Below are 50,480 nucleotides of genomic sequence, written 5' to 3'. Positions count from 1 at the left end.
AAGAAAAATATAAGTGTAGCGTTATGTGTAAGCCTCTACTGTAACACTGATGTTTTGTAGATATTACCTCTGTGTGGCTGTAACTGCAGCCATCACAGTGAAGTACTGTGTGAACATAAACTAGCAGTTTCTTAGCTTGTTAAATGAATTTCAGGTTTATTAGGTCATTCAGGGTAACCACTTCTAATTTTCTTTGACTATTCCGATTGTAGAAAAGGCTAACACGTCCACTGTACTGGGATCGGGGAAGAAGTGCCAGCACCAAACAGCTCTAAAGAATAAACGGCAAGACAGCTGAGAAAACAACACAAAGATGCACCAACCCTCACAGATTCTTCAACGTCGGACACCAGCGGTTATCACAGCGCTTGACTGGTTGGTAAATGCTGCACATATAGCTGCAAACATGCTAAAACAAGGCAGCACGCCTGCTATATTTATCACTGGAAAGTTCCCAAACACAAACAGATTTTTTTGCTATTTTTTGATGACCTTTCAGCATCAAGGAGACAAAGGGAGCTGTGCAGTGTGCAAACCCATGCCTGGATTGTGTGTGGGACAGATAAAAGGTGGAAATCAGTGACGTGAGTGTATCTGATTGATAAATTGGCTGAAATAATAGGAGAGGAGCTATGGAGCGCCGGAGAGGTGGTGGGACCGTGAAAAACTGAAAGAATGAGGGAGAATAATGAAGAAAATTGGGGATAATTGAACAGAAGAGCACTTGGGTATGAAAAAAAGAGAGGGAGAGAGAGAACAACTGACAGATGGTGAAGAGTGGGTACACAGAGAGGAAGGAGAATGGAGGAGAGAGAGATCAATCTAGCAGCTGAAGTAAGACAGAAAGAGAGTATGCAATGCTGGAGAGGGAGTGCATGAATGTGTGTGCAACATGGAGAGAGGGAGGGGAAGAGAGAAGCTATACCAGGGCATAGAGTAGGTGAAAGAGTGTGTGTGTTTGTGTGTGTGTGAATGAAAAAGAGAAAGGGAAGCTGCACAATACAGGGGCTCGGGCTGGCTCATACCGATGCATATTTAAAGACTAGAAGGCGTGAAAATGTGATTTTGAAAGAGAAAAAGGCAAATCACTTTTTCATTTTTTCCCCTCATCTATATTTTATTGACTGGATCTTTCTCTCATTTCTTTAATCCTGGTCCCTTTTTACTCTCTTTGTGGTTTATGAAGGAGGTCACTACGGATACAACAAGGAGCAACACAGCCTGAACTACAGACCGAGAGGTATTTAGTTTTTTGTGTTCCTCGATACTTACAGAATGTAACTGAATGAGAACCGCTGTGTATGTGTGTGTATCACACAACTAAACTAATATAAAGTGTTTGCAATACAAAGGAGCATTAACATCTTTATTGTGTGAACGTAAATGTAAGGGAAGGAAATGATATTTAGCGGCGAGGTGAAAGTCACAGTGCTTTAGAAGGAGAAGCTGCTGAAATTGTGACGGCGAGGGGGGGGCATGCAGGTCCTCTGAGGTCTAATTCACATGTTTTATGTAGGTGGGTAGGAAGAGAAAAGTGGGACAGAAAACAAACAAAAAAAAGTCACAGTGCCTCTAAAGAAAAGTCTGTAGCAACTGAGCAAATTACTCCCTCACAGCTGTAGGATGAATCAGTGAGCGCAGACTGCTCTAATGTAATGCACACTTTAACAGATAAAGTAACAGCATTCAGCATGTGGAACGATCATTATGTATTTGTTTGCTCACGGGAGATGTAAACCTTGGAAGTTCAGTTACAACACTGCCTGTTTAGGTGATATTCTAGCCGGGCAGATGGACGCCTTCCCCGGTTCTGCCAGAGGTTTTTCTGTCCTGCGGAAAATTGTGAATCTTTTTTCTCCCTATTGTCACCAAATACAGGCTTAAAGGTTAATGCCGAGTTCTCCAATGCTATTATACTGTGACCTTGACCTTCCTTTTAGTGCAGTGAGAAAAATTGTGTTGTTACTTGATTCTGTGCAAAGAAAATTGAAAGTCAGTGATTCTCAAGGTGGCTTCCTAGAGCCCCCCGGGGGGTTGGGACCAGGAGCCAAAGAGTCCACAAAATACCTTCCTGTTAAACACTGTGCTGTTGCTCAGCCTCCATCAGCACAGCCCTCTGCCACCCAGAGCATTTTATTTACATTCTAAACATAATATATGCACTCTGGCTTTAACCTTCACTTCATCTAGAGGATGTTTTTAAGACACTGTCAATGTTAACATGATGAAACAAACAGCAGCAAACGGAGGGGAGAATGAAGGGTTGAGGAATGTGTCGCTGCAGACCACGTGGCACCCCTAGAGCTGTCATCCTGTGGGAGTGCTCTGATTAAGAGAAAGTACATATTTACACATGTGGACTGTTTACAACAATGGGACAGGCGCATCTTTTAATACGTCCCCCTCAGTTCCTGCTTGGCTCATTGGAAAACACAGAAATTCTTGACTCTGTCCACGTTCTTAGGTGACATTAAGCCAAATTAGCTAAATAGGTCTTAACATTATGAAGAGCTACCTGGGCCCAGAACTTAGTGAGAACCATTTGTTCTAGATGAGCTGGTAATCTGACTCCACTTTGAGTTATAACCATAAATTTTTGGACTGTGACTATCGCTCACTATTACCCCCATTTATAAAGTCAGTCATGGCCTATAATATGACGGTGATCCATGAATACAAGAAATGGTGGAATAGCTGATAGAGTAAGTTAGAAGTGGACGTTTGGAGAAAAAAACGATTAATACTTATGCTTATGTAAAAGCTACCTACATGCTTGTATTATTACCACCCAGACACTTCTGCTGGGATGAGTTCAGAAAGAAAAAGGCGCTGAAATGGAAAGGTGAGCAGAATCAAACGGGAGCTCATCAACACCCACATTTCACACACTCGTTTAGCTGCGACTTGTCAAAATCGTTGCCTGCTCGCAGTATTTATGGTGTCAGCTGGTGGAAAGGTGGAAACCCTCTAAGGACCCTAGAGAACCGATTGCCATGCGCGTGCAGCCACACACACATACACCTAAACGCCTCATTTGGTTCAGGCTTGGGTGAAAAAAGTGCACCAGAGTATTAGCTCGAGCTGTGCACCAGTGATGCTTTCCAACTCTGTGCCCTTTCATCCTTTAGATACCACTTAATTGACTTCGTACAACCTCCTAAGACTGGCCTGACTGTTTAATGCACAACAAGCAACACTGGCTTTAAAAGCATACTTTTCTTCTATGGCAGAATTGCACTGAGGGGAATTCATTTGGGAGAGGGAGAAAATAAACAAAGAGGGCAATTTGGAGCAGAGTGGGCAAAGGAAGATTAATGGCCTCCTCAAAACACAGAACAATTGATCATAATGGAACAAAAGGAAGCTGGGCGACAATATCAATGCCAGTAAGGGACTGAGCGATTATACATAATATGTTGGTAATGCCAAAGGAGAATGTGATTATGAAGCAATTGAGTGGAAGATGAAATACGCTGGACCAGCCAAACGGCTCGATGTGTCAGCGGAGATGAGAGTCTCAGAAATCAAGTTTTCCGATTCATCCTGTCCCGTCTCGGTGTTCTTTCCTGCCTCCTGCCCTGTCCTCCTCAGTCGGGAAGAGCGGGAGTCCATTAGCAGCCTGGTCAGTGTAGCAGATGTGACAATGCTATACAGCCCTGCAATTCCCCAGGGTTTGGTATGGAGCAAGTGTAGGACAAAAAAACAGACGTTCTGAGCGACTATTTCCAGTGACAGCTTACTGCTGTGGAAGAATACAGCTAGGCTCCATTAGCGACAAGCTTCTACTGTATATATATGAAGCAGAAATGCAAACCCTGAAACAAAATACCCTGTAAGCCCCACAGGGGTATGGAGCTATGAAAAATTAATACATAAGCAAAATAAACTTGCGCATATTTTACCCTTACACACAAATATTAAGTGCCGTGTATATCAGGGGAAACTCTGCAAAATCTGGTTGGAAAAAAAAAAAAACTGGCGTGGCTCACTCTCTGCTTAACATTTAGTTGTCATCAAATAACCTTGAAAGGTAATTTTTAATGCACTTCTAATTGTTATTTGTGGAGTCGATAGAGTCTCATTGTTGTGCTCATTAAGAAGAAACAGGAGAGACGAGTTGTTTCCCCTGACTCTGCAGGCTTTTCATTATTACATACAGGGAGATTTCCCCAAGGGGAAAGATCTGGAGAGTTGCCTTAAGCCATGAAAATAGATGCCAGCAAACTGCAACATATCCGCCATAATGAAAAACTCAAACACCTTGAGCTTTACCGTTTCTGAACGCAACTTCAAATTAATGATTGAACCATTAAGTCGCAGTTGTTTAACGAAGACGTCTCGGAGAGAAGCAGCTGCATTTCAGATGCCCTGATTACAAGCATCTTTAAAAAAAGAGGAACACACTTCTGTGTTCTTGGCAGCTGTTGCTGCAGAAACCAAGCGAGAGTTCAATCTTCTTTATTACATAAAAACAGAAGTAATACATCATAAGGTGACAGAGCTCCAGCGCAAGTGGGTGATCGCACACCTTTAGGTCTTAGTATAATTGTTTCAGCTCATTAACCTCACTGTTTCCTTCAGTTGCTTTTTTTCCAGGCCCTTCTGGCTCACTTCAGAGTTGTAATGAGGTGGTGCAGATCTTGTCACACTGAAGAACAGGTGTAAAAAGAAAAAAAACAACAACATGTATTTTCTGTCCAACATCTAACCTTAGTTTGGAAAAGAAAATAAGAAGTGACGTTCCCATTTGCTACCAAGCAGGGATAAATGTTAGAGATCATCTTTCTCCTTTAGCTTAACTGTTCCTGGTTTCAGATTAAGATTTATTACAAAGTTCTTGACTCGGAGAACACAGCGGTATAAAGTGAAATTGCAAAGTTAATAATGAAGGCTTCTCCAGACTGTAGCATGAATTACGCTCCGTTACATGGAAGGTGGATAAACTTTAATGGGTCCTGACAGCCACTGACATGGTTCTCACTTTGTCAGCCATGTCTAACAGCATTTATTAGTACCTTGTTGATTTTTGTCTCTCAGAGTTATCTTTAAGTCACTGGATGTGCAAGGTAAGTGAAACTGTCACTAGCGGACACTTAATTTGTGGCCATAAAATCCACCCCAAAGCCGCAAAACCTGCGCTCATATCCGTATGTCTGACTAGTTTGCTTGTGCCATGCTTTTCATTGCATTTGACGCTTTAAGGCAGGAGCTCTGCCATTAGTATAGAAAGAAAAGGGTTTCCTTGAAAAGCTTGCTGAATGCAAGGACGCCTATCCTGGTTGGAAATGTTTTGACTTCTTCGCTGTTGCTCTTCCTGCTCCTTCTTTTGTTGTTGAGAAACAGAAGGAAACCTGCTGTACAGTCGCCTCTGAAGTCTCTGCTTTCTTGACATTTTAATGAGCTTTTTGTAACTCCGTTTGCAGCGAGTAAAAGGGAAGCTCGTGTTTTAGCAGACAACAGGGGTTAGTGTTGAAAAAACATGACTGCTGTATGTTGTTTTGTATTGTACGTGTCAGCACTGCACCACAGTTTAATGCAGTTAGGCAAAGCAGTCAAGCTGGTGAAGATACTGGGTTCAATCCACTAACACACACCAGTTGCACAAAACAAGCTTGGACTCAGCGCTGCTGCAAGACACACGCACATGGACCTGGATTAGGGTGTTTAATAGCAAAACTGCATGCAGAATATGCTTGTGTAATGTTGCATGAAGCGTGAAAGTGCAGATTTTAATTTATGGAGGGTCCTCTGTCTTCAAATGGAGGAGCATTTTAATATTATATTCAGAGTCAAAAGATCTTAAAATATACAAAAACTCTTCTGTTATCGCACAAACTTAACCATAATTTATGAAAACAAGGTCATGGGCCAAAAAAAGGAGAAGCTGAGGAACCCTGATTTAGATTTCCTTTTTTCTTGTCACTTTGTTGCGTGGGCAACAAAGCAACTAAGCCGTGCTATCAGATGAATGTTTATAGTTAGAGCGAAGTCTCAAAAATAGCACGGGGGATGTTCACTCCTAAATCGGTGCTGCATTGAGGTCTCCCGGCCCAACCAACCAAGTTTAGCCCGAGCGAGGCCATCAGTGCACGCTCCACCTGACCCAATTATATCCAGTCTGAGGGGAAAGATAGCCCACTTTGATCTACACAAGACCGGCAGCCAGGCTCGGGCTGACTGGTCTGGCGCTTAACGCTGCTTTCCTCTGGACATTTTTCCAGCACAGATGTGTTTGACTGCTCCTTAAAAAACTATCGACTGTGCTCGAAACATCAGGTTAGCGGCAAGTAACTTGTGGGGGGCACAACTGTGGCCCCTTTCTACAAAGAAAAACAAGAAGGGCAGTCCTTGGTGAGGTTTTTGGCCTGCAGATGAAAGAAGAAGGATGTTATATGTGAAATGGAGAGCTGGGGGTAATTATTTTAATCATCCATTTAATCACCCGATAGCAGTGTTAGCGTTTTTTTGTTTGATCAGCATGAGATAAGCAGCTGATTTAAACGCATCTGTTTGTGTTTGATAGGATCACCCCCCCCCCCACCCCACCATCCCCCACCTCCATCCTCGCTGCGGGAATTGCCAGTGTCTGGGTGCACAGAGGATGTATCTACTGCTGGCATTGTTATCCGTCTTTAAAATGAATCCAGTATGCTAGGATTGTCAATTAAACACTCGCATTTCGCCGGATTTTATGAGGCACGGATTTAATTACAGCCTGAAAATGCCAAGCCTCGTCACTGCAAGGGTAAATGAAGCGAATAAATTCCTCTGTGGATCTTTTTAAACTTTTGTTTTGGAGAATGTAAACACTAAAACTCACAGGATCTTTTAATTATGCTGTCCAACCTTAATGAGTGCTGATGATGATGCAGGGTAGATCTCAGCTTAGCCCTTCCCCCGTAAACTCCTACGTCAGACCATTCATATAAACCTAACTGCCCTCTCCTCTCCATGTTAGTGGCTCATTCTGTCCATTTTGCACTGGAGGAGGCCCGGCGTGTTCTTGACGGTTCTTCGTCATTGGTCGTATGAAAAAGGCTGTAGGGTGGGGACCCAGTCAAAGAGAGGGATATAGAGGACAGAACTTGGCCGCTCCACTTTTTCAGGACGTAAAAGTGGGACAATCTGTTCCTTGGATGATCTCCAATTCTACTTTCCGGGGACCGATACACTGAAAATATATCTATACACATGCACTGTCCTACATAGGGAAAGACTGAGAGAAAAAGAGAGAGAGAAAGAGAGAGAGAGATTGACAAAAAGAAATATGAATATGAGCTGAACTGACTGGCAATAAGGTCTTTCGAGTGTAGTATGCTGGGGATGTACTTTCTGTGGCCAAAACAAGAGAAAAACAGCAACATGCAAGGATAAGACATTTACAGGAAGATCTTTTAAAAGGTGATGTAGTATAATCTAATAAACTACAGTGGGGATGACAAATTTTGAGCACAACAAACACGATTCCTGCAGCCTTTATAACTGGTGTTGCCAAAAACGTGGCTCTGACTTATTCACCCAAACATGTATGGTGTTTTGGTATTAATAGGTTATTACTACAACTTTGCCAAACAGCAAAATGTACAAGAATATCATAGAAGAGACAGATATAAATAGGGACGACTGTTAGCCATTAACTTTCTCTGTAAACCTCTCCATCCATCCATTTTTGTCCTCTAGGGGGCTAAGGAGGACATCCATCTCTGTCATCATTATCATGATTAATCAGTTCCTGATTCTTCATTACTACCTTTCATTACTGTCTTTGGACCCACATCCGACCAGAATTATGGAAATACTCTTCTCATAGGGTCTAATCATCAAGCTGCAGTACTGATGTCCCAAGGGCAGAGAGACTCACCAACTTCTGAAATCTTAAGCTGTGTTTCGTTTCTGCTCTTACCTTGCATGCATGTTAAAAGTCTGGAGATCATGATTTAGAGCAATTGTAGGATTGCATGACACTGATAAAATATTTCTAGGAAGAGCTAGCTTAGCATTACATAATATACAGTATGTTTAGATGCTAATGGATAGGTTCAGTTTTCACGCAGCTGTTTGCTCATCATAAGCATGTCTCAGCACAGTTTACTCTCACTGTCAGACTGAGACAACAGTTCTGGGCTGTTTAATGTGACTCTCTTTGGATCATGCTAACTTAGCACTGCAGCAGGGCAACTCTCCCTTTAGCTTCCTGAAGGAGTAATCATTTAAAATGTTGTTTTCAAATGAGATCGAAGGTAAATACACCATGTAGGTGGGAATACTTACTGCCTGATTTGCCATACATGTTCATCTTTGCAGTTAGATCCAGACTTTGCCCCTTTAAAGTGGTCTCGAGCAATAGCTCTTCAGGTCATTCAAAGTTTGTCTTTGGGCATTGGCTGCTTTTTCACTCACTTTCTGTCCTCTCCTTGTACCAAAACCATTTTCCAAGTAATGTTTCTTTGTTTCTTAACACGTTCTCAAAACTGACTTGTGAATCATTCAAGCATAAAAAAGGCACCTTACTCAAGGCAATAACCAGTGTTGTATCCACACATAACCGAGAACTTACCAAGGAAACTATTTTAAATTGTATATTTAGACGCTTTGTTACCAGCAGCTTGTTGCAAAACACATCATTTGTTCCCATTTCTTTTGTTGAATCTAAGAAAAATGCCAAAGATAATACAGTTTGGCAGGAATAAAATAGTATTTTTGTGCCAGCGAGGTGATTTCCAGAGAGCTATTAGTTGAAAATGTGGCATATCCAGGCACTTAAAAAAAAGAGGAAACTTGACAAGAGAAGGACAAAAGAAGAAGTGACAGGCCTAAAATAAAAAGTGTAAAAAATAAACTATTGTTAGCTGATAAACAACATATGAAAGTCATGTCCTTAAGAAAGAGGAAAAATCCAGCAAAGCAGGAAGGCAGAGGACACAGGACCTGAGAGATGCATCTGACGCTTCACTTGTTCCATCTACTGTTCACTGAAGCCTCAGCAGAAATGGTCTCAGTGGAAGGATGGCTGTCAAGAAGCCGCTGTTAAGGAAGAGAAACAGGAGAAGAGACGGAGGTGTGCCAAATTACACAATTACACAAGAAGTGACCAGTGGAAACAGGTCTGATGGAGTGATGAATCCAAATTGGAAATTTATAGTTCAAATTATTGTCAGGATGTAGACAGGGCATCAGGAAAAGCTACAACAGTGAGTGCTTACGGTCATCTCTAAAACACAGTGGAGGCTCTGTCATGGTTTGGGACTGTATTTCAGCCAGTGGTGTTGGATCTTCTCTAAATTGATGAGATTATGAACATCTGGAACAAGTTTGATTGACCAGAGCTTCATTTTTTAACTTGACAATAATCCCAAACTTACTGCCAAAGTAGTAAAAGCATATATGAGTCATGGATTGGCCTCCCCAGAGATCAAATCTCAACATTATTGAAGCAGTGTGGGAACAGAACAAAAGGCAGCCAACCTCCAAAAAAGTGCTTTGAATGTCTTCCCGGAGCTATTCCTGAAGACTACTTTAAGAAATTTTAAGGAAACTGCCTAAGAGAGTTCAGGCTATGTTGAAGAATAAAGATGATCCTACCAAATATTGACTTTCATGCTCATTAGAATTGTAGATACCTTTTTTTTGCTCTATGTCAATAAATCATTGCACCTATTTTCCATTTTCATGGCAAAATGATGAGGAGTGGCTCAAAGGCATTTGCACAGTTCTGCGGCTGTAATGCCAAGAAAAGCTTTGAGAAGTTTCCTATAAAAAATGACTTCTGTCTAGTTCATTGTTAAGGTTTCTCCTTTTATGAAAATGCATCAAGATGAAAAAGAAAAATCTCAACTAAATTAAGTGTCAAATGGAGAAAGAAAGTACGTATGGCTGCTCGGATACGGATGATGGATCGGCCTCCTCATTGGCTCATCTTACTCCACAGTCCCCCCAAATTAAATCTAAATTCCTTCCTGAAATTACAAGCAAAATAGGTAACAGTACAAATTATGGACGAAGAGGAAAAAAAGTCATATTGAAGAACAATTCAAGTAAGTGGCTGAAATGAGAACTGTGAGTTTTGCACAAAAAGACTGTTCTGTCAGAGGGGTGAAATTCATTTCCTTATTACACCACTTTTCTCCCAAGAGGAAGAAAAGTCAAGACGAGATGTGAGATGATGGCCAGCAACATAGACAGGAGAGTGAAACAGCCGGCAGAAGGAGACTGACTGAGCTATTGTTGTTGCAGGAGTGTAGGAGTTGAGTGACACGATGGAGAAGGCAAAGACGCAAAGATGAGACAAGTTTGACATCCATGACGGCTAAGAGGAGAGTTTTCGGACTTGTGATTAGACTTTTCACAGTTATATTATTAATCCATTTTACATAATGCTCATCGTTTCCTGTTTTTAGCCTATCGGTACTGTGTGTGTGTGTTTGGCTTTCGCACTCACGCCTCTTCCAGCCTCTTTTATTCCCTCCCTCCCCATCCCGCCTCCCTGTTCTCTCCCAATCTGATTACTCTGCTTTATGCAAACTGCAGCTCTCTCCGTCTCTCCCCCTTGTGTATTCCCCTTTCGCTTTTACATCCCAATTACAAACATGTAGTTGACTCCTGCCTACTCTCAGCCTGTCCTCCTTCTTCCTTTATCTTGCATTGTGTTGTTCAATATTTGATGAGACTTTGCTCATAAATCAGCCTCCTCTATTCCCTCACGGTGTATTTGAATGATAGTGTTAATCTTTAAAACCTTGCAAGTGTTAACACGCTGTTCTTTGTCAGCTTTTGATCAGAGACGCTTTCAGCCTAAAATGTGATGCCACATGTAAATCACACATATGACAATGACCAGAGGTGGTTAAATATGCCCTGAATGATTCAGGTAACTGATAATTCAGTAACAGAGCTCTTTTGGTTCTTGATAGGCACCGAGCCACTTTCTCCAGAGCCCTTGTTGTTATTGCTTTTGGTGCTTATTTGTTTTCCCAGATTCATCAAAGTTGTTACATTCTTTTTCTAAACCCATCCTTTGGTTTTGTCCTCCGATCTTCCTTCGTTTACTTGCTTTGACAGACATTGGATTTGCACTGAAAGGACCCACCCTGTCACTCTCTGAGAGTCTGTGGGAATTGACCACGGTCACTCCGCTTCCCTCTGCGCTATGCTTTCGCTCAGAAATGCTCAACCAGCAGACTTTCCTTTGGCCAGTGAGATGATCATTTCTCATATATCCACTCAGTCTTTCAAACACTAGACACATAAAAACTGATTGTTTGGAAGCATCCATCAAATAATATCTGTATTGTTCCACAGAATAAAACAATCATACACACATAGTGCAGCGGTGTAAAGTGTGGTCACTTTTTATTGTTATATGGAAAGAAACTATTTGTGAAAATCATATTTCTGAGCCAATCTCTCTCTATAACTCTCACTTTTATAAGAATTAGACAGCGATTTCTCTAATCCCAAACCAAACAATCTGTATTCAGTCATCATCAACCCGGGGGTTAGGACCCTCATAGGGAGGTGCTTCAACTAAAGGAGGTATAAAAATGTATTTTTATGACTTCTTTTTTTCTGAACTCTGAAACGCCAATGTGTAAAGATAAACATATCAAAATTGGGAATGTTTTTTCTTCAAGACAAAACGGTTGTCTCAAACTTATAGACTGTATATAAGAGATGGCCATGCATTCCAGTATATATATTGAACAGTCAAACCATTTACCATAAGGCTATTTTAGAAGCCTGAATAAGACACAAAACTCTTTGCTGTATGTTTTACTCTCAGCCTTTCTATCTGCTCTCCGCCGTCCTGTGTAAATGAAGGCTAAAAAGCCCAAAAATTATATTAAAAATTGAAACTAGCAACCCAGTAATCTGCATGCCTCTCACTGACCTTTAGCTTTGACACCATCTCAGTTTTTTTTTTTAAACTAGACTTCATGATGTGCCAGACTGCAACATAGAGAGACGCTGCATGCTCATTTGCAATTTGTCAGTCAAAAATATATTTTGTTTTTCTGAACACTAATGGGAGCAAACATTTACGGAATTAGCTTTATGTACTTTAACTAGAGACTGAGAACATAAATTTATCAGGGAAGTGATTACTGTGGTCATAGTAAAGGGAGCCCAGGGTCATCTTCTCTATAGAATTCCAACCAGGAGTCATTCCCTGCCAACTGTTAGAAAGAAAGCAGACATCCCCACTGACTTTACTTTTTAAATTTGAAAGCTACATCTACCTTCTATATATATATTTTGCCTTTTCTTAAACAGAGAATAAAACCCGAATTCTTATCCAAAATGGTACATAACACCTGACTCTAACCTTGACCAGCCATCAACATGTAACTTCTGTCACCTGCTTGTTACTGGAGACATATGTGGTTTTCCCAAAAATGTTCAAAACAATGCAAAAACATAAACACTTCAAACATCCATGTTAGAGTGTTTTAAAAGTGAGTATGCTCTTCATCAATATTCCTGTTGGGTGTCCGGCTCTTGGCTGGCTTCTTCATCTCTGCATTATTGTTTATGTCCATTGCAGGCTACTGTAAGCTGTGCCAGACACCTGTCGATGTCCTTGGTCCCCAATAGAGGTTGATAAGTCAAAAGTCATAGATCACTTAATGCCCCGTTAACCCTCATCAGCACGTTTTCTACATAATCTAATAATAACCGACTGACTTATCTGCATGTTGGTAATCTGTGATTGATTGATGTTAGATCTGTGTCCTGATTCGAGTTGTGCTCCATCTGTCCATCTGTGCATTCTGATTCCCATCCATGTCAGACTCAGCTCATAAGATATTCAGAGCATCACTCTGCAAATGAAACAGTGGGAGATTCCCCGCATCACTCCCCATCATTAAGGCGGCTGTTGGCAATGGTCCAGATCTGCATGATGGCAAAGCCCTGTAGCCAGACTTCACCACAGAAAAACCAGGACAAAACATACGGAGGCACCACTATGCCAAATCTGAAGCATGAAGATGCAATGGAACAAGCTTAAAGCAAAAATCCACCCTAAGACACTTTTTTTTAAAAACAGCTGTTAGTGATCAGAGAGAAAGGTACTCTTCATAGACTTTACGTCTGCATTCATGAAGGAAGAAGGTGGGTTCTCCCTCCTTTGTTCCTGTTGAAATTCTGCTTCTCCTCCCAAGTGCCAAGAAGTGCTTTCTTAAGAAAGAATACAATTCTCCAAGTATTCTTTACCATGCTATGTAAGCCATATTGCAGTTTTTCCTTCCCACTGTCGCCAAAGTGCTTGCTCATAGGGGGACATATGATTGTTGGGTTTTTCTCTGTATGTATTATTGTAGGGTCTACCTTACAATATAAAGTGCCTTGAGGTGAATGTGGTTGTAATTTGGCACTGTATAAATAAAATTGAATTGAATATGTACAGTACACAAATAACTAAACTGAAAGTTCACTAGACCAGAAAACCCTTCCTCCACAATGCTTCCTTTATTTTAATGAAGGAGCATGACTATTTCTTTCAGCTGCAAAAGTAAATATAATTTGGGCATTTTCTTAAAACTATGTCAACAACTGCAAATCCAGTCAGTACACTCAGATGTGGCTTTCCAAAAGCTGCTGATTCACTGAGTTATTTACAAGCCTTTGCTGTGTAAAAACCCAAGCCCCCTTCAATCTGGCGTAGACAGCTATTAAGAGAAAACAACCCAATTCCTGTAACAAGCCCTTACGGTCTGATAATGGTCTGATGTGCAAAGCTTAAAAGCTGTCCAATGAGAATATGTTGGATGTTGTGCAGATTCATGCTTATTAAAAAACACCATTTTTAATCTTTAGTATACTGCCAGCCATCCTATCCTTCATATCCTGTTGGTGAACCATGCAGACATGCTGGAGGTCAACACGTTTGCATCCAAGGGTGTCAAATCCTGCACTAAGGGTTACGATTAGGTAAAGTTTAGAAAATGATGTTTACCCTGTGATTTCAAACAGACACCAAGGGGCTCTTTATAAGCATCCAGATAAGACACCTGCCACCCTGTTGCCTAAACCTGTTACTTCGTGGCACAGGAGACCTTGTGTGAAATTTGGAAATGCCACCAGCTTTGTCAAAACAGCTCCATTTGACACCTTGGGAATGAAAACAGGCTGTCAAGGATGAGAGATAGCGCAAGGTCAACAAGTTAAATTGTATTTAACAGTAACAGAGTGCAAGGGTGGAATTTTCCTTTAAGAAGCGCACATTTAGCTGTTAGCCCTGGGCTGTGCCTCAAACATAGGTCTCCTCCATTGTCACAAAATACCAATGATCTTGACCTCGTGTGATGCTAGATCGCATCTCCAACTCACTCCCTCCTGTAGAAAACCTGTGATGCAAATTCACAGAGTTTATATTTAGCCTGTCTTTCATAAGTCTGCTATTCCCAGACGCATTCCCAGTGGCTAAATGGAAAATGTGGACCAGCTCTGTGCTATTTCACACATGTGGACTTATTAGCATTGCCAGTGGCTAGATTTTCTATTACTGCACGTGTCTTTTATGTACTTGAATTACTCATATTCCAGCATTACTAAGTTCACTCTCTCAATCAAAGCAAAAAGAGTCAAATGACCGACATTTACTCCCTTTTCTGCCTTTTTTTTCCTACAGCATGTTTCTAAGGATGAAGCCAGTCTCATGGGATAGCCATGTTTTGTCTCCATGACAGCTAGATCACTCAGCCCTCTCTGCAGTGACCTCTGCACAGCAAAGGATGCTGGGAAATAATGAGCACTTTTATCCCAGTCAGGATGACAAAGATGGGGAGGATGAGGAGGAGGAAGAGGAGCAGGGAAGAGAAAACAGAAAAGAAGAAGGTGAACGTGACATGGAGAATGGACGACTAGAGTATCTGGAGGAAAAGGAGATGACAGGAGGACGACAATCCTGGGAAGGGAAAGGCGGTGAGGTGGTGAAACCAGCAGCCATTGTGGTCGGACGACAGAGAGTAGATCGGCCGCTGAGGCCGGGCAATCAGGGCAACCGGGGGGTCCCTTACATGCCCAATATAGCCCCGCTACATCATCAAGCTGCCAATAAGCAGCAGTATTTCATGGCAGCAAAGAAACGAGCCCTCATGGAGCGCAGCATGACCACAGTGGCTCCACTGGAGGACACTTACTTGACCATGATGGTGTTCCGCATTGGAATCCCCGACATCAAACAAACAGTAGGTGCATCAAAGACACTGCTCATAACGTGTGTGTGAACTTCATGAAAGGCGGAGGCCCGCACAGCCGTCCCTGGAGCTTCTTGACTGATCATTTAAAAGTGAATAAAGTAGCTGAAGCAGAATGTTTTGAAGAAAAAAACTTGTCAAACCCAGTCCAAATCAAACAGTTTAAAAGTTTAGTTCTCCCTGTCAAAAAAAAAAGAAAAAGAAAGAAGTCTCCCTCACACTGCACTGGAGGTCTTTCCAAATGAGGAAGTAGTTCAAGCCAAGTCTCCCTGGTATTACTGCCTCAGAGACAGAGAGCTTTAATGTGACAAACAGAAATTCCAAAATAATATCTCAGGCTATTTAAACCATTAAGGCAGGTACACATTTAGTTAATGTTGCTGTTTCTGATTCTGATGCTATGATCAACTGCAGACAAAAAGCTCCAAAAATCTCTTTTTTATATTTGTGACTATTAAAAAAAAAAGAAAAGGACAACAGCCATTTAATGAGAGCTGAACATTGGGCTTTGGTCACCACCTTCCCTATTATCTCCCCTAAAACTCAGAAGCTTTTCAGTTTTCTCCCTGTCTTTTGATTTGCTTACCTCCCTTCCCGCTTCTCTTCTAAAACCCAGCCATTTTCCATCCTTTGAGTTAAAACACGTCAAATAATACTGGTGCGTCGCTGACTCTATGTCTGTTTCAAATTATTCACAGAAAACACCACATGGGTGACTTGATGCATACATTTTTTTTATATAAGTCAAACAGTGCGCACAACTGTACAAGCACATCTCTAATTTCAAGGCTTTTCCATTCCAGTTATCCCAGGGGCTCAGAGATGAGTCCCAAAGGGAAATAGGAACTCACACAGAGCTCAGCTTGTGCTGAGCACCCTGCAAGGGAAAACATATTCAGTCAACAACACCATGCAAGCATCTGCCTTGGGTCAGGTGGTCATAATTAGTTTCCAAAACTGAAGTTAGTCTCATTTCACACTTTGAAGCAGCTCTCAGCCTTACGGTGGCAGCAGGCGAGAATTGGCCGGCCCACACGCACCATATCCAGGTGAGAATGGGTGCCCCACTGTAACCCCTCCCCCATCCTCCTTTCTCCATTTTCAACTCCCTGAACATGCCGACTGTTCTACATGTCAGCTAATCTGCCCTCAATACAACAGTAATTGCTAATTATTTAATAGGTTTTTAATGAGTTTTGGGAGAGCTGAGGAAGTGAGTGACTGTGGAAGGGAAGAAATATGTGGAAGGCGTCTCTGTTCTCAGGTTTCCATCAGCCACAGGCAGCGTACCGAGATCCACACATCACTGACAAACACTCGGCACTGCAAACCTGGAAGCTGAAGTATTATTGAACAGAATTAAAAAGGGATAAAGAGAGGGACTGAATATTAGGAGCTACTTAGACAGACTGAAGGAAGGGGGGAAAAATGATGAAAAGAGAGGAAAATATGTGCTGTAATAGCGCACACTGAAGATCTAAATAATAAAAACTGCCAGAAACATCTCAGGAAAACTGCATTAAAGAAGAAACGATGAGGAGAGAAGCAGCACCGTTATATACAGTATACATTACATTAGACCTCACTCAGAGGGATTAGCCACTCTATCTCTGTTTTACACACACACACACACACACACTGCACAAGTGCACTCCCATAAGAAGGCACACACACACACACACACACACACACACACACACACACACACAGTTTATAGCTCACTTATATGCATGCACATACACACAGTCATGCTCATCCCTATCATGTGGTTAACCTCCCAGGGACCACCAAGACATTGCTACGGCAACGGGTGCCTGCCTCCACTAACGAACTGGTTGCCATGCCAATAGAGTTTGCTACACTATCAAATAGTGCAACCGAGTGCGGGCTCGAGGGGGGCAGAAGGGACATGGAAGTGTGCTGAGCTGTGTAGTTTTACTCACAGCCCTCTGAAATGGAACAATAGTATGGATACATACATCTCTCACACCTCTCAGCTCTCCTGCTGTTCAAGCTTCCAATCAGCTCTAGCTCCGGGTCCAGAAAGATGTCTTTCCTGTGGAGCTGCACAGAAATGGAAGAATATGAGGAAATGGACAGTGCAACAATCACAGTGAAATCTTGTTAGGACATCCCCACACACACATAATACATCCGAGGTGTTTTATAATTGTAGCCTTTGGGTGTATCCACAAAGTTTGCTCCTCCTCTCCTGGATAACGGAGTAAACTGGACAAGGAGGGAATAGCAAAATATTTATCTATGCATGTGAGTTTTACTTCTTTATTAGCAGAGAAAATCAAAAAATATGGTGTAAAAATGAAAGTGAAATAGATCCAAATAACCTGATACCACAGACTAAAAGGGCAGAATGAGTCATCTTATAATTCATGAATGTGGCAGGTGATTCATTAAAAGTAATGCCTTCATATTTTGCACGTGTCACACGCTCATACATTCATCTTGCACAAACTCCTTTTAGCCTTCAGAACTGCCTTAATTCTTCCTGGCTCAGATTCAACAAAGTGGTTAAAACATTCATCAGAGATCTAGATCTCCATATTGACATGATAGCGCCACACAGCTGCTGCAGATTTGTCAGCTTCACACCCCTGACTTTGGAGGCAATTTGAATACAGTGAGTGAACTCAGGGTCATGTTGAAGAAAGTAGCTTGAGATACGTGTTATCCTGCTGGAAACAGCCATCGGAGAATAGGTACCTGTGGTCATAAAAGGACCGCAGACAGGCTGCGGTGTTTAAATAATGCTCGGTTGTTACTAAGGGGCCCAAAGTGCTCTGAGAAAATATTCTCCACACAATTACCTTAACAGCTAATACAAGACAGGACTGATTGGGACTCGTTAAACAAGGGAATGCTTTTACAATCTTCTGTTGGAAAGTTTGATGTGGTGTGCATTCAGAGATGCTCTTCTGCATATGTTGGCTGTAACCAGTGCTGACTGGAGATAAAACGTATGTGTAAGTTCAATAAGGAAGATCAGCTTCTAGTCTGTTCTATACATCATCACTTTCCCACGCTCTCAGTGCTTACATCATTACACTAGTCCAGTCATCTTTTTATTTACCTTCTTTGAGTCAATCAGCCACCACTCTGCGTGGTTTAAATCTCAGTGCTCTGTCATTCTTCCTTTCAGATTCTCATTCATGCAACCCACCTCATTTCCATCTCCACCTCACTCTCAGTCTTCATCTTCATCACCACCAACATCTAGACTACGGGGGTCCTGTCCTAAATCCTATCACCACTGGGATTCTGTTCTGCCATGATGGGTCATCTGAGTCTAATCGCCAGATTAATTTCTCCATCTCAAGAAATCATGTTCAGTTCTTCCAAATGATCTCTCCTCATTGAATTACTGTTGCTTTCCTATCAGCTCGAGGAAGTCTTACCATGACCTCTGGTGTCAACAAGGCATTTTCAAGTAGAGAACTGGCCAGCTCACTCACAGGATATTTTCTCTTGCTAACATCAGTCTCTGTAAACCCCAGAGATGGTTGTGTGGGAAATCCCCACATTAAATGAGTTGTTTAAAAAATACTCAGACCAGCACGTCTGACACGAACAACTTTATAACGTCCAAAGTCCCATAAATCACCTTTCTTCTCCATTCTGATGTTTGGCCTTCAGCATGTCGTCTTAGCCATGTCTACACGCATAATACATTGAGTTAAATACGTTTGGGTCATGTATCTAAATTTCTTAAATAAAAAAGGACCTTACGACTCTGACTTTATTTAGTAAATTACAGAAAACACTGCAGCACTATAGTGCAGTTAGTGATCCACAACTGAAAATATGTCCTTATTTAGCTGTAAAGCTATCTAAGGTACAGACAGCTAACTGGGCTCATCAACATCTGATTTGAAACACTAGGTTGTTCTTGGTGCTCAAAGCACTGAAAATATCCATAAAAATGTTTTGATAGAGGTACACTACAAAAGCTGTAAAACCTGTATATTTTTAACCACTGTTTCAACCTCAGTACAGGTGTACTATCGCCCTCTAACCCCGCCCCTGCCCTGTCCATTGTTCGACAGAGATGTCTCCAGTTTGATCAGGACTGCACAGTGTGGAACGCTAAGCAGCAGATCATCTGCTCCCTCAGTGAGTCCCTATGGGACGTCTACAACTACGGCCTCTTCCAGCCAGCTGGAGAGGGACGGGACGCCAAGTTCCTGGAGGAGGAGAGACCCCTGAGAGACTACTCACAGTCCTTTGAGAAAGGGGTGCCGTACCTGGAGGTAAGAAAGGGAGCTGTGACCCAGTGCAAGGCTCCCTTAGAGCAGCACTTGTTTCTCTTTTTCTTAAAATGATGTAAAATCTACTATTTATTTATTGATTTTTGCATATATATTGTTGTACTGCAAACAATTTCATTTCTCAGAACAGTGATGATGTATTTGTATTTCTTCCGCTGAAAGTAATCAAATATCAGATTCCCCTAATTCCTGCTAAAGTTACAGAAGTTGTGACCTAACTGCACTTGTTATTACTCTATAGTGGTGTTGTATAGATTCTTTTATGGGGTTTGAATAATCTTGCTAAAAACTAGTCATCAAAAAAGCAGTCGTAAATACAGATATGTTTTTAATGTTTTGTACTTTCTGTAGAGAAATGAAGTATCCTGTATGATACTTTGAAACTTTTTTTTCTCATAACTGAGTAAAGAAAGTCTCTAATTGCAGACAACTCCAAATTGCATTGTGTTTATTAGAATCCCCCTGCTCCACACAGTAAGTGGACTGCGTAAATGAAATCCTTACAAAACTGGATGGATTTAAATGCATTACGTACATTATGTAACCTGCTAATTACATTGTATTGCCTGGCTTTTTGGTAAGTGGGTTCTGAGATAGCATGAATCTGAGGTTTCCTGCTGTAATACAATTATCTCACAGTGCCCTCTGGTGGCTCAGCTCCTGTATGTGCTGCTGAGTTGGGCGGGGCTGGAAAGAGTATCCTCTTTAGCTCAAAAGTTAAAAATGTTTACATTTCTCAAAAAGTTTGAGATGGGGTCATGTCTGCATACTGATGAGGCCTTGTAACTCCACTTTCCACACACCCCACAGCAGACTGCATAGAGCTTAGGAGTTTTTGACACTAAAGTAAAGACAGAGTGAGTTAGAGTCATGGTAAGGGAAGTCATATTAAAGGAAGTAGAAACAAACAGAATGTATTAAAAGCATCAGTTAAAAAAGGATTTGTTCCTCTATGTACATCTACATTTATCTGATCTGTTATCTTCGTTTTGGTGTGTGTGGGGGGGGGTACTTGCAGCTACTGTCACTGAATCTGAATCACATCTGTGCTTCTGTAAATTTGACTAGTATTCAACAATCTGCAGCAGCTTCAGGACCCTGTTAGGTCCTGTTGTACTTCCTCACTGCTGCAGTTGTTTTACTGTGACTTTTAGGGCTGATTGCTTTTGTATTGTGGCTGCTAAACCCATCTTTGTTTGGTTTTCTGGGGTATATTGCGAGGTGCAGCTCAGGTCTCAGCTGCTAGACAGAAATTTCTTACCTCAAAGCTCCTCAGCTGTTAATTGATTTGGTGTCATATTATCGCACTGATGTGAGGACTACACACCCAGTCAGGTGGTTTCCAAGTAAAAAAAGCAAAACTAGCCAAACACAGTGTGCTCATTAGTCTCATCTGTTCAAGAACAAATTTTAGGCTGATGTTTTTTCTCCTTCTGATCTTTATTCCTGCCAAAATAGAGACATTAAGAATACAACACATTAACACTCTGCCTCAACACAAGAACATCAGTGGAAAACAATAGAAAAAATATTTAAAAATGAGCAGTTTGCAGTGCGTTCAGACCCTTTTACTCTGTGATAAACCAGTCTTTTTTTTTTCTTCCAACAATATCTTTATTATTTTTTACATTTTAATGACTTGCAAACAGTCCAACATTCTAAATACTACATGAACATACACTCCTCTCAGACAGCAAAAAGAAAACAAAAAAGTCGTCAGATTTATCACTCCGTTAAAGGCCTAAATTTGTCATTATCCCAAATCAAATGTCATTGCCCTCGGTCCTCGTCCTCCTCAGATAATACAAATCCTTCTACAAAACAACAAATGGTCTCCACACCTTCTCAAAAACATCCAATTTCCTTTTCAGTATACATGTTATCCGCTCCAATGGCAAAGCCACCATCATTTGTTTTATCCACTGTGTGATACTCGGTTCCCTTGTTTTTTTTCCATTTTAGTGCAATTAATCTTTTTGCTTGTAACAAACCCATATCAATAAACATTCTGTCTGTTTTTGAACTGCTTTTGCTTATTATGTTTTCCAATTCTGATTTTGGTGGTTTGGTGCAGGTATTATTTTGATTTGCTCGAATGTAACTTCTAATTTGGAGATATTTGAAAAATTGCTTTCTATCTATATTAAATTTCTATCTTTAATTGACCATTGTCTAAAAACTTTATCCTCTCTTCCTGGTCTGAAATCCTGGTTTCCCCACATCGGTGTAAACTGTGACAATACAACAGGTTCCTTCATATATCTTTTTACATCATACAACACTTTGACCATGTTCTTTACCATTGGATTTTTCGCCTTTTTAATCAAGTTTGTTGCTGTGTCTGAGAAAAAATATGAAGGTAAAGGTGGATGCAAATTAATACTTTCCATCTCTGACCACTGCGGGGCGTTATTTAAGTCAAAATAGTATAAACCAGTCTTAGAATAATGCAGTGGGCATATAATCAGTGTAATGAGGGGCTAATGTGCAGTCTGTCAGTTCCTGAGATGTAAATCACCTTATATGATAAATTAATCTTGTCAGTGTGATTTAAAGAAAACTGCATTAATATTATTATTATTTTAAATGTCATTAATCAAACCTTAACCAACGCATTGTGAAAAAAAGCCCCCATTAATCATTAATCTAACTTAATTGAGCCCTTCCCTAGAACCTTTCTAAAGCTGTGCACGCAAACCGCTCATTTGCATCACTTTGCTTGCGCTTAAATTATCATAATTGAAACATCACATCCAACTTATTACATTGTGAGGCTGAAGATTTAACCATTTTTAGCCTTTTCCCAAAACGTAAAAACAAATCTGACTCAAATATTTTAAAGAAGCCAATTATGGAGTCATTCTAGCGACTCTGAGTGGGAGAACAGATCTCTGGAAACAGCGAGAGTTCAGCAACATCTGACAAGAATAATGGTGCTTTCTCTGAACTACGGTTTCACAGCACAAATTGTAATCATTTTGTTATATCCTCCAGTGTAGGCTGTCACCGAGAAACTGAACAGCGAAGTACTATTATCCTCATTTTCATGTGTGCTATGTTTTCTGGTCTTCAGTTTAGGTACAAAACCAGAGTCTATAAACAGACCAATCTGGATGAAAAGGCTCTCGCTAAACTCAGCACAAAGGTATTTCTTTTTTTGTGTGTTTTTGAACATTGTTGTTTGTGCTTAATTGCATTCAGCAACATCTTTCCCTACACTCAGGCCAGTCTGAAGAAATTTCTGGATTACATTCAGACCGGAGCAATAGACAAAATGGTAAAAGTCCTCGATAAAGGTCTTGATCCGAACTTTCACGACCCTGACACCGGAGGTGAGTTTCTAACAAGACAGTTTTACCTTTATTCTTTTGCCTGTAATATTTAGCAATATCAAGAGCATACGAGGGTGAACTTTCATTCTCACCTTCTCTGTGGGTCAGAAACCCCCCTCACTGTGGCCATGCAGTCTGGCCTGTCGGTGGAGGGCATCAGGGTCCTGGTTCAGGGCGGCGCTCACTTGGACTTCAGAAGCAGAGACGGCATGACGGCCCTGCACAAAGCTGTTAGGGCTCACAATCACGCTGGGCTGGTGGTAAGGGCTAAAAAAGTTAAAGTCACATGCATGCAGAGTACAAACACACTCAAGTAGAGCGGGTGGTGTGGACAAAATAAATTAAAACGGAATAATGATTCTAATTAAAGGATAAAAGCAAAATAGCATAAATGGCCCATGGAAACAGGCTGTTACCTTTGAAGATAATTACAGAGGTGGGTCACATGATAATAATTTCTAAGTGGTTTTCTCTTGGCTTTATGTCTCTTGCGTTCTTATTGGTTAGTGTACACTTGTGAGCGCTGGTCCTTTTCTTTGAATAAACTACAAGAATTTTCCTCTTTTGTAGTTTTGAGAATTGCCTCAGCTCAGTTTAGTCACACACCAAATGTTTTGTAATGTGTGTAACTGTGATAACATTTCTTTCTCTTTTCCTTTTTTTTATTATTATTATATAGACAACACCACCTCCACCATACACACACATATACACCCCACCCCCACTCATCGCAATAACTTTGTATCACATGCACTTGTGGTACATGTGATGTACTTATATAAGAAACTAAACTGTAACATTTCATATTCCTGTTGCATTCTTTTAGTATTTGATTTAATAATCGCTGTGAAGAAAATCATTAGTGTTTTTCTATTAAGCCTGTGTGATATTTTACTACTCTACACATTCACACACACTTGGTTAAAATAATCCTTGTTCTTTGCCCTCCGTGTGTCAACTTGCCAGGCTCTCTTGTCCCTCGGAGCATCTCCAGACTACAAAGACCGCTGTGGCCTGACCCCGCTGTACCACACTGTGCTGACAGGGGGTGACACTTCCTGCTGTGAGACCTTGCTCTATTACAGGGCAAAGCTGGGCACAAGGGACGAGAACGGCTGGGACGAATCCCATCAGGTAAGCTTAGATTTCTAATCAGCTACAAATGCAAATCAATCACTCTGTGCGCCTCTTTGCAGATTCCCACGATTCATAGTTTTCATCATGTCTGTTTCATCATAGTTAAATCACGTCTGGTTTCTGTCTCCTTCATGTTAACTTAAGCAATGCACCAACATTTCCCTTTCTTAACTATGTGACTGATGCGATCCACCATCACCTTCAGTGTCTCTCAGCGTTTTCTCACACCTCTCTCCTCCCTGCCTTCCTCACTCGTCTCTCCATTCTCTCTCCTTCCTCCCCTCCTTCTCTCTCTCCATAGCACAGGGATGAAGAGGAGTTTGGAATGGAAGAAATACATAAGGTACCCTTCATCCCACCATCCCTTCATCCCTAACAGAGAGCCATGCTGTGACTATTACGTAAATAAACCAAAAGGGAATGAGGTGACCACACTGTTTCCTCGAACCTGTTCACGTCTTGCTCATCTTGAGATGAGTCCAGTGCAGAAAGAGCATTGTATCTTAGCTCTTTCTCTCGGCGTAGATATGTGTGCATTGCCTACATTATGTCTCTGTGACATTCTGGGAAATTTGTGTTTGCACTGCGAGCCGGTTGTCATGGTATTTTATTTTGGTTTTGCCGTGCTCTGTGTTTTCTTTACTTTGTACGTATCTTGTGATATTTTAATCCCTGCAGAAAAATATGAGGGAACCTCTCAGGCTGCTGAAGGCTCATTTCTGTCGTTTTAATGGCTTTTGTTCCCTTTCTTTTCCACTGTGGCGAATTGTAATTTGCTCTCACCTCTTTGTTTTCTGTTAGAGTACTGTATGACACAAGATTTCCCCTTCCCCTATTTTTCGAATCTCTTTTTTCAATGTCTTTCATTTTCTTCCCTGTTCTCTTGCACCATCCTCTCCTTATCCCATTTGAAACCATTCTCTTTAGTTCAACTTGTGTCCTTCTATACTTTATAATACTGTGGATATTTCTATTATACTCTTGACATTAAAAGGCTTGCCAGAATGGCTTTGCACAGCACTTGGAGCATCTGCTGTTTTATGGGGCAGACACCACTTCTCAAAATGCCTCAGGGAACACTGCGCTTCACATTTCTGCCCTGTACAACAAGGCAAGTATGGCAAAAAGATCCCTTATTAAACTATTATTACCATAATGTTTACTGTTATTTCTTCTACAGATGTTAACCGATTCCTTTTCCTCTCTGAATCATCAGGAAAGCTGCGTCCGTGTTCTTCTGTACAGGGGGGCGAATAAGGAGGCAAAGAACAAGCATGGTCAGACCCCATTTCAGGTAAATGTTTTAAAAAATAATCCAGAGTTTTGAGGAACATGTTTTGCTTCTTTTTTATTATCACGTCTGCAGAGTGAAATTGCATTTGTAGAGCAGCTTTGACCTGCTGGAACAAATAATATTTCAGTTTGTCTTCATTGTTTGCAGCTAGCTGTTTTGTCTGGTCATTTTGAACTCGGGGAAATCATCAAAAACCACAAAGACTCTGATATAGGTAAGCTTCCCTGGCAACTCTTTCTTCTGCAGGGACTTTCAAGCATCACTTCCCAACACCTGTCTGCCTTGCTCTTTCCCAAATATATAATCTCCTTCCCCTAACAATGCACCTGTTTTCTCCCTCCCTTTCATCCTGTCACACCTCACATATTCACCTGTACCATCACACCAAACCTCTGCATCATGCCATGTCTTCAGTGCCGTTTTTGGAGTCACCAAAGTTTGTTCCAAAGCGAAAAGAAAGTTCCCACACACTGCCCCTCCCTTCGCTTCATTCCCACCCCCTACTGCGTGCCAATAGCGATAACACCATGACCCAGTCTGACCCTCTGGCCCTGCCCAACAAGGCTGCGACCAATCCCAACCCAGGACAGGTACTGGCCAGCATTAGGTGGATGTCCATGTTTTGATCTTTTGTAATCGTATCTCGCTTGATTATTCTCTTCATCTGAAATGATCAATACTGACGTTCTCCGTGGGGCTGTTTTTTGCAGGGCCATCGCAGGGCCTCAGTGGGTATGAGAAGCTCCAGCAGCCCCAGAACTCGTACCCGTTCGCCTTCCAGAGGGAGAGGAGGCCAAAGTGACACAGAAGAGAGGCACAGGCAGCCACGAGGCAGACAGGGGTAAAGAAGCCTGCTGGGATCTTAATCTGACTAGGTCCTTTCAGGCCATCCAACAGCAGGAAGTCAGTCATCTCCAATTATCATTAGCTGCATGCAAAGAAATTACTATTTATGTCTCAGATGCATACCGTTTACTATTTGCAATTGCAAGAAGGTCACATTTGTTTATATGTGGTATAAATGGGCGTTTTTGTGTAAACAAAAGACATTTAGGATACATTCACTTTACCTTAAAAAACAAGGTTTAAAAACGTAACAATAAATAAGAAGAAGAATTATACACAAAAAAGACTTAGATAGGCACACAAGTTCTTTATGTTATGGTTAGCAACTATAAAAGAAACTAACAATCTCATGATGTTAATGTATGCATATTTACTATTGTCTATATTTACCCCACTAAAGAGGTTATGGCTTTGGTAGCATTGCGTGCGTGTCATTTTTTTTCTGTCTGTAAACACAATAAAGCGAAACATTTTGCATGAATTATGATAAAACTTTGTAGGGATGTAGAGTGGGGTCACGTTACAATTCATTATAATTTCGCTTACATCCACCAAAGTCTTCAAGGTAAAAAACAAAGTGGATAAAAAGCCTTAAAACTTAGAAACTATCGTTCTAATATAATAAATGTGTATTGTCAACATACCAAAAGTAACATATAAAGATTTAAAATATCATGTTACATTTGACCTCCGACCTCTCTTTCAAGGTCAATAGATTGATCTGAAGATCAAAGTGATAATAATGCTATATAGAGCTATTATAAATTATGTGTCCTACTTCCATTGTTTGTATTGACGACATAGACAAATAGGGATTCTAAATATCACTTTACTTCAAACTTCTGACCTCTTCTTTAAGGTCAAATAAGGTCAAAGTTTCATAAAATGTTTTTCATCTTTAAAACTGTGCTTCAAATTCTACTGCCTTTGTTTGTACTAACAACATTTAGGAATATCACATCTCACATTTACACTTCACATTCTTTCAACTTGACCTCAAAATGTGTCATATCTTTAAAGAAGGTATTGTCAAGAGAAAGACAATGAGCGCCCAAGTTAGTTAGAAATATTTCTACCATGACCTGAATCACTTAGAACCTACACAGACATACTGTAGTAGAATACAACATCTCCTTGTGATTTCTATTGCACTAAAAACTACTTAAAGTATGTTTAAAAAACAAAATGAATAGATGCAAAATAAAATACCATTCCCTTAAAGTGAATACTGCCCAGAGAGTGAGCTGTCTTGGCGGAGGTTTGTACTCTTGTTTGATTTGTGTGTTAGAACTAAAAATAAGTGCAGCAGCATCCCATTAGAACTGAATGTATTTTGCTGGTAACTGACCAGTACTGACCAATATCATAAACTGGTGTGATAATGAGCCCTGCCAGACTGGTGACCTATCCAGGCTGTACCCTGCCTCTGGTCCTATGGCAGCTGAGATAGGCTCCAGCATGACCCTGAATTGGATAGGTGGAAGAGGATGGGTGGATGGATGGATGGCTAATTATTAGATGTGCTTAATCATTCATCTCTATTTTGGCCTAATCCTTCCAACACAAGAAATGTTGATCGGGTCCAAAGCAGTGACTCAACCACTGGACAAAAATGAAAGAAGAAATTCTTGATGATAAGAAAAAATTAATAGTACTTGATACGTGTGATGTCTCAAATTCTGAAATATAGTGACAGAAATTTATGAAGTTAAATGTTAGACAAACTATATATATAACTAATATCATTAGTTTTGTGCAAAATGAAGGGAGGGATCTGGTTTTGTTGACTGAAATTGTCAGAACTTTCTACAGTATGCACCTGTCATGCTAAATACTAGACGCTGTTGTGTAAATACACCAGCACAGATAAAAATCTTACTGTTGGTATGACAGATTAGCATGAGTCAGCTGTCTCTGATGTGGCCTGACAGGCTGTATGTTGTCTCATTTGTTTTTCCACAGTGTGCCACTCAGTCTTATCTCTTGGTTTTCTAATGCACTCTCTGCACTTCTCTCTCTGCAGTGCGACCTCGGCGGGCGGCGGCGGGGGTCAGATGAAGCGCATGTACAGCGCAGTTCCAGGACGAGTGTACGTGGCCACTCGTGCCCACTCTGCCAGTGGAGACCGAGAGCTCTCGCTGAACAAGGGGGACAAAGTCAAAGGTGAGAGAAGCCCAGAATTTTCACATGTTGAACAATTTATACTCTGCTGAAAGAAGCTAACTAGTGGAATCGTGTCATGTTATTGTTTAACCGGGCAATATTTGAGTCCTAGATAATTCTTTGTTATATAAATTTCTAGTCATACTGCTGCGATATAGTTTACTGAATAAAAATTTAGGCTGTTGTTTAGAGGAGATGTAGATGAGAAGGATCAGCATCCCAGTTCATCACAACAAAAATGTTCTTAGCTACTGTCAGTGGACTGTACAATGCTATGATTAAAAAAACAATAGCTAAAGTTGAGTAAGAGCATATTTAAGGATGAATTTTCTGAACAGTTCTATAAATATTTCTGTCCTTTTGTCTGTTTCAGTGTTAAGTGTAGGAGAGGGTGGATACTGGGAGGGAACAGTGAAAGGACGCACTGGTTGGTTTCCTTCGGACTGTGTGCAAGAGGTAGCGGCTCCCATCAAAGACAATCGACCAGGTGAGATAAGCACCAAATTGAATGTTCTGGAGACTGATTGTAAAGCTAACATACAGCAGTGCTGTGCCTGATGGGAGAAGGCAATTACTCATTCATGTTAAATATGTCAAAAGGTGGGTTAACAAGACACACACACGCACATATAGTACATGGATTAGTGAAGGGACAAGCTGGAAAACGGGTTGCATATTTCCTTAGGCTGGAATTATCTTTTAAACTGTTGTAACACCCACATGTCACACTCATGTTCAGTAGTTGGTGCTTTCGGTAACAACCAGTGCTACATGCATGTGCAGCAGAGTTATTCACTTGTCTTCTATTTTCACAGCTGCTCACACAAGAAGCAAACCATATGCCACGCTGAAGAGACAAAAACAGGGTGTAAATGCATTTGACTGCTGACGACACAACACTTCAGCACAAAGACAGAGAAGGTGTCGTGACGGTAGCTGAATGTTTGAATTGGACATATGTTTTGCCTGCATGTGCCTTCCTTGCAGAGACACGCAGCGAGAAAGCCAAGAGGAAGCTCTTCCGTAACGTCACCGTTGGAGCCTATGATGGCACTGATGGCCCCAGGTACAGAAAAATGCTGCTGTGACTTTCATATGCTGTGCAAAAAGGGTAGTAGTTGCTAAGCGAGATGAGGTGGAAAGTGCTTTAATCTATCAGGAAATCAAGTCTTAAAATCAAATTGTGGTGTTTAATCTGGATTACACTATCCTTTTATTCTTGGATGCTACTAGAGTAGCTTTGCTTGATTCAAAGCTCAAAATAATCCATATTTATCCTATTCTGGGTCTTGTTCCAGCACCTCAATTCATCCATTATCTCAAACAAGCTCCTTTAAGGCCTTTTTGAGCTTTCTATCCTTGAGCCAACTTTCTTCTGATTTGCTGCAAAAGAAAGTGGGTGGGTGACACTTTTGTGCTCAGAGCCAGAGCTGTGTGCCTGAGATGACCATATTGGGGTTTTCTGATCTCAATGATCTAATCTAGATCCAAGAGTAGAGAAAAACTTTATAACACAGAGGAGTAGAGCAGTCTGAAGTCAGAGCTTTTGGCTCATGTGGATCACAGCAAATATGTTATATGGAAAAAGTGACCTGCAGATTACACCTACAGGAGCTGCTTAGCCATGGAAACCCATGCTACGAAGCTCCAAGGGTAGACTGATGTGCCTATGTTAATGCAAGAGAAGGTTTGGTACTCTGCAGTTATAATGCAGTTACAGCATATGCGTGTCAGCACTCGGTGACCCCGGTCTACAAATTTACGTAGCTGTGGTTCTGAAATGCACACTCAAATTCAGCAGACTGTGTGGCTTGGTGTGGCAACACCAATTAAATCACCTGAGTTCAAAGATTAACAGGTGTGGCCTGATGCTGTTGTCCATATTTTGTATGCTGACCTTATTTTTAGATCTTGGGTCATACTTAATGTGAGCATCAGTTATTGTAAGAGTTTTTATATGACAGAAAATAACAAAATGCATAATATGTCCACTTTAAAGTCTAAAGTGCTGTAAATTTCAAGTTGATAGTGTTTATTCTGAGCTGTCCCCAACCTCCCACAAAGTGCATGCTGGTTTTAGGAAACAGAAAAAAAAAATTAATAAAATAATATTAATCTAATCCTGATTGGCTACAGCCTCCGACGTGACTCTAGTTGTGGATTGCCACTTCAGTGTGGGCAGCAAGCAAACTGTTGCAAGGCAAGACTGTGAGGCCGGTCTAGGTGATTGAAACAGTCATCACAATGCTGTTTTATAGTTAAAGGGAGGTTCTTATGCACGAAGCATGTGTGCACACTTGTTTCCCCTGCTGTGCTTTCAGTCTTCCTGCGTGCTGTGTGTTTAGTGTGTGCGCGTCTGTGTGTGTGAGTTCTCGGCAGTTTTCTGCCAATCCTGCACAGCACTTGTTCTCTATTGTGCTATGTGAACGTGTCAGCGCTTAAAAAGAACAAAGAGCAGCCGTGTCATTTTTTAGCTCTGCCCCTTTTTAACTCCACGACACAAATGCGTTTGTCTCTTTGATTCTTCCATCCACATACTCTTGTTGCTCACATTCACTGAGAGCAACAACGCTGTAATAAAGGAAGAGTTTCTTCTGAAGGAGCAACCTCATCCCTTGGCATCGAAGGGTGTGTGTTGTGAAGCTGTGTATGTTTGCTTAGAGTTGGTGTGCATGTGAATGTGAAAATGCCTACGTCTTTGAGTGTACATACATCATTCTGCTGATGAGTCATGAGGAGGCTGAAGCACCAAGTGCTGGTTAGATCCCTGGGCTACAGCGAGAAGGACTCACTGGTCCCCCGTCTCGGGGTTTTATAGCTGCTAACGCATTACAGCTGACATTGCCCTTGTGCTGAGCAGATTTCAGTGTCATTCAAAAAAAAAAAGGAGGCATTCGCTTTAATTCAGATGCGCTTGTGTTCCAAATGGAAATAGCAGCCACTGGGGTTACATTACCTATGCTAAGTTGGTTAAGCGTAATTGCAGAGCTGTGGTGAAGTGGTGCTCAATTAAGAGCAAGGTGATCCGGAGCATGTTCTGTCACTGCAGCTGGGCATTTGGGAGAATGTCAATTACTATTTCAGAGAGAGATGGAGAGAGGGAGAGTGTTTGTTAGCCTGTGTGGTGATGACAGCTCGGTTTTAGAGGATAGGAGGGAGTGAGAGCAAAGTTGGCAAATGTGTGCAAGATCAAATCCAGGGTGGGAATCAGCTGTTAGCATATCTGTGATTTACCAGTTAGTGGATGTGAAAATGCAAGCGCTGTCTCTCCCCGGTGTTGCCTCACATTTGTACCCATCCCCCGCATCCCCTCCCCACAATCCCAGCTCTCCGTCTCCCCCTATTTAAAAACCAAACCCTCTTCTTGCCATCCACCAGCACACACACACACACACACACACACACACACACACACACACACAATACATCCTCTCCCTTTTGTGATAGTCACTGGTCCTCTCTTCCTCTCTCCCCATCTTTCTTACACATTGTCTTTCTCTTGTCTGAAGTGCACAGGGTGCAGATCATCGCACTCTCTCTCCCTTCTCATCCCCCACCTCTCTCGCTCGCTCTCTCCTCGACTCTCGCGGCTCTCTCCGGCTGAGCTCTCGCTGGAAGACCGGGAGGAGGGAGGCAGGAGGAGGAGGAGGGAGGAGGAGGTGGTGGAGAGCGCGCGAGAGAGGAGGGGGGACATGGCAATGGGGGGTTGCGGAGAGAGAGATTTCTCTCTCTCCCTCTCTTCTTCGTGGCCGTCACTGGGCCCCAGAAACAGGAGCGTGTGGTTCATTTACAGGTAGCGGCTGTTTCCTCATTCATTGGCTGGCTATGGATGTGAGGAGAGGACAATGGAGAGAGGGGAGAGGTAGATGATGCTATTGAGAGGCCGTGCCTTTTCAAAGACAGACTAATAAGCTGTGTATTCTGTGTGTGTGCGTCTTTGAGTGTGCGTGTGCGAATATGTGCGTGTGCGTCTTAAATCTGTATTGTTCCTATGCATGTGTATATCCGTGGTACAGAAGTGGCTATTGAATGGAGACTATGCAGCATGTTTATTTCTGTGTCTTCCTCCCGTGCGTTTTTGAACGCTGTGTGTGTGTCTGTGTGTGTTTGTGTGTGTGTTAGTGCATGAAAGAGAGCACATATTGATGCATTTCAGTCAGACAGTGTGGGTGTATTTCATTCTCTTTGAGTCATGATTTCTGTAAGCAGATATTTTTAATTCACCAGGACTTCCCATACATTTCTGTTGCTTTAAAAACGCCATTGTCACATCCCATATCATTTTTTCAATGTATCTCACTGTATCATTAGAGACGTGTGGCATTTTTACTGTACTGGGAAAGTCAGTAAATTGAAAGAGTGTTTTTTTTTTTCTTTTTTTCCTCTAATGTGGGAAAAGCGCTCATTTCTCTGCATGGTTGTGTGTGTGTGCGTGCTTTTTTCTTGATGTGAGAATGCATGCGACTATATACACTGAATCAAATATATGTGGCTTTCACATATAAGTGTGTATGTCATAGCGCTCGCTGTGGGAGTGTCTCTCCTGCACATTTATCTGTGTGCTTTTCATCTGTCTAACATGTCTCCATCCACGGTGTGCGCGCGCGCGTGTGTGTGTGTGACTAAACATCTGTCAAGTGCTTCACTTGTGATGTGTGGGTAATGTCTCCACATAAGCTATGTATTTGCATGTACATTCAGCAGGTGAATGGTTAAAAAAGCTCCCTTTTTTTCTCAGTGATTGTGGATAGAAGAGAGGATGACTCAGGAGGGTACATAATAACTCTAGTCTCTAGTAGGCTTACAGCTTTATTCCAGCCAGTTCACTGAGAGTGTGCCCTGCTAATTAACCAGGGACGTTTGTGCTTTTTATGGTCCTGCTTGGCTGGGCCGTGGTGGACTCTGTAGCAACAGACGAGTTACACAGCTTTACATACGTAAAGGGAATCAGGTGTGTTACTGTAAGCCAGCAATGCAAATTAGAAACCCCCAAAAGACCAACAGTGACCGTGCCCCCCTCCCCGTTATCCTTATACAAGTAGATGGATGAAGAGCCCGATGGATCTGTCCACCCACTCTGTGTTACTTTGATCCTCAGAGAGGGAAGGCATGATGGAGGACAGGGTGAGAGAAAAAGGAATGAGGTGTGAGGAGCAGATGGCTGGAAGGCGGCTGAGCGTTGGCGAAACAGTAACATTGATGGAGAACACACAAGGGATGGACCTCACTAGGGGAAACTAGCGATCGTCTGTTCAGTGCTAAAGTTACGGCTTCATGTCAAAGTCTGGATCCTCAAGCCCGTCAGCCAACGCTCATGAGTCCACCGAACCCGGGTCACGCAGGCACAGGCAAAACATTATTGTTTGCGGGGTTATATTATATGCATAAGAACCAAGTACTGAGAACTCGCCAGACATTTAAAAAAACACAAACAAAAAACCCCCCCACCACATCTGCTGCCTAAAACCTAAAAATTAATTTACATTTTGTCCCTTTTTCATGGTAAATTATTTTTCATACGTCCCTTTGTGAAGGCAGAGTTAGTGTGCAACCTTGTAGCCAAAAAAAATCCTACCTCTAGTCAGTACTTATCATGTACTTATCATGAAATAAATAGACAGTTTATTTTAACTACCCATTTAAAAGAAAGATGAACAAAACAGCTTATTTCCTGGAAAAAAAATTCTGTCCTTGAGCCTACCCGGAGCAGTTTTAGTGTATGTTTTGGCAGTCAAGCTATCACTATAAATAAGGACGATTTTCAACCAGGCTACACTTCCTGTTCTCTCACTGTTCTGCCATTTTTTTTTCTTTGGGAAATCAAATCCTTTGATTTGATTTCCGTTGGAGTGTCAGTTTGAGTTAACTCAAGCAGCACAAACTAACACAAAAAATGAGCTGCCTGTGAAAGAAATATCTGGAATTCCTCTTTAATCATACAACTCTGCTCAAGCCCCGGGCTCTCTAGCAGGGGCAGGGTGAATTGACATTGTTAGAAAGTCAAGTCCAGAAATGACTCATGAGATGTGGCTGTGTGTGGCAGTGTGGAGTCCATTTAACTGGCCCTGTATTAGAGAAAGTGTTGTAAAGCAGCCTGGCCAAAACGTCCCAGACATGGTAATAGAATAATGAAGGAGCTTGCTGAGCCACTACTCAAGCCGTCTCATAATAAGATTGCATCACCAAAGCCTGTGATCGATGTTTCTGTCTTCTCGGACTGTAGTCTTTGAGCAAGTGGAGCTGTTTGTGGTGGTGGGGGGTGGATTAGAGGCCCGTCTGACTTCTTGTACATAATTTGAAGTGTCATGTATGACCGGTAGTGGTTGCGCAGGAGTCGGTGAAGCAGTATCCTTGCAAAAGCTGCCAGAGGCGGTGAAAGCTAATGCAGCGATTTGGGTGCATTTGGAAGTTTCCATTATCAGTGGATGTGCACATTTTTCTAATGTGCTGTTCCCCCTGGCCCAGTGCTTGTCAGCTCTAGCTGGATTACTCCATAGTATGGAATGTCATCTCATATACAATTCCTCCCATTGTGACACTAACTGTATCCCCGCCATCAACCCTCTTTTGTGCACCAGAGCTTTTTGTATGACATCCACAAGCCCAAGTATCTTTTGCTGCAGTGTGATTTCAGAATGTGTTGCAGTATAGCTGTTTTCCACATTTAGAAGATGCATTAATTGCATGACCGTAACACTTTTCTTCTACTAGACAATCATATCTTCATCTCCAACTCTCTCTTTTTTTTCCCCACCCCGTCCCTTCATTTCATATACCCGTTCTCTACTTTTTTCAAGTGACTACATCATTAAGGAGAAGACTGTGCTCCTACAGAAGAAAGACAATGAGGGCTTTGGGTTTGTACTCAGGGGAGCCAAAGGTGAGCCTCTTCTCAAAGTTCATCACGTATTGCCAAGGATTTCTAAGTCTTGTTAGTTGTTTAGCCAACATTTTAATCTCTCAATTACTGCATAATTATCAAATCCATGCTCTTGTTGTGGTGAACCTATGGTTTTGTTATCATCTACAGCTCAGACTCCCATAGAGGAGTTCACTCCAACGCCAGCATTCCCCGCGCTGCAGTACCTGGAGTCTGTTGATGAGGGGGGCGTGGCGTGGAGAGCGGGCCTGAGGATGGGGGACTTCCTCATCGAGGTAACCGGCATGTTAACTGAAGCTTTACATTTACTTTCAATTCAAGACCTATGAAGAAAGAAGTAGTTTTGTAAAACAGAAACTGGGGTCATATGTTCATGTATTATGCAACAAACATAAGAAGCTGCAGGAAACACGTTACAACAGTGTTGTTGTTGTTTTCTTTTAAAAATGCTAATGCTTTCTTCGCTGTCTGTTCACTGATTGTTTGTTCCTTTAAATATGTGCAGGATATGATGCATTGATGCGATTATTTCTATATTTCTCCTAAATATATAATTTGCATTTTAGTTATGGTCATTTGGAGGCTGCTGTGCTTGTAGTTGCTGCAACTCTCTGGCCTTTAAGAGTTCCTGTATGTTCCCTTAAAACCCCGGCACTAAAAATGGTGATTGTCAAACCTTTGTTACAGCTGACAGAAGCTGTTCATTACTATTCAACCTAATATGAGTCACTTATATAGCTGCCCAAGCTTTTGTAACTGTTATTAAGTTGCAGCTTGACTTGCTGGTGCACCTGTCCAGAAACCAGTAAGATTTATGTTTTAAACCACACAAGAAAGCCAAATTGTCAAAGTGAACCACTGGGTAAGAGGAGACAATGCCTAAAGTGTGCACTCCAAACTGTCTCAGGTTTTTCATCCACTCTGTGCGACTAGAGTGGATTTTTCATTCTGTTCTGTGTTTTTCTGTCAGGTGAACGGCCAGAATGTGGTGAAGGTTGGTCATCGGCAGGTCGTCAACATGATCCGGCAGGGCGGCAACAGTCTCATGGTGAAAGTTGTCATGGTTGCTCGAAACCCTGAGCTGGAGGACACTGCTCGAAAGCGAGGTACTAGTCAGATTTTCGTCTTACCCATTTGCATTCTGTGTTTACCACGTGACGATTAAGCTGATTGCATGTTTACGTCAACCTGAAAGCCTGTTGCAATGGGTTGTATACAAGAATTCTAAACATTAAATCTGCATTTGGCTGGCTTCCCTTGGCAGCCCCTCAGCAGACAAAAAGACTGACTCCTCCTGCCATTGCCCTGCGCTCCAAGTCAATGACATCAGAACTGGAAGATATGGGTAAGACGAAAGAAGGGACAAAGCGCAAAAGCATGAGTTCTGGGGGTCACATTGAAAAGGCTTCTTCTGGGGTGGGTTAGCAGCTTTTCTGCAGGAGGATGGTATAGTACTGTGGTACTATTAAGGAAACACAGCATTAAATATTAACCAAGTTGATGCAGAAAGCCAAGAAAATTATCCAGAGTGGTGCATTTTTTTTTCACTAGCAACAGCTTCATGGGAAGAAGTCTTTTGATTCATTTGCACTTATGATGTTAGCCATGAAGAAGAAAGGTGGCAATTAAACAGTGAGGTTAAGCGATATAAAAGCAACGGCATGTTGTAAAGATGATACATTTAAAATGTCATCTGTCATAAACAGCTCTGTTTTCTCTCTTCTTTTCAAACCAAATGTGCTGCATGCAGTGGACAAAGGTGGGAGAATCACAGATTTGTGTGCTCTCATGATCATTTCTGTCCCCATCAACATCCCTATCATCACATCAGCATTCACACCATCACATGTGTCTGAGTATGTATTTCATCTCTTCATCTGCTTTACACACTTCGCAGAAGTTCTAGTCACACCTAATTTCTCTTTCCCCAATTACGCGTGCAACAGCTGCCTCTCCGTGGAAAAAGAAAGCAGGTGAGTATCAGTGTTATCATCACCCCTATCAGCCTCTGAGCTTTAATTAAAAACCAGTCAGTTTGATGTCTTTTTTGCTTATTTTTCCAGAGTACGAGTCCTCTCAGGGTCCTGATAAGAAGAGGACCGTCTATCAGATGGCTTTAAGTAAGAAATCACTCTCACTGCTCTTGTGATACTGTAAGAGGGTGTTTAGATACGTTAAAGGTACAGTTTTTTGAGGTTATTTGGTCTGTGATTGTGACTTCCAGCAAACTGATATAGCTGCATCATAAACTGCTCATAGGAGCAGAGTCCATCTTGTATACAGTGGCTGAGAAATACAGTGACTCTTTCAAACTACATATGACCATTTAACATCTGTACATGTATACTTTTATCATCATTTTCTCCACCTCCTGCACCACTGGTCTCTCCTCCCTCACATCAAACCTCATCATCTGGATTGAAGTCACATGAAAATGATCATAAACCTGCTTATTTATTCCCAGTCACTTTTTGTCACCACATTAGATTTGTGAACCTCCCGTCTCAGGGGAGCTGACAATGAGCCAGCTATACAACAGAAGCTCATTATAAGCTAACGCTATGCCAGCTAATGTTGGGCTGGAGTGTCCTAAAAATATATAGTACATTATAAAAGTTTGATTATATTATACAAAATGTATGATAGTTTATTTGCTAAGTGTCCAACAGCATTAGATCCACTTCAAAGGAAGTTTCGTTAACACTAGCTAACAGCAGCTCACCTCAGTATCGCTGTCACTGGTCAGAAGTGACCATCACTGACTCATCAGACTCATTTCAGAAAGCTTTACAGCCTCATCCTGAGAAAATAGATATGGACACATATTAATGACTGAGGTAACCAGTGGACTGATGGCCTTCATTCACTAGAGAAGAGCTGTTGTCCCACAGTGCCACTGTAGCTAGGGTTGTGCTAGAGGTGAAATTTTACACACTGTACCTTTAAGGACAGAGGAGTAGGATCACTGAAATCTTCCTTTAGCTTCTTTATCTACAGCTCTTCCACTACTCCTCTGTCTCCTTATGCCCTGACTTACGCCTTATGTCTTATGCCCTCTGCTCTGTCTGTGTTTTAGATAAACTGGATGAAATCTTGGCTGCCGCCCAACACACCATGACATCAGACAACCAGGGCCAGAGAGGTCATGGAGGCAAGAGGGACCGAAGCAAGAGTATTGTTCCCAATGTGTCCAAGGAGGTACTGTTGGGAATTGTCAGGAAATGGTCCTAGTTGAGGTCATTCCTGTAGCTGATAGATTTTTAAGCACATACATGTCAACAAGTTATTAAAAGGGGCCTTTAATGCTCATTTCGACCTTTGTTTTTGTTTTGTTTTTTATCCTTTTTGTTATTCCTGGATTATACTAACATTGCTCTGCATGCGTCACAGTTCATATAAGAAAATCAAGCTACTCCTATTGCCTAATTTGGACCCCACCCTTTTTAATTCTTTTGGGCACAAAATCAAAGATTTAAAAAGATGCTGGAAATATTCCTCAGACGTTCTTCTGATGACCTCTGTTGGGTTACGTTTGCGTTTGTATCACCTCAAAGCACTTCTCATCTGACTTGTGACATCAACAAGGCATTTTTGCCCAGAGAAGTGCCGCTCATTGGATATTTTCTCTCACTTAAATCTCCTTTCTTCTCCATTCTGATGCCCAGTTTGACCTTCAGCAGGTTGTCTGGATCATGTCCATGTGCTTAAATGCACTAAGTTGCTGCAATGTGATTGGCTTGACCTCAAGTTAAGGAGCAATTTTAAATATAATCACCCTTCCTTTCTTTATATTTTGCTTCTAAGAAGCTAGACATTTTTGTCATTTTTAATGTGGTCTTGAGCGGAACCAATTTTCAATTGTATCTTTGTGCATTTTGTTACTAGCACACTGCCAAATTATCATATGTTCCCATTTGTTCTGAATTTGCTATGAAAACTGTTCATGTTTTTTTTTTAAAAAAGGAAGTGTGTCCTTAAAAAATGTAAAGAAACTGGACAAGTGGAGGACAAAAAAAACTATCTACTGCACATGAACAGTATCTAAAGCCCTTTTTCCATTAGTACCTACTCAGATCGACTCGCCACAGCTTGCCATGACTCGACTTGGATCAACTGGTTTTCTATTACAACTGAGTACTACCTAATGTACATGGACATCATCATAGAAATGCATCCAAGCATCCCATGATGTAATTAACATGCCACATGAAAGCTACAACAAAGGTGGATGTCGAGGTAAAATATCCCCGCTGAAAACTGTGGCGAGTCGATCCGAGTAGGTACTAATGGAAATGGGGCTTTAAAGTCATGTCCTTAAAAAATGGGGGGGGAAATCCATCAAACATCTGACACAGGACCTAGGAGCTGCATCTGGACCTTTAATTGTTCCATCTACTGTTTGCTTATCATCAGAAATGGTCTTAAGTTTTAAGGAAGGCAAATACAGAGAAAATTTTGCGTGTTATGGATCCAAAATTGAAAATTTTGATTCAGTATGTATGGAGGAGATCAGGGAGAGGTACAACAGTGAGTGTCTACAATGGAGCCTCTGTTAAGATTTATTTCAGCCAGTGTTGTCTTGTAAAAATCGATGAAATTATGAATGCAGAAAAGTACCATCAGATTTTTCAGAATACCATAAGGAAAGCATCTGATTGCCAATGGCTTCATTTTTCAGCATGAAAGTGGGCCCAAACATACTGTCAATGCAAACCTGGATAGGAAAACAAATTATAGAACATACCCAGTCATGCATTGGATTCCCCGAGGCCAAGCCCTCAAGATGATCCCACAAGAAATCTTGAAAGAGAATGGAACAAAAAGTTCCCAGCATCCAAAGAAGAGTTGTGAATGTCTTTTAAAAGCCTGGAGAACTATTCCTGAAGACTACTTAAAGAAATAACAAAAAAGTTGTTGAATACTGTGTTGGAGAACAAAGCTAATCATACTAAATGACCTTTCAAACTCATTAGAATTGTAAAAACTGTTTTCGCCTTCTTTACTGTATTTTCATCTATCGATTTATCTATCTTTAAATATATATAAATATATACACACACACACACACACACAAACAATTACTCAACAGCTATTTCACCCTCTCAGATCTTCTCCACTGCTTTAGCACATACAGTATTTAGTCATGGAGGTGACTAATACCAACAAAAATAATTCAAATCTATAAACCAACTTGGTCTTTAGCTCTGTGTGTTCTCCTGCCCTCGCTGCACTTTAGAGAAAATGATTGACTATTGACCACCCACTCCAAAACATTTGTTTAGTGTGAGTCAGGTTATGTCCATTCATCTATACTCTGCTGCCTAATGTACTGTTACTCAGACTTATTGTTTTTTCTGTATTGGATTATTCTGTATATATCTACTCAACAACAGCCAACATCAGTTTTATTTGATTATATCTAAATTCCTGTTGCATTTCTTCTCTTTATAGACCTTCTTCATTTCAAATTCTCATTCGTTCTCTTTTACTTACTTTTCAATTTTTTTTGGTACCTGAAGCAACCATATGATCAGCAGTCATCACTGGCAATGGTACAAGCTGGACCTGGTTTTGACTACAACCAAGCTCATTTTCAACCAGGCCACGGTCCCCAGCATGCAGTCATGATGCGTCAAAAATCTATTGGTAATGTCAGTTCTTATTAAGAGATTTCTGCCAGCTCAGTACAGCTTCTTCTTGTAAATGTTTCTAAAAGTGTGTGATCTTCTTCTTAGGTGTAACAGAGGAGGAAAGGCAGTACCTTCACCCACCTGCTATGAAGTTAGCTCGCAGCCTGTCTGTGCCTGGACCAGAAGAAATCCCCCCACCCCCTAACACATCTGCTCCAGAGCCACCTTTATCTGCAGGCCCTCATCCGGGTAGAGGACCTGCCATGCCAATCCCCCCTGTATCTCAACCCCACTACCAGCTCCACTCTCAGCCAGGGCATCCTTCTCAAGCTGGCTGGGAGAGGGCAGGACCAGGTGTAATGAACCAGCAGGTCATGGTTCCCACCCTTCGCAGGCAGTCAGAAGGAGTGTGCATCAGAGAGCCAGAGGCGCCCAGGAGAGGTGGTGGCAAGATGGGAGGACTAAGGAGAGGCTACAGCAGTGCTACACCCCCAACAAGTGCTAAGCCTAAGGCCCAACAACAAGCACCCCAGCATCAACCACCTGTGTCCAACCGGGATCAGAGTGGAGGAGTTGGCAGAGGGGTGGCAAGGAGGGGAGGTCGGGGAGCTTTGATGAAACAGTCAAAAGTGGAAGATGGTCTGAGACAGCATCGAGGAAAAGGAGGTGCAACCAAAGAGAAGAGCTCTATCCCCATCCCCACCATCATTGTCAAAGCGCCCTCCACCAGTAGCAGTGGTCGAAGCAGCCAGGGTAGCAGCATGGAGGCTGAGCCCTCCCAAGATGTGGAAGACCAAACCTCTGGAGAGGCAGCCCCAGACAGCCCTAATGCCAGCCTGCCCTCACCACTCACCTCTGTGCCACCTCAACCTCCAACATCGACTTCTTTGCCTTCATCAACTGTTGCCCCTTTGGTTTCCTCACAGCAAAACCTAGAAAACTTGGATTATAGTTCAGCATTTGGTACAACATTCGCGGGTGGAGGAGCACGCAGGGAAAGGGAACGCTTTCGAGATATGAGGAGAAAGAGTGCTTCTTTCTTCCTCTCATCAGAGGAGGACATCCAAGGGGAAGCAGGAGGTGGAGCTGGAGAGGGAGGAGGAATACAAGGGGTGCGAATTCAGCCTTTACAGGGCTCACAAATGGAAGTGCCCACCCCTCGGCTTCGGCCTTCCAAGTCTATAGATGAAGGCATGTTTTCTGGAGACAACTACGTCAGCTACTCCAGCAGCATGCCCCCAGCTTTTGGCCTGCCTGAGTATTCTTCCCCTGTCCTCAATCAGGATGGCCAGCCTAAGTCAGCTCCCTCAATGTATGGCACCCAGCCTGCTACTACCTTCATTCACCCACTTACCGGGAAGGTTCTGGACCCCTCATCCCCTCTGGGATTGGCCCTGGCTGCAAGAGAGCGAGCTCTAAAAGATGATCGCAGGACACGACGAGAGGACAGACATTTTGGCCGGCAGCTTTCCACAGTAGGAGCCTTCCCCACCCCTGTTCAGACTCCAACGCCTTCCCTTTTTGCAACGCCAACGCAGTCGGCCTACACTTCTCCAGTATCTCTCCACCTAAGTTCCCCCACCACTACCACCTCTCCTGCATCTCTGAGCCGGCCACAATCACCAAGGATATTACGTTTGGGAGGGGGAGGTGGGGAGCGTGAGCAAAGAGAAAAGGAGGGAGGACCCAGGGAAGGTCTTAGAGTCCGCTTCTCTGAAGACAGAAACAGCCAATATTCAACCCAGTACTACCCACAAAGTCCCAGGGAGCGAGAAAAGGAGGTGTATGACAGCAGGCCTGCTCCACCCATACAGCCTCCTCCCCCACCAACTCAACCTGCCCCCCGCAGACCTTCCTTCCTTCAGATGGAAAGCACTCCCAACACCAGCTACATTCCTCAGTATACTGTCCCCACAGCCCCTTCACAAGCACACGAAGCAATGGAAGAAGCTAGGGCGGGAGCGGGTGGAAATTTAGGACTGATGGTTTTGCCTCCACCAGCTCCATCAATAGACGCAGATGATGAGTTTGTCTTCGCAGATCCCTTGCCCCCTCCTTTGCAGTTTGCTAATGGTAAGAATGAGAGGGTCCGGGAATTTTCTCAACATCGTCAACACCAGGGTCAACATTCTGTTTCTGCTGCTCCACCCGCCCCACCTCCTCCCCCATCCCCCAAGACCTCAAATCCTCCCCAACCCACTTCACAGGGTGGCGACTCAGCTACCTCCAGCCTTACTTCCTATGACAGTGAAGTGGCCAACCTCACGCAGTCAGCTCTCTCTCCATCTTATCCATCCCCACAGATCTTTCCCTCTGCCTCCACCTCCATTACCACCACCACCACCACCTCTGCTGCTTCTCTGCCTCCTACATCACTGCACAGACCCCAGCCCATGTCCCATTCTCACCCCTATTACAGCAGCCCTAACGACCCCTCACTAGGTATTCATACCCCAGCACAGGACAGAGGCACTGCCACCCTCACCACTACCATGACCTATGCTACCACGACCATGACGGCAACTGCTGCTGCCACCACCACCACAACTTCTCCAGCATCCTCTGACTACAGTATAACTATGGCTGGGCCCAAGGCTGGCTTCACCACAGGGGGAAAAGCGGCTGACCACACTCATCAAACTACTATTATACACAAGAGCGGAGACTGGCAAGAAGCTGTGGTGGATTCTGGAATTGAAGAGCTGGACAGTCACAGTAGCAGTGACCACCATTTAGAAATGCTGGGACTCAGTGGGCTAAGAGGAGAGAGAGGAGGGGTTGGAGGAGATGGGCGAGGAGGAGAGGGAGAGAAAGTCAGTGAACATCAGGATCCTTGCACAACCTACTCAGGTGGGCAAACATTTGAGGTGCACAGCGCCAAATTGGCAAATCCCGTGTTTCCGAAGATGACTCATTACAAGGAGGGTGGAGGGAGGGGCCCATCTGTAGCACTACGTAGGCAGAACAGCACCAATCCCGCTCCTTTGCAGTTACACAGACAAAACAACCCAGACGACGCCGGTATAGATGGAGCATTTTCAGATGAAAGGAAGCACAAGCAGAGTCGATCCAAGATGGAAGACGGCTTCAGCTCTGCCCTGGCTGCCTGTTTAGAGAGGCCCATGGACACTCGATCGGTGGGCTGGAGTGATCTTGGGGAACACGAGCAAGCTGGAATCCAGAGAGGCAATATGGTTTTGGATGGCCGCAGAATTCACTCACCGCTTTCAGGTGTGAAAGCCAGCATCATCAATGAACTAAGCTCCAAGCTACAGCAGATGAGCAGCATGAAGAGCATGGATGAGTGGAGCCACACTCCAAAGTCTCCCACCATGCATAGGTTTGCTTATTTTCACCTCTTCCTTGATATTATAACTAAATGAAACATATTTGATAGTGTGAATTCAATTTTACAGGATAATTTTATTTGTCTTTTAGGTATTCAGCGGATTACAGTGATGCTTTTCATAGTCCTCCCACTGGACGCTCGACCTCACCGCTGCCCACTTCCTCCCCACAGCATCGTCAGACCCTGACCCCCAACCTCTCGGCGACACCTTCTGTCTCGCCCTCACCTCAAGTCCCAGTTCAGCGCAACTGGACCCGATCCCCTTCGCCACAAATGCCCTCATCCCCAGTTCATTCACATCCTCCCCATTCTCCAACCTACTGCCCATACCCAACGTCACCTAAGCACAGGTCCAAGATGCGCAGGCAGACTTTTGATTTTCCGTGCAGTCCTACTAAAGAGATGCGATCTTCAGTCGCTCGACGTCGGGCTCCCAGCCCTCTTATCTATAACACTGAACAGCAAAGCCCCACCCCTCCCAGACCCTCCTCTCTCCCGATCCTTCCAAGCACACCCGTCTACAGCAACCCATTTGAGTTTCCCGGGCCCCTTACTCCTCCTTCTCCTGGCATCCCTCTAGGAGACCCCTACAAAGCTTCAACTCCTCCACTGTTTTCCCCATCTGGTGTGCCAAGTCCAAATCCCTTGCTTGTCTCCCGTTCACTCTCCCCCACTCATTTTCTCTCTGGAGCCTCTTCCCCCATGCATTTACCACCTAGCCCTTCCTGTCTCAACTATCCCCATCTCAATCCTCCTCCTCCAACTAAACCATTTGCCATCAAACCCCTACCCTACTGGACCAAGTATGACGTGGCCGACTGGCTGGCTTATCTGAATCTGGGTGAACACAGAGAGCGTTTTATAGACAATGAGATAGATGGATCGCATCTGCCTTCGCTCACCAAGGATGACTTCTTGGATCTAGGAGTGACACGTGTGGGGCATCGAATGAACATCGAGAGGGCACTGAAGAAACTCACTGACAGGTGAGGGAGGACTAACAGACTCTGGAAAACAGAGAGGCAACGAGGTCAAAAAGAAGCACTGGATGATGAAGGAAAGTCAAAGAGTCTCATTACTTCCATGCAAGTTAGCTCAACCATCCCCTTCCTTCATTAGAGGCATATAAATTGATAAGGTCATCACATCTTCTTTCCATTCCCTTCTCTTTCACTTTAGTAACTTAGTTATATCAACCTTAGTTGTTCCATCTTTTTTAAGTTTCCACCCATTCTTATTCTTTGATTTGGCCTCCTTTTCTTCCCAGGCGGCTCTCTTCTCCTTTGCATGTCAGTACTTCTCCCCGAGACACAGACTGAGAGAATGAAGTTGTGATTCAAAGATGAAAAAGAGGGAAAGAAATGAAATGACAAAGATGATCAGTAACAGAAGATTTGCAAGAGAAGAACAGTGGACAACAACAGCTTGCGTTGAACTTGTTCGAATCCATGGATATGTGGAGAAACGTGTTGTCTTGCACATTTGTTTTAGAGCACTGGATTGAAATTTGTAGAACTATTGGTCAAAAGAGGTGATGAAGAAAATAAGAATTTCTAAAGATAATGCTTTTCATCTGAAAATATACTTTAAAACTTTTGATGGACAGGCATTTAATTAACACACCGTTTTGTGCTGTAAAAGAATAAACACACATACGCACTTGCACTCATATTCTCACACACACTGACAGATGGATTCTCACACCATCTGCTGCTTTGCAGCAATGAGAAAACTTGAGTCTGAGTTCAAAGAAAAAGTTGCAAAGTTGCTGCTTAAAGGGTGAAGCCCAATTAAATGTTACTGATTATGTCTGAGCCAGAAACTCTGGTAAAAGCAGAGGGCCATATCCTAACATCAGTTTTGTAGCTTTATGCAGATCAGAGTATCGATGGCTGCGAGTACTGGAGCCAAAGTCAGAATGTGGGAGAAAGGCTTTTTTTTTTTTGTAAATGATGATAGAAGAAAAGATAAACAACCACAGTACTGTTTTATATATTTGCCATTTTCCCCCAAAGGTCGCCCCAGTATGCTTTGTATGTATGTACTTTGCAAGCGCTAAATATATCTTCCATGTTAAACTGAATTCACTATTAGTAGAAACCATTTGTTTTGTACTAAGTGCTGATTGCAATCACTCATTTCAAACTGGTCAGGGTATTTCTAATTGTTGGAATCAAAGTTGTGAAAAACGAGGACAGAAATTTGAAAAACTGTTGTTGTTAAATTAATCTTTTTATTGTTGTCTTGATTATTCTGCAGAAAGGAAATGGCATATTAGAAATGAAATGGTTAGCATGTCATTTCAAACCATGTTTCTTAGACTTTTGGTGTTTACTGGCCATAGCACAGGTCAAAGGGTGGCTCCATCCTCTACCATGCCATAACGTTGAACGCTCTCTCTCTCACACAGCAGGTGCAGTGATCAAAAAGGGCTTTTTACTGCTTCTGTCTGCCTGACTTCCTCAACCTTAAGCCTCTGTGAGTCCGTGTGTGTCTGATTTTGTGCGTGTGTGTGTGTCCGTCTGCCTGTGTTGGTAGTCAAATGCTTTGCCCCCTGAGCCCCTTTCTTTCTCTAATGCCTTTTTCAAAATGTATTTATAATGCTCAGAAAGCATTGTTTATCTTTTCTCACCAGATGACAATCCAAATGTTTCACTGTTCCACACACATTACCCCTCAGAAAGAAAAGCTCTGACTCACTTTTAAAAGGGATTTTTCTGCGATAAACTTAAAATACTATGAGTGTTGCATAGAGGTGAACATGAACATCCTGGATTTTGTTTTTAACGTGCCAGTTTAGCCATTTGCAGTAAAGTCAACTGTAAGGCAAAAACACATCATTTATAGCTCTGTATGTAATGATGATGATGGCAACGACAAAGATAACATATAAAAATATAGTATAATAAAGATTATAATATTAAGTATGTTAACATTTTAAGAATCTCCGTCTTCCAAATAGTGTGGGCAAAATTCTTTGAAGCTTTGTTTTGTTTATGGTTCATTTTGGGTTTTCTGTAAATGCTTTCTATACTGCTCGCCCTGTGGTGACCCCTGTGAAGCTGACACGTTAGTATACTGCATATTTTCTACATGTGAGTTTAAAATTACGGCTCTGTATTCTTATGACGAGTTGCTATCACATTATGGTCGAAAAGGAGAAAGGATTGAGCAGTAGTGTAGAAAGCATTACATACTATGATTTAAAAGAGCATTTTAGGTCTAGTGAAATGCATAATGACTATGACTACATACAGTTTGAGCATAAGTATGCAGAGATAAAAGGTATATATAAATATATAAATATATATATATAATTTTTGTTTTAAATAAAATACAGTATACTGGTAAACAACATGATAGAGGTACAACTAAGGTGTTGAAATAAATGCTAAAATAAACTATTGCCCTGTTGTGATTCTCATTTCATGTTGGATTCCCTCTTCTGACAGATTCACATAATGATCCAATTTCAAGTGCAGTGTTTGAATTGAGTCATTTGGCAGCAGCTCGTCTCAGCCCTAGGGTGGTTGAACACAACATTGTTTTCAGGTCCAGGATTGTTTTCCCATCAGGCTCGGTGAGCTAATAGGACAAAAGTTTAGAGCGCACGGATAAGAAGAAGATGAGATGGCTTAATTCAAAGCAAACACTGGCTGCATTCATGCAGCAAAACGAATGATGCCCGTGAGGCATGAAGAACAATGCAAAACAACTTGAAAGAAATGACTGTTTTCTACCGTGGTGGTCAGTTTAAGGTTCATGGGAGAAAACTGTAAATGTAATCGTGTTGATTTTTTTGTGCGAGTTTTCCAAGTTTTTCTCTTCTTTTTTTGTATTTCTTTTTGTTGAGTTTTGCACACAATTAGGAAAACTACCAAGGATCGGTTTTCTTTGTGTCATAAAGCCACAACTGTTTTCTTCTCACGGGGATACTTTTAATCGAAATTATTCAATTAAGAGCAAGAACATGGCGACAGTGGGAAGGAAAAACTCCCTCTTACAGGAAGAAATCTTCCATCAGAACCAGGCTCAGGGAGGCTCAGCAGGTCTTACCAACAGAAAAATTCAGGATATCCTCAACAACTCACCTCAGTTATCATTGTCATCAGTCAGAAGTGAGCTTCACTGATTCATCAACTCATACTGACTCCTTTTATAGCCTCCTCCAGAGTAAATTGCCATGGACACCCAGTATGTTGACAGCTGCGGTAAACAGTGGACTGACGCCGCATACTCACTACACATAAATGGTGGCCAGAGTCATTTATCCTGCACTGGTCACCACAGTTGGATTTTGCACTTGAATTGAGAGAGTAAGTAAGAAGACAGAATTCAGCTGATTGCAATCTACTGACATCTAGTGGTGAGATTTTACACACTGTTAGCATCGCGAGATCTGGGACTGGAGGGAAAACAACGAAAATGGCTATGTCCATCTTTTATATGCAGTCTTTGGTTTTCAGGTGTTTTTCATGGGAGGTCTTTTCGCCTTGTGAGAAAAGGACTTGCGGCTTTACAAACAGAGGAAACCGATTTTTAAAGGACACAAAGGACTATATAAGTTATACTAATAAAAGCTATTTTTGTACCAGGCTGTAAATATGCTTTATTCTAATGTAGATTTTAATATGGATACCTATTAAAACTGATTCAGTTTTAGAGACAGCTTCAAATAGCCCATCAAGGAAGTACAGTTTCTGACAGCTCCTTGTTGGCTTCATGTTTCAGTCCCGGAGGCTACCACTTACTCACAACATGTGTAGTTTTAATAAGGGTTTTTCAAAGTTACTTTTCTTTACTGATATCTTCAAGTTCATTTTGCATAAGGACTGCATATCTGGTACAAATTAAAAGAGTAACCATCAGATAACTGAGCAATCTGACTGGTGAAACAAGTCTTTAAACTTGTACTTAGAGCATGTAGAACACTGTTTCTGTTCTTCCTAAAGATATTTTCTTCTTTGTTGCGTTGTGTTGGTGTTGCTGTCCCACAAAACATAATGGTTTAAGTCTCAAATAGCTTTTCAGTTGGGGTTAAATGTTCTTTGCACTTGTTCTTTTTTCACTTGAATAACAGGATTGTTTATTGAATTTATCACCAATCTCTATTTTAATTTAAACTGTTTCTCCAAGGTCTGAAAAGTAATAGTAAGTAGCAAGTCAGGTCTGTGATTTGGAAAATATATAATGGTCTTTAAATATTAAAATGTAATTTTCCATTACTATGAGCACAATTACTATTCGCTTGGCTTGCATTGTCCCGAGGATGCAGCAGAAATCTTAGACGCTTACTCAGAAACCAGGACACACAAAGTCACAAACTCTATTACTAGAGACATCTACCAAGTGAGAAAACTAACGCTTTCGCAATTTGGACACATTGACCCCTAAATGTTACTTATATCCCTTGGAAAGAACTTTTTCATGACAAGATATCATGAAAAAGTTCCTGGATTTTTTTCTCAAAAAGACTTTAATGGAAGTCCCGTTCTAACCATGTACACGTGCATATCTGTGCTTTCACCGTGGATTTCAAAACTGTCCAGAAAGCCGTGTTCCAATTCTGTGTCAGACTGACTTGTATGTCACGGGTGATGCTGATAACAGATGGGTCTCTGACTACAACCTAGAGAGCAAACAGCAGTTGTCAGTGTAAAAAGAAAGCACAGTGTGCATGCCTGAAGGAGGCAGATCAGGTCAGCATGACCGGGAGTGAGCTCATTGTTTTTGTTTGCTTGCTTGCTTTTTGTTTTTCAACTGTCAACACTGTGTCCTGCTGTAATGTCTTGCAAACTTCCAAGAAAAACCTTTGTACACCATTGTGCATCAACTCAATTTACATGGAGAAGGCAGGAGGCTTTCGGCCATGTCTACACAACTATGCCCCCCAAAACAAACTTGAATTCATACAGTGTTGTCCTCTTCCCCAAAACAAAACTGAAGTGATGCTGTTTTGTTTGTTTGAAAAATAGGATGCATCCCAAATGTGGAAATGCAAATGATAAAAACTGGAATTCCACAGAGCGATCCAAATGTAGCAGGAGGCTTAGATATTTTCATTATACCTCATTAATCTCTGTCAGGACATACTGTGACTTTACTTGCTAGTTTAGTTAAGTTGTCAGAATAGAATAATTTTAGCAAAGAGCCTTACAGTTAAAAGAATGCTGTTATTTTCTTTCATCCATCTTCTTATCCTTATGGTTGGAGGGGGGTTGGAGCCCAGCACGGCTGTCATGGAGTGAGAAATGTGGTACACTCTGGACCGGTCACAATTCTATCACAGGGCAAACACATAGAGACAGATGACCATTCACTACTGTGGTCAATGTGGAATCATGATTTACCCTAACATGTCTTTCGACT

General features: G+C 42.0%; 1 protein-coding gene across 4 annotated transcripts; it reads left to right on the top strand.

Moving 5' to 3' along the window:
* The first annotated feature begins 298 nt into the window (after window positions 1-298).
* On the top strand, window positions 299-47,515 carry LOC100694024 (SH3 and multiple ankyrin repeat domains protein 3). Of its 4 annotated transcripts, XM_019362736.2 has the most exons (30): window positions 299-375; window positions 500-584; window positions 1,187-1,240; window positions 14,765-15,188; window positions 19,259-19,462; window positions 22,554-22,625; window positions 22,704-22,812; window positions 22,921-23,072; window positions 23,779-23,946; window positions 24,251-24,292; window positions 24,944-25,060; window positions 25,166-25,243; window positions 25,391-25,457; window positions 25,658-25,833; window positions 25,954-26,084; window positions 28,113-28,252; window positions 28,626-28,739; window positions 29,240-29,318; window positions 35,050-35,132; window positions 35,283-35,407; window positions 36,103-36,238; window positions 36,397-36,477; window positions 36,883-36,891; window positions 37,079-37,105; window positions 37,196-37,252; window positions 38,209-38,330; window positions 40,652-40,778; window positions 40,868-44,102; window positions 44,201-45,097; window positions 45,379-47,515. In XM_019362736.2, exons 4-30 carry the CDS (start codon window positions 14,847-14,849, stop codon window positions 45,428-45,430), a joined length of 6,942 nt encoding a protein of 2,313 aa, XP_019218281.1. In that variant the 5' UTR covers window positions 299-375; window positions 500-584; window positions 1,187-1,240; window positions 14,765-14,846; the 3' UTR covers window positions 45,431-47,515. The 4 variants fall into 4 exon arrangements, 3 of the variants coding, with proteins under 3 accessions (XP_019218281.1, XP_025765473.1, XP_025765474.1); XR_003221361.1 differs by lacking the exons at window positions 299-375; window positions 500-584 and adding an exon at window positions 878-936 and having other exon boundaries at window positions 44,201-45,168; XM_025909688.1 differs by lacking the exons at window positions 299-375; window positions 500-584 and adding an exon at window positions 878-936.
* The last annotated feature ends 2,965 nt before the right edge of the window (window positions 47,516-50,480 follow it).

Source organism: Oreochromis niloticus, linkage group LG8 (assembly GCF_001858045.2).
Source record: "Oreochromis niloticus isolate F11D_XX linkage group LG8, O_niloticus_UMD_NMBU, whole genome shotgun sequence".
In the NCBI taxonomy this organism is placed as follows: domain Eukaryota; kingdom Metazoa; phylum Chordata; class Actinopteri; order Cichliformes; family Cichlidae; genus Oreochromis; species Oreochromis niloticus.
Note: the sequence above shows the minus strand (reverse complement) of the source record. Positions and strands in the feature narration are given on the sequence as shown.

Bases quoted from the DNA above. Each gene is read 5' to 3' on its own strand.
- LOC100694024 (XM_025909688.1), top strand. From the start codon at position 893: ATGGAGAGAGGGAGGGGAAGAGAGAAGCTATACCAGGGCATAGA. The intron at 15,189-19,258 runs GTAGGTGCATCA...ATTGTTCGACAG, and splicing joins TCCCCGACATCAAACAAACA to AGATGTCTCCAGTTTGATCA. The intron at 36,239-36,396 runs GTACTAGTCAGA...TTCCCTTGGCAG, and splicing joins GGACACTGCTCGAAAGCGAG to CCCCTCAGCAGACAAAAAGA.